At 43.5% G+C, this 71045-nt stretch overlaps 3 protein-coding genes across 6 annotated transcripts; 1 reads left to right on the forward strand and 2 right to left on the reverse strand.

Moving 5' to 3' along the window:
* Positions 1–2874: 2874 nt before the first annotated feature.
* LOC121666610 (proline-rich protein 36-like) lies at positions 2875–5519 on the reverse strand. Its single transcript, XM_042032358.1, has one exon. The coding sequence runs from the start codon at positions 5380–5382 to the stop codon at positions 3520–3522; it is 1863 nt and encodes a 620-aa protein (XP_041888292.1). The 5' UTR covers positions 5383–5519; the 3' UTR covers positions 2875–3519.
* An 11914-nt stretch (positions 5520–17433) lies between these two features.
* Positions 17434–28961, reverse strand: LOC121666611 (phosphatidylcholine transfer protein). 2 transcript variants are annotated; one of them, XM_042032359.1, is made up of 6 exons: positions 28729–28961; positions 25436–25553; positions 21769–21848; positions 21263–21434; positions 20545–20612; positions 17434–20016 (listed from the first exon to the last, which is right to left on the reverse strand). In XM_042032359.1, the coding sequence occupies exons 1-6, from the start codon at positions 28927–28929 to the stop codon at positions 19951–19953; spliced, it is 705 nt and encodes a 234-aa protein (XP_041888293.1). In that variant the 5' UTR covers positions 28930–28961; the 3' UTR covers positions 17434–19950. The 2 variants fall into 2 exon arrangements, with proteins under 2 accessions (XP_041888293.1, XP_041888294.1); XM_042032360.1 differs by having other exon boundaries at positions 25436–25550; positions 28729–28953.
* An 8156-nt stretch (positions 28962–37117) lies between these two features.
* Positions 37118–48519, forward strand: TMEM100 (transmembrane protein 100). Of its 3 annotated transcripts, XM_042032361.1 has the most exons (3): positions 37128–37311; positions 39980–40150; positions 43323–48519. In XM_042032361.1, the coding sequence occupies exon 3, from the start codon at positions 43385–43387 to the stop codon at positions 43787–43789; it is 405 nt and encodes a 134-aa protein (XP_041888295.1). In that variant the 5' UTR covers positions 37128–37311; positions 39980–40150; positions 43323–43384; the 3' UTR covers positions 43790–48519. The 3 variants fall into 3 exon arrangements, with proteins under 3 accessions (XP_041888296.1, XP_041888295.1, XP_041888297.1); XM_042032362.1 differs by lacking the exon at positions 39980–40150 and having other exon boundaries at positions 37118–37311; XM_042032363.1 differs by lacking the exons at positions 37128–37311; positions 43323–48519 and adding an exon at positions 37369–37657 and having other exon boundaries at positions 39980–40149.
* Positions 48520–71045: the final 22526 nt, after the last annotated feature.

The raw sequence follows: 71045 nt of genomic DNA on the forward strand, positions 1-71045 counted from the left end.
TTTGACTTGGATTTTACCATTTTTAGCATTTGCTATAGGGTGAAGTTGGGCTGAAGTGTACTTGGCTAGATGTTATTGTAGGGTTCTTGCATGTTGCAAGGTAGAAGTGCCTAAAAATAGAAAAAGATTTGCTTTGAACTATGACAATGGGTTGCTTTCCTCTGTGCTCTCCTAGAAATAACTCTGAAGTATTATTCCTACTCTAGTTTCAAGCTATGTAATTCAATTAACTGGGAAAAAATGACAAAAATAATTACTTCTTGTGGTGTACTTTCACCAAACAGAGAAATGATGACAGCTACTTAAATTATATAAAACCGATTATACTAAGAGATTTTCACAAATGTCTTATGAAAATATGAGTGACTGCATTTGGCAGCAGCTAGTGTGACATTTCATCCTTTGTCAATAAAAGAAAGCAATTTTACACTACCACCTTTTGGTATGATACAGAATTTATCAAACTACTTCATCTAAGTGGGACAAACCACAAAGTAACTATTCAGTTGTTTCAGTAAAAACGAAAGCATAAATAAGAACTCATAGGCTTGATCCAAAATAAAGAGATGAGAGAAAATGTCATTTTTTTCATTTTTACTTTGAGCCATGTTTGAAAAAAAAACCCCAGAAAAACTTTGAATCCTTAAAATCTTTCAATTTCAATTTAAACTTACAATTTTGCCTTCAGGGCTTAGTCAGATGACTACTAAAGTAAAAAGAGAACACTTAAAGATTTCAGTGGATGTTGAATGAACCTCACACTGCTTACATTCAGTTTATTCCCTTGCTATAGAATATACTTTAAAAAAGAACACTAGAGCTGAGACCATTTTCTCAATACTGTCCAAACTCAGTGAATAATTATCCTAACCTTTCCAGTTCCTGAGCAGCATCTCTATTTGGAGAAAAAGTAATGGGTTTTGAATGAGAGAAATGCAGAAAAGACTTTTTCATGAGTCTTCTCCTGCAGGTATTTTAACTCTACACTGTTCATGCCAGTTATGAGCCATACTTGAAGTTTTCTTTACACATTTTGAAGTACTGGCCCAACGTTTTGGATCAAGTTTTGAACTATTTAGTCATGAATATTTTTTTAAATTTCAGCTTTCCTCCTACTGCAGCAGTAACAATTACATCCCTTAATAAACATGAGATACTCAGTGCTGACAGCCAAAGTTATTTTAGTCACATCCTACCTAACTGTACTCAGAGTCCATGCAGTTCCAATGTGTTTTTCCTTTGGCAGCCTATTTTTGTGGTTCAGAATCATTTCCCACCAAGTGTTTTATCAGCATCCAGAAGCTGGTCTCATAAAGCAAAACTTTAATTATAATTCCTTTCATTATGAATTGAGGGACTAAATATTGACCAAGAAATTGCCTTACTCTTGAATGTTAACAAATTTTTCCCATATGATCTCAGGAAAACCTTGATGGGAAACCATCTGTAAACCACCTGAGAGTTCTGGGGGTTTTACTTCATAGAGGGAAAGACAACCTTACCCTGCCTGGTGATTACTGGCTCATTGAACAACCTCTCTCCTCTGATGTTGTCTCTGAAGAGAACAGTCTTCACTTTTTTAGCATAGCTTCTTTCGTGCCTCTTGCCTGATTTTGGAGTTTTTCATTGGTGCAATCTTACTTTTCTCCATGTAAACAGCAAACAGATCACACGGCCTAGCCAAAAGCCATCATGTCACTCCACAGAATCCTAAAATACATAGAGCAGCAGATAGGAAATGTACTCTTTTAATCTAATGCTTCCATGTGTCGTAACACAACACTGTGCTCGAGTCGTACGGCCGATGCTGGGTCTGGCGCACAGCACTAGAGGGCAGTACCATCTTGCACTTGCAGGGAAACCATCCCCTCACGGACACTACTGATCCGGTCTGGGAATATAAACTAAGTGCAAAATACCACCACATTTCTTCTCTGAGTTTGTTTCGGTCACCAGTCTGAAGCTGATCTGAGATGCCCACACACACCATTTCTCAGCACCCTCCCCAGCAAGGGCCAGCTAATTAAGCTCTTTTTGTGTCTGCCAAGAAAACTGTAGATATTGTTAGTTCAGACACCAGCAAAATCAAAGAGCTTCATCCCTATCACATTTAGACAAATCTGCCATCATGAAATTGCAATGAATTTTCGATAAATGTGAATGATGTCAAGGACAGTGTCATACATGAAATCTGTAGGTTTCGTGCGGGTTCGGATGGACGGAGACGGAGAGATCTCTATAGGCAGGTCTTGGGACACATGGGGTTTATTGTAAAGGCGTGGGTATAGGGGCACTGCTCAGAGCTGCCAGACTCAGCTCTGAGCAGGCCCAAGAGAGCAAGAGAGTAGAGGGGGAGAGAGGGTGTAAGAGCAAGAGTGGAAGTAAGGAAGGAAAGGAATGAAGTGTGGTAAGGAATCGAAGTGTCTGAAGTCCTGGTTACAATACAATAAATCATCTTCTGTACTGAATATTCTAATTGTCACTAACCAATCTAATACAAGATACAAATCCTATAGCATTTACATACAGCCTATAAGAGTTCTTATATTACCATAGAGTGTTACATCTTAACTTCTAAAAACTACTCTTTGGACCCCTTCTGCTGAGCTAGTAGGGTCTGCTCTGACCCTTGGACCGCTTGCAAGCAGAGGGTATTGTTCCATCAAGAGGGGATTATCTTCAGTTGGCCATACCATTGTTTTCTAGTTGTTCAGTAACTAAGACTTGGTATTTCAAAAGTGGCTTTCATTTCGATGTTGCCTGTAGTTTTCATATTCCCAAAATCTTTTGTCAGGCAATCATATTTACAATGCTTTTCTGTTTCATCTTCCCCAACAAAATCCCCTTTCCAATGGACAATTAAGATATTAGACATAGTCCTACTCGTCATTTTTTGCACACACTGAAGTATACAAGGTACTGCTACTAAAACTATAATTATTACTACTAGAATAATCAAGCCTATTTTACAGAGTTCCCTTAGCCAAGGTGCAAAGCTCCAACCATCAAACAAACTGTCTAGCCAAGACGGGTTATCTGTTGTAATTTGGTTAGCTAGGTCTCTTAGGTTTTGTAACTGTGAATGGAAACAGAATGATCGGATAAGTTCATACAGCATAATCCTTCAAAATCTTCACAGCCATGCCCATGTGCTAATAAAAGATAATCAATATAAGTTTGGTGTCTATGGCTGGGAGTTGGAGAAATTTGATGATTATCATATGGCCAATATTTATCAAAAGTAACATTACCAAAACCTTCTGGAAAGGGCATTCCAACTAAACAGGTTGAAAAAGGTTTGTCAGGGCTTGTGTCAGATAGACAGATGGTATCGGAGCCTGCAGATTTGGCTAAAGCAACCCAAACATTTGTCTTCGGTTGATTTATAGGTAAAGCTTCACTACAAAAACAAAAACAAAAGGTCAAAAGTAACATGCATCTACACAAATAATGCTAAAACTCCATTCTTTTCTTGAGCTGTTTTTGGCAGATCGCTTTCTTCTGGTGATTCTGCACACTTCAGGTTTGGGTGCTTGCTTCCTGGCTTCCACTTGCAGGGTCACTGGCTGAAGTGGAACCGACAGCGGGCTTTGATGTGTGGTACAGCTTCACGTTCTTTGCTGGAATCCACTTGGTTCCTTCACCTGTGGAGAGACATGCAAATCCCTTTCCCCACATTATAAGATCATAAGGTCTTTCTATTTTTCCTGATGCTAAATTCTTAATTAAAACTAGGGGGTGCTCCTTCAGTTTTGCTTTTTTGTTGTTTAAGAAATGTCTGAAGATGGGGGGTTCAGGCTCTTCTGCAGAGCTATTCAAAAAATTAAAAACATACAAAGCCTTATTCAACCTCCTTTGAGGTGTAGCCTGGACTTTTCCCCTTTTCTGTTGATTAAAAATGCGTTTTAAAGTTTGATGTGTTCCTTTTAGGGTACTTTTTGGCAGTTGTTTAAGATATGGTGAGCAAATACCACTGTATCTTACAGCACTTTTTAGTTCTTTAATTTCGAGAGTGGGGATGGGAGCCCACGTTGTAGGACTGTCAGGCTGTTGGCTAGCTATCATAGGCTTAGTTAATAGACTAAGACTTTCATCTTTATAGATTTGGGGTCTTATTTCACGGCAGTCTGTTAATTTAGAATAATCTGAGCACTTTGGAGGATTTTTTGATTCAGAAGGTAGCGCTGACAAACTTTCAGAACTCGTTTTCTCTTTCTGGGTTGCAAGATCCCCGTCGCTCGCTGGCGGGACTCTGGGGCTCATTGCAAACAAATCTGGCTTCTTTTCAGAGTTTACTTGTGTTAAAGCATCAGCTCTGGCAGAGGGGCTCTCCGTCTCCCCTGCGACTGGAGCTGCATCATTGCTTTCTGTTCCCCCCCTGCTCGCGGCTTCTGAGGCGAGGCTGCGCTGCGCGGAGGGATACGGGTGTACGGTGTCGGGGGACCCCGGCAGGGGCGGCTGCAGCGCGGGGATGGGACCCGGCAGGGGCAGTGATGGCACGGCAGAGCTCGGGAGTGGCGCAGCCGATGTCGGTGGCGGCGGGCGAGGAGGCGGGGCGGAGCTGCGCGGCGGAGTCGCGGGAGGATGCGCGGCTGGTCCCGGGAGCGGTGCTGAGGTTGGAGGAATTTGAGCGGAGTGATATTGCTGATCTGGGAGTTGCAGCGATTGCGCATGCGTGTGTTGCATCATCAGGTCCGCGCGGCAGGCTGTAATGGCGGCAGTCTGTGTGGCAGGCGGTTGGGGCAGAGCAGGAGATGGCAGGACTGCAGAACCAGGGGCTGGGGCTGCGGCCGCGGGAGGCAGGAGGGCTGGTGGCTGGATCGCGGCGTGCTGCTGCTGGGAGCTTGTAGGCTGGGCTGGGGTGGGTGGTGGTGCCGCGGGCAGAAACGGCGCTGGTGGGGCGGCGGTGCCGGGAGACGGAGCTGGAGCAACGGCAGGCACGGGGGGGACTGCAGACATCCGTGCAGGCAGCGCGGCACCGGCATCAAGTGGCTCGCGTCCGAGCGCAAGCGATGGTGTGCCGGGATCGGGGAACCACACAGGAACGGCAGCAGGGACGGGAGTAGACACAGGCGTCCGTGCTGCCGCGGGGTCGGGGGACAGCTCGGGGCGTGCTGTGTGCGCTTGAACGGCAGGGTGGGGGGGTAGGGTTTCTGCGGTAACGTGCACAGGGGGTGCCGGAGACAGCAGCGCGGCCGTGGCCCGCGCTGTAGGCGCTGGTGGTTTGGGAACGGCAGGGGACTGTGAAGACGCAGCAGCGGCGGCCGCGGATGGAACAATGGCTACTATCGGCGCCGTGTCGGGGGGGGGGGATATGGGGGGCTGGAAGAAGGGTCGCGACTTGGCTTTGCGGGGTCCGGATATAATGGCAGCCATGGCCATAACCGGCGCGGCTGGGGGAGGGGTAACACCCGTAGGTAGCAGGGGGGTAGCCGCCGGCCCCGCAGGGGTACCGCCGGGGGGCGGGGCCAGCGTGATGTCAGCAGCGGGGGGTGGGGTAAGAATGACGGTAGCAGGGGGGGTGGAGCCGCGATGACGGAAACGGGGGGGGGGCACGGGGGGGCAGGGGCAAGGGGCGGGGCCACGGAGACGCTGGAACCGAGGGCGGGGGCAGCGGGGGATGGGAGAGCGGGGACGCGCGGGATGGCGGGGGCGGGGATGGCGGGAGGGGCCGTAGGGTTCGGTGGGGTGGCTGGGGCCGGGGTAACGGGTGCCGGGACCGCGAGCGCGGGGGGCGGGGCGGCGCGAGTCAGGCGGACGGCGGGTACCGGAGCCGCGGGGTCCGGTGGAGGGGCGGGGGCCATGCTCCACTGCGGGCTCGCGGCGGCAAGGGGCGGACTCGCTGCAGGAGCCGGGCTCGGCGGGGTGACTGCTGCGGGCGGCGCTATCGCAGCAAACAGCTCTACCAGCGCTCTGCAAGCTGGGAGCAGCTGCGCGGCTGCCATATCCCGGTAGGAGATATTATTAAAGAGCTTAACTCCAACTGTGTCCCAAAAGTCTCTTGTAAAGACGGCTGAACGGTCAGCATTTGGGAAATTAAGTTGGGTCCATTCTAAAAGATTTTTTAGCTCGTGTTTAGGCAGCTGACTCGGACCAGAACTTATAAGTAAATGCTTAAGTTGCTTATAGAGATCTCTGTCATGGGCAGAGTGGGTTTGTCCCATTTTTTAGACCAGTATGATACTCACTTAGATGATGTCGCAGGAGCAGCGTCCTTACTCAGATGTCTGTCGTGCGGGGCTGGCAGGTACTCCACTCAGCACTCAGGACGCCGCTTTTCGGTCCTTTCCCAGAGCTCCGATTTCAGGCGTCGCTTGGCAACGGCTTTCCGTGCTCAGGACCTCACGGGTGGGTCCGCACTGAGCTCCAGTGCAGGCGGTGCTGAGCACTACTCACCTGTGCTCGGGGCGTGCGGCAGATTTCCCTCCGTAGAGCTCCAGTCAGCACTGCTTAGCAGTGTGTCCGTGCTCGAGGGGTGATACGGCAGACCTCCTCAAAGAGCTCCAGGGAGCCGCTGCGCAGCAGTGGCCGCCCGTGCTCGAGGACTGCCAGGCAAGTCCCTCCAAGAGCTCCAGGTAATCCCCGTGCTCGAGGGCTGCCTCAGCAGAATTACAGAGCTCCGGCTACTACGATGCGCAGCAACGGTATGCCGTGCTCACGACAAGTTCTAGGTGGCTATAACTGGTCTTTTAGTTACCATCCATGGAGAAGAGTCCCACAGATGGAGAAAGCTGAACCGGGCATTCAATCACGTTGTGCGCCAGACTGCAGGTGCTGGGTGTGGGTTCGGCAATCACGGTGGGCGCCAGACTGTAGGTTACGGACGGGTTCAGTCGGGACGGAGACGGAGAGATCTCTATAGGCAGGTCTTGGGACACAGTCGATTTATTGTAAAGGCGTGGGTATTGGGGCACTGCTCAGAGCTGCCAGACTCAGCTCTGAGCAGGCCCAAGAGAGTAAGCAGGAGAGGGGTGAGAGAGAGAGAGAGAGAGTGTAAGAGCAAGAGTGGAGGTAAGGAAGGAATGGAATGGAATAGAAGTGTGGTAAGGAATCGAAGTGTCTGAAGTCCTGGTTACAATACAATAAATCATCTTCTGTACTGAATATTCTAATTGTCACTAACCAATCTAATACAAGATACAAATCCTATAGCATTTACATACAGCCTATAAGAGTTCTTATATTACCATAGAGTGTTACATCTTAACTTCTAAAAACTACTCTTTGGACCCCTTCTGCTGAGCTAGTAGGGTCTGCTCTGACCCTTGGACCGCTTGCAAGCAGAGGGTATTGTTCCATCAAGAGGGGATTATCTTCAGTTGGCTATACCATTGTTTTCTAGTTGTTCAGTAACTAAGACTTGGTATTTCAAAAGTGGCTTTCATTTCGATGTTGCCTGTAGTTTTCATATTCCCAAAATCTTTTGTCAGGCAATCATATTTACAATGCTTTTCTGTTTCATCTTCCCCAACAAAATCCCTATTTGTGCTTGGTCTTTGCATATTAAGTGCTTTAAGTAATTAATTTTGAGTTAATTATTTTTAAATTGAATGTTACAATTAACCCATCAGCCCAGGTACAAAAATCCAGTTCCATTATCAGTGTTTCCATTTGTTTAAAGTTTATTAATAGAGTTGCACTCTTCCCAGTTAAAATTTTCCCAGTTAAAAATGACAAACTTGCCCCTTTTCAAGCTTCAAACCACTGGTACACCATAGGAGTTACCTTTCCTGTGTTTACTGTATACTTTTACAAGTGTTTTGAGGTGTGTTGGATGTATTTTAATACTTTTTGTAGGTGTTTCACTTGCATTTTGATTCCAAGGCCAAAACCCCCACCCAGTCTTAATAGCCAGCAGCTGTTTTTAGCTACAGAGCCATTACTCTGCAGGCAAGTTCCATGGCAACCTGAATACCTGAATTCTAATGAAGGTATTGTGTTCCCTTATCTCTAACTGATACCACCCCCCCCTTTGCAGCGATGAGCCATTGGTGGACGGAGATGATCCATCAAAGGGAAAGCACCAATTGCTTTGGACCGAAGGGGCGGGCTGTGGGCGGACTGGGGGCGGAGCAAAAACTATAAAAAGGACGAAGCCGAGAGGCGGGGTCTCTTCTCTTCTCTCTTCCCCTCTTGCTCTCTCCAGACTAGCTGTGGGAGACATCGGTGCTGGGGCATTCAAAGCCTTACCCCTTTTAAGGGGCTTTTAGTAATTTTTTAAAGTCAACCCAGCACTGCAAGTTCTTTTTCTCTACCTGAGGTCTAGTGCTGTCTCAGCCAGAAGATCTCATATCCCTGCGCTCCTGGGGCATACCATCTACCGAGCCATAGGATCCCAAATTTTTATATTTTTCTGATTTCTGTAATTTTTCAATTTTTCTGTTTTCAATAAATTAATCTTTTTAAGAGTTGTCTCATTTCTCACAACAGTGTACAAAAGCGTGGTTTCAGTTGGTCCTACATGGAGGGTTTTCAATGGGTGTGAACTGACATAACTGTACAAGAAACTCTGTTCTTATTGTCCAAAGCAGATGTGGAACAGTCTGTGAACTGTTAAACACTTGACTGGTTTCACTGCAGAAGCTCCTGCTGGTAACGTGCTGATACCGAGATGACAGATGGAAGATGGAGCTATGATTTCAGGAATATCCAAGCCATTTTATCAAAGAGAAACTTTTGCTTTCCCCGAAACACTTCTTGATTGTGGACTGAGCAGACTTCTTTGCTGAGGCAAAGTTTTGACTAATAAAGGTTTGTGTGAGTGAATTTGGATGGTCTTGAGTGAGGTTTAACCCAAAGGAGCATTGTAGAGTTGACCATATGCTGTTTATTTCATGAGAAAGTCAAAGCGTCTTGCAGAGTTTTGTAGCGGCTGATCCAGAAAACTTAAACTCACTTGTTGTTCTGCCTTTGGCTGAGTGAAGCACCTTCTCTCATATTCTGTCTTTAATGTGTAAATAATACATGTGTTTATGAAAGCACATCAAGATAAACTAATGAAAGTAAGTTTTCATTGCAATTACTACTGACTACTCACTAATTTCCTCTCATTTCATTTCAGCCATAATGAGGATTCTATCCCATTCTTTGCACTTCATTACCCCACACTCCTTTAAGCAGAACCAATATTTTATCAACAGAACCAGTAAGTCCCTACAATTTTACATTAGTTCCTTTTTTTCCTCTAACTTTTCACAGATAGGGTCCTTACACTGTAAATCTTTTCAGAGGCAAACCTTTATATGCTGTTGCCATGAGCTCTGTGGTGACATACAATGTTATGTTCATATATATTTGAGAGAGGGAAAGACCCTGTTCTCCTCAAATAAAAGCATTAATGCCAAAATCCATCTCTTGAGCCAAGTTATTGATAGATGAGAAAAGGCTTCAGTGTGAGATATTGGTGGTATTATATCTTGGTAAGTCTCAGTGAGAAACAGCAAACTGTTAGAAACTTCTGCAAATGATATTTTGGATAATGTTTGTTCCCTGAAATCATCAACCTTCTGCACAGCAATTAGACCCATATGAAAGATGGTATAAAGAGAAGCACACAAACATTAAAAAGTTAATCTTTACAGGGACATAGTAAAGTGTAATAGAATTGAGTGGACTATCCCATTAAGCCCTGCTGAATCTAAAGTCTGGATTTCTAACCCTAAATGGGATTAGCAAAATTTCCAAGCTTTTAATCCATCTAGTGCTATTCTTTTTAAAATCTGCCTATGAAAGTACAGACACTTTGAAAGAATTATGTCTTTAAATGTCCACAGCCTAAGCACGTTTGGTTTGGGCCTTAATTTTAATAAAACATGTTTAATTTTAAAAATTTACATTCCAGTGAATTATATGCAAGTTGAATGTATTTTAAAATCAGCCTTTAAAAAAGACAGCAGAGGGCAACCAATTGCAGATACAATATTGGGGATTTTGCACTTTCTTAATTTGTGTTAGAATGGGTCTCTCTGAAACTGCCTAATTTTGAATTTGAGGAGGAGCAGAAGGAATGTTTTACATCTATCTAGGCAGTTTTGACTAATAATCTAAAAGATGTTACCAGGTAGAAGTTTAAAAGACAAAATGGCATTTCATCCATTCTGTTTTTATTAGAAGTAAACAAAAGCATAAAACCGAGTGCTTCCCTGTTCACATGGTGACCAGGAAAAATTCAGAAGGTAGAAAAAATTAATTTCTTTTGTCACACTGGAAGTGAACAGGATCTGAAAAAAGCCTGGGTAGGTGAAAGGCAAAGCAAAGCTCCCACTGTCTTAATGCAGGACTTCACCCTGTGCAGGCAGTTGCAGACTGTAATTAATATATCTAAGAACAAGGCTGGCAGTTCATCATTTTGCTGAGTTTCATTATTTGGGGGAGACTTAAAACTCCCAGCTGCCAGATCTCAGAATGTACTTGGTTTTCAAGCATTTTTGCAGTCCTTACAGATAAGGAGCCAGCAAACAAATATTCAAAGATGCCTATAATCATATGGAATGTGTTTTGTGTGTGCACATATGTGTTGGAATAAGGAGGAAATTAATGAGATTTTAAAGGTATTGCATTGAGGTTTCTGATTCAATGAGACAGTAAAACTGCAGGGTAAAAATTCTGTACAATATTTGCACCAGAATTTACCTCTGTGTATGATTCTCACATAAACCTGAGTGAGGTCCTTCCTAGGAACTGATACTCCCAACAGATTCTGCCTCAGTGTTTTCTTCAGTAATGGCCAGATCCTACATTTTTTCATATACAAAAGTATTAGAGATGTACTTTAGTCTCTGAATAGCATGAATTAGGAAAACAATTATTTTTTTATAGCTAAATAAAATTTGTTTTTTCAGTTTTTTTCTGGTGTTTTTCCAAAGCTACATGAAACATCAGGAAAGTATCAGGAAAAAGGAAACCAAATGCTGATGTGACTTCTCAGATAAAAAAAAAATATATATATACTGTGTCTATATTGCTCCTGTTGTCCTGGCACAGATCAGTGAGCGCTGTGTGCCCGGTGGTGCCCTTGTTTGTCACACGGTACCTGTGGCCCTTCGCAAATGCTTTGATATTCCTTCCTGGCTCTCCTGTGTTTGGGTACCCCGTTTCCTGTAGTCTTTCCTCACTACTAAGCTCTATTTACTGCCCTTTTCCAGGTGCTGCTTTGCCCTCAGTCACTTCCCATGCATACCTTTCTGTGCCGAGATATTTTTGCTTTCCTTCCCCTCTGCCACATTCCAGAGTCAGTGATCCTGCTGCCAGCTGACTCACCAGGCTGCGGATGCAAGGTCATGCTGTAAGACAACAAGGCTGCCAGTTTGGAACATCACCCACTGGATCAGGACACAGCAGTTTTGTTTGTCAGCATCCTCAAATTATCAGTATCTGCTGTCTGAAGTCCATTAAGTAACAATCATATTCCCTGTGCAGACATGGTTGGCTCTCTGGGTAACTACTGAAGCCAAAGTTAGGATAATAATAAATATATTTATTTATATCCTGCAATGCCCCTTTGGTTCCCAAACTGTGGTGTTCCAACTCATTCAGAGTTTACTCCCTTATGAGACAGCATCATCAACACTTTGAAGAGATAGATATTTTTGTACTTGGACTGTGCTGCCCTGTACAGCCACTCTTCAACACAGGTAGAATCAACCTGCGGAAAAGAGGCAGGAGACAGTGTTGAAACTCTTAAGCAGTGTGAGAGGGGATGAGTACCAGGTGCTGCCACACAGCCGTAAGAGGAGGAGGGATTATTTGCTTCTGCAGGTTTAATCCTTTGCCTCTGTTTTATCCACAGTATTAACTGCTTTGCAACAGTGGAAAATGCTGATAGTCATTGAAAAATGTTAAATTATTTCACAAAAGCAAAAACACTGTTTTCCTCATTTTTCAATGACAATTGGAGGATTGTCCCCGTTTTCTCCCCAAACCTGAAGATTTATTTTCCTTGCTGTTATACCTTTCTGAGCATGTTTCTCTAGCTCCACTTTAATTTTAGTAATTAATAATTGAAAAGTGGAAGGAAAATGAGGTGGGGAAAGCTTAAATCTTTTGTATTTGCATTTGAAACAAATTCAGTAACTAATTTTTTAATGTATGTTTTAAAACCAAGTGAAAAATTAGAACTCATTTATTCAGGTACTCTACCACATTACAGATTCCCCCAATACTTGAAAAAAGTAATTGCTGTTTGTGGTCAATGTAGGTGAGGTAGATAAAACCACAATTTTGCTTGATAAATAGCAACTAACAGAGAGGAATGCAAAGTGAAAGGATCAGTATTTGTCCCTTTAACCCACCCAAAAACCTGACATCAGAATAGGCTTCTACAGCACTTGCGATTTCCTCTGATATCCCCAGTAAAGCAGAGGAACTGTGTGGCTATATCACTACCAAAAATAGATCCCACTGTCCCAGCCCGCTGGGATTTCATTCCTTTGATCTCTGCTGGGAAACCACTGAAGGTGTTTTACAGAAACTGCCATTCTGAAGAGTTAAAAAGGAACCTTTTTTATTTTCCTCCTTGTTTGCAGCTGTAAGCAATGAACTTACTCCCAAACAAAATAATGTTTGAGTTGGAGCCTCTTTGCAAGGCAAGGGTGGAGCAATGCAGATTATTATATTTCTTTTTACCTTGGAAAATATCGGGAGAAACAGGAAACAGCAAAAGTCAAAGCTATCTTATCTAGAATGCTCTAAAAACTTGATGTTTCCATTGGTGCCACTGTGCTAAACCAACACAGTTTTGCAGCTTCACAAGTCAGAAGACAGTCCCATTTTCTGGGACTCTGGCAAACACTTGTGTTCCTTCTTTAGTTGGTCCAGCAAACCAAAACATGCAATTTGCATATTTCAAAACATGTCTCTGCTAAATGAAAAAGGACTAACGCATCTGAAAAACTCCCCTGTTGTTTAAAGATTTTATTCTAAAATATACTGAATATACTTTACTACGTAACTTTAAACAAAAACCATATTCTGTTCTCAGAATGCTGCTTGCCCTGCTTAACACTGACCAACATAATTGTTCATATTTGCTACTGTCTTTTCAGTCCAGTTTTTATTCTTCCCCCTCATTTTTCTTAATTTCAACAGTTACAAATTCCAAAAGATGTAGTTCCTATTCCCACATAAATACAGATCCACAGATCCACATACATGTTTTGGGAAGGCAACCAAGAACCCATGCAAAAAACTTTTATAATACATTAAACTACACAAGCAGCAACAGACATAAAAATAATAGATGGGCAGAAGATGATCCTTGAGAGTGATGTTTGTGCTCACCCTCTGGAGCAGGAAGCATAGCCAGGTTGGTAGCTCACTGGGCTATGATGTCAGAAGGTCAGATCACACACTAGGATTTGGGCTCATCCCAAATGTTGACACAGTATTGAAGGGGGAAGGGAAAGGGAAAGACATGTGACAGTAAAGGACATTGTATTCAGCAGTAAATGTTAATTGGAAATATCCATCATTGGGCTGGGGAGAGGAAAGTCCACTATGGATTCTTTTTCTTTTTCTTCTTTTGCTAAGTATCTAACTGGGCTGGTAATAAGCATCAGGTCTGGTGAAGAAGAGTCTACTTACTAACAGTTAATATCCTTTCATATGAATTTAATTTTAATTAAATGTGGTTGAACATATATTCCCATCTGACAAAAAGAGAGTCACACCATGTATAAGGCTAAAATTTGCGAATGCTATTTGGCTCAGCATGCTGTCTTTAAAAAGACTGCCATGATAAGGTAAAACTAGAGGATCATCATGGAATGCTTAGACATTCTAAATCTGCATTTCATCTTCTCTTTTGATTAGATCTCAACCTGGCCCAGTTGGCCCTTTCCCAACTTTTAACCTTTCAGATATGACCTGCAGCTGCTGGATGCAAGAGGAAATGAACAGTAACAACTGGCACCAGTAACATTTCTGGGAGTGTGCAGCTCAGCCTCAGTTTGTCTGCTATTGCTGTCCTTTTCCCAGCTTAGTCACCATGCTTCCACTCAATAATCTTATTGCTTATGTAGTGTAATGTAATGCTTATCATGGTATTAAGTTTCACTAACAAAAATTCAGAAAGTCTGCTTCCATTTAATTTAGTTTAAATTTCCCAGATTTCTCACCACTCTCATACCAATAATTTTAGTTAAAATAAGAAACTAAAACAATAAAGCAGCCTACAGCAAGCATCCTTTCAAAAATGTCTATGTACCTGTTTCTAATACAGATCTTGATTGTAGGTTTTTCATACACTTGTGCATCTCATTGTATCTCAGTTGAAGTTAGTCTGTTAAATAACAGCATTTGGAATGAAAATAATGCTGCCTTCTCAGAAGGATTCACACTGTAATCTCCTGGATTTATTAATACGAAAATTCTTGTAATAATTCAGCTTGGAAGGGACACATGGGATCATCTCATCATCCAGTCAAACCCACAGCCCAGAGCAGAACCAAACTTGAAACTGGCTCTAATTTCAAGATCAGATAAATTGCCCAGGGCCTTGTCCGCCTCAGCTTTGAGTATCTCCAAAAACAGAGATTTCAGAATCTCTCAAAGCAACTTGTTTCATTGTTGATTATCATCACTGAGAAAAAAAACCTCCTTTATTTTGGCATAAAACATTCTGATATCTACTGGCCATAAAAAAAAAAAAAAAAAGAAGATGAAGAGAAAAATACTAGTTCTCTACTCAAGTCATATTTTCACAACAAACTTACTGGCAAAGATATTGAGCATACAGAATTACGAGTCTGACAGAGGGGATGGGTTAAGCACAAAATTGTGAAACATTCTTTATGCAAGGGAAGGACTTACATTATGTGATGCCTATAATTGCTTTTGGTGACCTGGCAGGTACTTCTAGGCTTGTCTTTGCTGAAAAACCTTAAAAGGCCCTCAGATTAATTCTTTATTCTTATTCGCTAACTTGTTTCAAATGGATGCAAAAGTTGTTTTTCTAAATGCCTGTCTGTCATTGTAGTGAATTATTCAAGCTCATTATTCAGTGATAATGCTCTCAGTTTCATGGTTCCTAGAAGCACACCTTAAATGTTATCAAGGGTCAGTTTATTCCCATGTTACAAGAAAAAAAATGAGTGGAAGGCAACGTACTCTTTCACATACCCACCTCACACTCCAAGACCATAGGTCTTTCTAGTGTCACAGTAATTTCCTGCTGAAGGCATGTTCCTACTCTTCCTTTTAATTTGAATAATTGAACAGCATCATGAGCCTTTCACAGGGTAAATGGGTTGGCCAGGCAATTTTGGCTTCTTGTGAGATCCACTCAAATGTACAAATCGATTATATGGCTTCCATGCTGAGAAAACACATTAACTTTAAAATGCACAGCAGCAGCCTGGTCTCAATAAAAATAATATTTAAAATCCACTCCTAAACTATAACTCCAAGTTGCAGCTGAATATGAAATATCCATTTCCAGGCAATTACACACAATTTCTATCATGCTTTGGAAGACATGTATATGCACCAGAAACAGTAAAAGCCAAACCCCCTGTGGCTCTAAGTGACCAAAACAGGGAAAGACTTAAAACCTTCCAAGATACGCTCAGGCAGAAATGCAGTGAGCCTTGTGACTCACAGTAGGCCTCTGCTCACAGTATGTACAGCACAGAGGGAACCCTTGGCCTTACGTGTTGCAGAAGAACTGCTTCAATCCCAAACTTGGAATTCTAGGGATAAAATGATTAATTCTCACGGGTTTCTTCCACAAATGAGGAATAATAAGACAATTAGGCTCGAAGCAAAACCTGATTCTTCCAGTCCATCACAGAATCTCTTTTGCTTCCAGTGCTGAAACAGACCTTAGAAAAATACTAAAATTTGTATGAAATCTAGAGAGTACAGATAAAGGCAAACTCACCTAAATCCTAGTATTACAGGTACTTCTGCTTACACTGCAGGAACAGCTTTCAGTTTAACCTGTTTCACAGCTGGGATGCAGGAAATTTTTCACAAACTGAAGTTAATATGTATGTTCAAGGTCTTTCAACATGATTATTATGGCAGGTTCCACCAAAACACCTTTCCACAGGATGTGGTCCTTACTTTGGAAATGAAGGCTTCCAGCGGAGAGCTGTTCCCATTCAAAATGTTCTGTCTCACAGCAGGACTCCAGGATACATTTAAAATTCAGATTCCAAATGAGAATAATTGTTTATGGTCAAGTTTACAAAGAACAGGCAATACTGAGCTAACAGAAGGATGACATTCTCTTTATGTGTGCATATGTAATCCTAATTAATATGTTCCTTGGCAGTTGCAGAGGAGAATTAGTAGGATGCTTTAACACCAGTCTTATTTACCTTATTGATCAGGATTTCTCCTAAGTCTGCAGTTCTAAAGCAGAGTGGTATGAAAAAAACCCAGCAAAACTAATCTTGCTATAGAGATTTGTTCTTTTTTATTGCTCCTCAAAATGCATTTCTCTTTCATACAATCCAACTGGATTTATAACAACTTTCCTCCTGCCATAAGCCTTCTTTTCTATTTTTGTATGGAAGTTCTCAGCGTCTTTTAACTTAGATGAGTGAAAAGAAAGTTTTTTGTCTGAAAGTGTAGTAGTTTCCTCTGATTAGAGAACTACAGTGAGACAGCAAATTTGGTTATGAATTATCCTCTCTGTAGAAAAAGCCAAATCTGTGCTCAGGGAGAAATCACTCTCAGCTAAGTGAAATTTAAGTATCATTAGATCCCTTTTGAAAATGTTGTTTGTATACAGAAAACTGACATAATGGGAAGCAAAATTGTTGGTGGGAAGACACATCACCTACTAGCATGGACTAGCATCTGAAATCTATCCCCCTGTCTTCTCACTTTTTCTGTTCCACTAAATTATAAAAACAGACAATGACCTGCTTGAGAAGTGAAGCATCAACCAGATATTTCCTGAGCAAAGACAACTTACATTTCCCTTTGCACATCATCTTCTAAGAGGCAGCACCAGTGACTGCAAATCTGACATCATTCTCTATGTTGACTTTGGGTTACTGACAATCTTTCCTTTACTTTACCTTCCAACTCAAATACATTAGTTTTACAGAGAGATCACATGGAAAGAATGGAGTTGAATGGCTGGAACACATTGTGGAAGAATGGTTTATATTCATTTTGTTACAGCATCATTCCTTATGGAAACAGGGGATGGAGAACCAGTCATTCAAAAAAATTCCACCACTTCTGCGAACAACATGCCAGAACACATTTCAGTAAGAGCTGCTAAATTTAAAACACAAGTTCTATATGCAGATAGATCCAAAGCTTATTATGATTTATGGAAACTCTGATATTACACTTTGGAGCAGATGCCTGTTTGTTGACTGAAACTACAGCATTTTTATAGTTCTATTTGGCTGTTGGGATACCTACCAAATTGTTAATTGGGGTGGGATAGAGAAGATGAGAGGCTCAGTCATCACCTAACAGAAATGTTCATTCTTTTTTTATTCAAACAACCCTTTGCTTACAACAGATCACTAAAAGAACAAACTCTGTACTCCAGTTTTAGGCAAGCTGGTGAAACAAAACCAACTTTGAGGTGCTACATTAAGAAACAGCATGGGAAGGGGCTTTCATGTTTTATAACCCCGTGCACCAGAACTCATAACGCATGATGACTTAACAACTTTCACCGCAGGTAAATTCCTGCTCAAGCTGTCCAGAAAGACTCACAGGATACATGTATAATTTATGGAAGATCAGTATTTAATCAGTCATTAATAATGCTCTAAAATGATTTAAGAATGACTTTACATCCAAAGACTGAAAATACCAACTCTTTCTAGTCAAAATCTTCCATTCAGACACAAAGCCGCTTGAACTTTTCTTCCCTATTAATACAGGATGGGTGTAGTAACCCAGACTTAAACTGAAGTGTCACTGCATATTTGTTACTTTAAAAGCCCATGGGGAACTAAAGAAAAGATCTGATGCTGCTTTCATCTCACATCATTGCTTAGCTCCTTGTAAACAGTGGAAAAGCTGGTTTTAGTATCTGCTGTTTAATCAAACGTGTTTTAATTTAGAAAGTTGTGTACAGCACGAGAAGCTGCCTGTGCAATGGTTTCAATATGGATATGTGAGCAAAGGCCATGTATTCTACACACTCAGTGCGGGGTCTGCAGGAAATCAAAATTTTCAGCTGGATTGACAATGGAGCCATTCAGCCTCCTGAACTCTCAGCCTCAGTGTCTCAGCACACTGCACACACATGTATACTCTGTCTTGGTGACAAGTAACTATATGGTTATAAAATGCTTTCAGTCTTTCTCCTGCTTTCATTTCCTTAAAGAAGAAACAAAATTACAGATTGTCTGGAGAAAAATAATGAAAAAATTACCTCTTTTGTCCACCATTCATCTCTGTGCACATACTCAGCTCACTAGGTACATATTGCTTGTAAACATTTCAACTCAAATTTTAAGGTAGGTTTACAATTACAGGTAAGTTTTGCACTATTGTGGCACAGAGGTCAGTTTTGTTCAGAAAGAACTGGAAATTAATCCGCATCATTGTTCCAGGAAGATTCATCCTCAGCTAGTCCCCTTTCAAAATGTTGTTATATTGTGTTATATAACACTGTAATATTCAATCCAGTGACAGTCTCCAAGTCAAAGATATTGAAAAATGACTAAACTGCTAGCAGAACACATGAAATCCTGCTTAGTTCTAATCCAACTTATTCTTTCAAAATCCTTTAAAAGTAAGGCAGCTCACAGTATCAGCCTGTCATTTGTGACCTGCCCAGCATGGCACTCTCAAACCTAGGAGACAGAACAAGAACACTACATGGATAAAATAATGATTTATTGGAAGCAAATATTCACACAAGGTATAAAGGCAATCATTTCAATCGTTTCCTTTTTAACAAAACAAAGGTACTCCACTACCAGATTTATCCAGAAACAGGATTAGATTTAGGAACAATGTAGAATATTTTAAATCCCTGAGAATGATATCCTCTCATTCTTTTATGGGGCACTCCCTGCCCCACCCCCTGCAAAGGTGCTGGAAATTTAATTTCCTGCTCAATTAAGCTTTTAGTGGGTCACCATCCATTCTTTATATCAGCATGAAATTCAGAAATGCAAGCAAGCCCAAGTTCCACATCAAGCTCATCCACATTCAGTGGCAGGCACCCAGTTTAAAATTACTTCCAGTTTCAAGCTGGTATCCAAGCTGCTTTATAGATAAGGCTACTGACTCTGAAGATAAAACTTGTTCCCCTAGAATCAGTCAAGCAAGAAGTCACCTCCTCCTTTTTCATCTATCTGGACACAGCTAAGGGTTTTTACTTTTCATACAGAAGTATAGAGCTGTGAATGCAAGGCTTTAGGCTTGATCTTTTTACATCTGGATTTAAGGAAGTTCAGCATCACAGACTTCCAGCTCCTACTGCACATTTCTAGCAATTTATCTCAGCCCCCTGCATTTTTTGGGTTTATATCAGGCAGAGAGTTTAAGAATGACAAACGTGGGTAGCAAAAGCGTTTCCTCCCATGCAATGCAAGTTCCATTACTGAGATTCAGGAGGAAGCCACCCTGCAAAGGCAGATCCAGGCATAACACATGCAGACAATTTGCAGTCCAAGTTCAGACATTTTTTCTAGTAAGACTATTGTCTGTTTTGCAAGGATGTAGCATATCCATCACAGAACTCCTCTAGCTGGACACCTGACAACCAGCATAAGCAAAGCATGGGGAACAAGGCTAAACTTGAGTACTTTCAAAAGCTGCAGCTGATGTTGGTGTTACCTTGTCAGTGGCCAGCTCTTCAGTTGGAGATGGAAAAAACAATTAATAGAACTCAAGGCATAACTCAACTAAGATAAAATTCTTTCCAATATTAGAGGTAGATTTTATCCAGTGTAATATATAACAGCCATTCCTGTAAGAGCAGAGATCTAGGAATTAAACAATTAAGATCAATTTCAACACCTATGTGCTCCTAGAATAATTAAGGCAAGCTTTTTGTATATCCTTCAAGAAAGCAGGCACACCACTCTGTAAAGAGAAAAGCAGAAAAGTCATTTTTGCGTAATGAAATCAATAAAAACTATAAGCAAGATGAGAATTCCCATTATATAGATCAAGGCCTTCAAACAGATACAGTTCTTAGATCTAATATCCAATTGTCTTAAGATACAACTCCAAGATCTGGTACATAGCATCAAACCATTCCTTGAATACCTTGGGAACAAACTGCGTTGTTGAAGTTTGCTTGTCTTGAGGCTATTCATATATGCTCTGAAACACAGATTATCTGGGGTTTGTTGTAAAAATTTACCTGCAAGGTTGGCAAACCAAAGGAATTTGACAGGAATGAAAATAAATCAATTAATTACGACTATTGTCATGAGAGCATACAATAGTGAGACTGTAAATATGGGACTGTGTAAAAGCTAGGAAGGCTGATATATCTGTTTCAGAAAAAATTAATTCTGCCCAACACGTAGAAGGTGGGTATGAATGCAGTGAACTCGTTGTTTGAAACAGATCAGCCAAAGATCATTGTCTGTAACCTTTACTTACCTTGGCAGCCCAGTTGACCAGCCAGGATGGAATCATGCCACCAGGATTATCAAAATAGTACATATAGACTAGAGAGGAGAGAGAAGTTACCAGTTACCTGACACTTAGCTCTAACACACTGTGACAGAAGCTGATGGTGTGCATGACTGACACACCAACTACAACATTTCTATTCTAAATTACGCACAAAAAAGTTGACTTGTCCTGAAGTGAAATGTGAAGTAAATAAAGACATTCCCAATTAACCTCTGGGAAGCTGACACAGCCACAACAGTAATTTAGATTACTGCAAACCATTTTTGGCACCCTGTCTTATAACATAACACTGTCTTTAAAAGACTAATCTCAAACAGGAGTCAAGCTCTAGACAAACCCTTTAATCTATACATCTGTAAAACACAGTACTTGAATCCTTGCTGAGTTAAGAAAATTGCAGCAGACTCTCCCCAGCTGAACTGTCTGGCAGGAAAAGAAGTATAGACTGGGGGTGGGATGGGAGGGCAGAAGGAAGTGGTCAGTAGACTATTCTTGACTACCCAGCCCAACTGCTAAATGAAAAGATTCTTCACAGTAGTGCACTGCACTGAACATTTCCAAAAGTTTCATACATTTTAAAGTACCCCTTGGCTTAAAATTTCCAGTCCCCCTCTTTGTGTGTTTTGCTAATACATACATTCCCTGGCTACATGACTTGTCACACATTTTCTTGACCTCTTACCTTTAGATCCAGCCTTGCCATCACTTTCAATTACCAGGCTTTGTTTATAGCTTTTAACTCTGATAATACCAGGCTTTTCAGGGCACTGAGGAACAGCCACACTTTTTGCTAACACAACCCAGATCTTCCTCCCATCCACATCCATCTCCCGACATTCCCGAATATAGACATACTGTACTGCAAGTTGAGGAGGCACGTCAAAACAATGTCACTTTGAGGGATGAGGAGTTGACAAGTGAATTCCATCACAAACAGCAGCTCCTTCAAGTTATTTCTCATGGCCCTACAGGATTCAATCCTGCAGAGCAATAATTCAGCTATGTGAGCTCTAGCTCTGTGTGAGAAGAGACACCCACACTCCTCTTCATGCCATATATATTCATGTAACACGAGGACTGCAAGACCTTAGATCAAGTGCAGCAGAGCAATGGAATCAGATCATTGTTGGGATTCCTGGATGACCAAGTGGCAAAAACTGCCAGAGGAGCAAAAGCTTAAAAGGATACATCTCTGTTTGAGAGAGGAAAAGGGTACTTCACTTCCCAGTAGATTACTTTTTCACCATCATATGTTTCCTCATACAGTTCTACGGTTGAAAGAAGATGACTGTTAGATATTTTTAATTTCTACTGCAACAGAACTATAGATGGCACCAAGAGCTGCTAAGATTTCTTACATGAACACATTTTACATGCAACCCTGATGTCAAAATTAATATGTATGTAAAATTTTAGCAGTAAGAGACATTAAGAAGTTCTGTACCAGGATTGTTCAGTAATCATACACAAAAATACGTGACCTCTTTTTCTGTGGCTATTGGATTAATTGGTGGAAAAAAAAACCCCAAGGAAAAAGCTCCAGAACATAAAAGCAGAAAAATTCTGGGGGAAGCAGAGTCAAATTCCTTTTCCAACAGTTTGCTCATTCAAAGCCTTTCCATCTCAAAGCTTTTTCCTCACCTGTGCATGTTCTGTACAATTCTAAGTCACAAGTGCAGTGTGCTTTTTTACCAGCATGTCATTACCCCTGCAAATGATACTGAGTTAACATGGAACTAGGATGAGTGCAGCTTTCTAAAAACCTGAAGACATCTTACATGAGGGATTAATAAATTTTGGAAAAGCTGTAAGAAATTTCACAGCAGTATATACATGCAACAGCAAACGAAAATCTTGAGCAGTTCATTACACCATCTTCAGTCTGCCTGGAAACTCAATCAGAAGACAGCAGAACATGAAAAAAGTAACCTAGGAATAGTGCCTAAAACACAGCAGTGACTCAGTCAGATAGCAGTGTGGCATGAAGGAGAAGAATCAAAATCAAGTTCAAATCAAACCACATTTGATTTTTGAATAGTTTGAAAACCTATCTACATTACAGCTTCTTTTCTTCTTTCATAGAGGCAGCAACTGCCACTATGAGGGCAATGGACCTGACAAGCCATGGGGCTGAGCCAGGGTGAACTCCTGTTGGCTCAGGGCCTGGAGTAAAGAGTAGTTTGATCCAGAAAGGTGGTTCACCTGAACAGTCAGAGTGGTCTTTTCTTCCTTTAGGGCAGACTTGTGCTTGAGGTGCTCTATATACTCCAGAGGCAGGTTTTTGAAAGCGAGGCCAGAATCAACTAACAATCTCATTGATAAGCCAAGAACAGTGCCCCAGATGGGAGATTCTTTCCCTGCGTAATATATTCCAAACCAGGCTTCTGTCAGTATGCCTGCAGATCAGCTGTCACCCACAGAAACAGCTTCTCCTCTTCTCCAGCTGGAGCAGTACTGGATGCACCTGGTGTAATAACCCACAACACTTACACTTTCCACCAGAGGTCACTGGAGCATTGGATTATTCATTTTACTTTCACTTCTAACCACAGAGTTTTCCTTTTTCAAAGGCACCATGATAGTTTTAAAGACCCCAATACAACTGTTATTAGCTATCCCATTTATCTGTGTATCTTTGCAAACACAGGAAAAACACACAATAGGTAAACACATCCCACCTTCATTCACTTCAAAGCAGAATACAGTGCATTTTAATCAATAATCTGACTTCATTTAGCATTACTACAAGAGATTACAAGTCCATTCTATCCATAATAGGCACAGCAGCACTTGCTGCTTCAACAGTCAGTTATTACTGTTAAATTGTTGGGAAGTCTAATCTCAATCAGGAAGGTGTTGCAATCAGGAGTAGCAAGTTTCACTATTGCTCAGGCCCAACCATTTTGCATCATGCCACAGAAGCATGTGGTACTTCAGTCACTACTCTACAGTTTAGTCACAACTTCCCTGCTGAATTGGCAGCTGCAGCACAAACCAGGCCTCAGGATGCCCACATCTCGTGGATATTCAGAAGCATTCAGGAGCAGTTGCCCTTTTGGCTAAAAAGGCAGCTACTTCTGCTCCAGTCAGGTTTTTATTTCAACGTCAGCCAGCAGTTCAGCACGGAACTCTCCTCTGGACTGCCACTTGCATGGCTGTAAGAGTACCAAGAAGTACAAACAATAACACCAAGAGCAAGAAGGCTGTCAATGTAAGTTTTCTGGGGTTTCTTCCTAAATGTGAAAGAAAAAGCCCAGGCTTAACTGGAGTTACATTTAAAATGTTGGCTAGTACTATTTCATCATATGTACAGTCCTAAAAAATGGGTGGCCTTGTGTCAATTTTTAAGCTGGAAGGAAAGCATTACGTTGTATTTATGCCCTTTAAGAGTTAATTTCTGTGAAATGCTGGACTTAAAGCACCAGCACAAGTATAAATTAACAGAAGAACAAACCATGGTCAGCAAGGATATAAATGTCAGCTCTGCAACATTATCTAGTTTGTAGTTTAAGGGTGTAGCTTCCCCCAACGGCTTCCTTTCTTTTCTCTATGAAGGAATTAAAAAAAAAAAAAAAGAAGTGTTTATTTAAGAAGGACTCATTTCTCCTAAATGTACTTAAAGACTACTGAAGTAACTCAGCAGAATATTTTTACATCCAATACAATAATGCTGAGTCCCACTCTGGCTCTTTGTTTCATTAATGGCAAAATGGCTTTTGCTACAAGAAAGCTACTGACTGTTTTGACAATTAACACTTAATGAAGACACTACTCCTTAAATTTGACCAAGTACTGAAATGAGTTAAATCTGTGGTCCCCTGTACCAATACAGCCACAGGCATTATCAGCAATCATTCACCGTGGAGCTGTCCTAAACCTAACAAGCACAACATTTAACAAGTCTTTGGTTTTTAACACTGCTCTTTGTTCAGCAAAACACTTTGACCACTTTTCAGTTTTACTGGCCTGAACTGACTTCAATCACAGGCTTAAAAAGGAAAGGCTCTCCATCTCTAAAATAAATGGATTACTGTATGTCTACATCAGCTGAATCTTTACCTTGTTACTGCTGACTTAAGATGTTTTAACATCATATGGATATTCCGGTTCAACACCGTTTTTCAAAGACAACATTAAATAAACTTAACTAAATTAGTTATTGCTTTCTCTGTAAAAGCCTGAAGTTACCAAGTATTCTCTCGATACACCCATTCCTGACTGTAAAAGGCACCAACAACCAATGTTTTTAGGAAAAGATACTCCATCATGCATCAAACTGGTGGAAACCTGAGTAAAAATTTTCACAATGAGAACAATCAGCCTTTGTAATAATCTCCCCAGGGAGAAAAACTGGACACTTTTAAGACTCAGTTGAACAGGGTGCTGGGCCATCTTGTCTTGACTGGGCTCTTGCAAATGAAGTTTGGACCAGATGATCCCAGAGGTCCCTTCCAACCTGCTATTATTCTACGATGCACTGCTCCACTGCCGTATGCAAAGATGCACAAAAGGTACCACCTCCATTTCTCCCCAAGACATCTACTAAAATTTAACCTAAGCATTACAACTAAAAGTTACAAGGTTATGCTCCAGCATAACCAGTGATGTCAATCATATGCTTTAACCAACATGGAAGGAATTCATTCCAGAGGAAAGATAAATGCTGTTGAGACATTAGTTGCTCCATATCAGCGTTTACTTGTATATTTGCAGAGTGCAACCTTATCCCAAAAGATATTTAAGCCTGACCCGAAGTCTTTGGAGGCAGTAACTTCAAAATACCTTTGAGGAAAGTTTTAGGGGGAACAATCAAAGTGGACTCGAGCTTGCTTTTACACTGCCTAGATGAGCTTACCTTTAACATACTGATCCCACTCTTTTCTGAAATCCAAGTCCATGTAGACATCTGCACACAATTTTGGAGGACAGTCAGCAAGACCACCAAAGATTTTATATTCATAAAGTCCTGACTGCTGTGGAAACAGAGTGAGGAGAGGAAAAGTCACACAGGAAAGGGAAGTACTCTGCATCAGGGAGAACAGCTGAAGGAAGTTAGGTGGGGCACAAACTACAAATATGCTCAAGAGCTGTGAAAGCAAGTGTTCAAAAAACAATGCAAGATTCGGTCTTTAACCTCTCGACTTTTTGATCTATACATGAAAGTTTAAATCCAGCCGGGCTGACCTGCCCTGCACAATGGTTGTTTCTTCCCTTACACCAGTACCCTTTTACTTCATCAGGAGTTCCAGAGGGAGCACGTTTCTTCACAAACACAGTACCCTTTTCATCTCCAGTGGTCAGTGTGGACTAAATCCTGCCCACACCAAGGTTTACCAGAAGCATTAAATTCTTGTAGCAAGTTATTTATGCTTATACATCAGGCTGGGATACAAGAATGCATTACAATGTCCATGCTTCTATACAATGCACTCTTAGATCTGCCTTAAATATTTATCAGCTACTTTCTTTCAGAAAGCTGTACGCACTGAAGGGGTGGGGTGCAGGATATCTCCTGTTTTAATGTTACTTTCAACATATGGTAACTCCATCTGTGCCTATAGAGCAATGTTTGTACCATTCTTAGTACCAGTTCAGGACTAAAGTAAAACAATGAGAGTATTTCAAATATACAGTGTAGAAATCAAATTAAAGCATTCCCAAGGAAACAAGAGAAGGATTATACAACATTCTGTTAGTGAATAAACGAATTTTCCTCTTTTGCTCGCCTTCACAAACCAACTCTAGAAGATGAAGATTTGAAGTGCCAGAAAATAATAATGCGAGCAAGAAGCTTAAGCTACTCATCTTCACTGTGGCTTCACTGAAGCACCAATCACCAGCTTCAAACTTGAACTATTCAGCACCTGTGTAACCTCATGAACTCACCACCTTTGTAAGAGGCATCAACATTTTAATTCTCACAAGAAAAAGCGCAATTTACAGTAAGAAAGTTAAAACAAAAGTGAAATGTTTCAGTTTTCTGAGGCCTGTTTCCAGAGAGTCAATCAGCTTGGCTGGAGTACTGTGCTGGCCGGTGAACACACATTACAAGGGACAGAGAGTTTTCAGGAAGACAAGTCCCTACCGCAAGAACCACTTCATGTTAGGGTGGCCAAAAAGGCTTCTCCCAGGATGCTTGTTCTGTTGTGTTAATCTATCCCAGTTTGGATTCCCCAGTTGGCTGTTGGCCTCTACCCCTCATCACTCCCCCAGAGCTCCCCATTGGTCCCCGTTCCCTGGTCCTGCCTTTTCCCCACCCCCGGATAAAACTGTGAGCTTCGGGATCACGTTGGTATTTGCCCGTGTAACCTTTGGCAGTGTAGCAGCAATAAATGCTCCTGGCGGAACGCACACAAACGCCCTTCTCGACTCTTTGCTACCGACTGCAACACAGAACCCACCCGTGCGCCTGTGGGGGCACGCGGGACCCCACGGAGCCGGGCAGGGACGGTGTTAGAGTACAGCACTGAGCAGGAAGGCCCAGATCTACTTCTCCAGCCTGCAGAGAAGGTGGAAAGACAAGGCAAAAAGAGAAGACAACAGGAAAAATAATTGCTGCTTTCAGCTTCCTGGACTACTGTTGCTACAGTGGAGCTGCAGTTCAATAAGTGCTAAAAACTAATTTTTCCAGTAACAACTTAAAACTAAGACCCTCCTTCTAGACATCGTTCATCTTCTCTTGTAGCAATCTGAAGCAACTGAAAGAGAAAACAGGAAATTTATTTCCCAGTAGAATCAGAAAATTGGACTTGAAAAGGTCCCTTGCATCCTGTGTAGTCTGTCCATCCAGCCTAAACTAAGGGCATCGTATACTACATTTAAAAAAAAGACAGACACCTATAAATGTTTTTGTTTGTTTGTTTGTTTCAAATAGTCCACTTGGCTCTACAGTATAAAAGCATGAGAGGATAAGGAGGAGAAGCCTGAGCTACTTTCCATCTCACCAGCTGCCATTCATACAACAGCAGCACAGCCACTGCAGTAAGCCAGGGTTTCCCTGGTCCCATTTGCCTGGCTAAATCCAGCCTCCAGCTTCCCAAAGTTCCTTTGCCTTCATTCACTGCATGATGCGTTTACAGGTCTGGGTTGAGCGTTGATCCTAAAGCCTCTACTTCATCCACTCCAGAAGGAACACCCCCAGCACCCTGTGCTCCATCAACACACTGCATGGATATCCTGCATGGATACCTGGCAGGCACCCCAGCCTCGCCTGTGCTCTGTGCACTCATTGATAAGCTCGTCTTGCCACTGCCAGTTACCACATTCACACTGTAAACAGGAGCTGTTTATCACTGAAAAAAATCCCAAGGTCTATGAAGTGATGGCTTTTTAAAGAGGCTTTCCCTACCCCACTGTGCCTTTAGCACAGCCCTGTACACTTGCTTGTTTTTTCTAACATTACCATGTCTGAAATGATTTCTCAGAATACAAATACAAAACTGTCATGCAAAGAACAGCATGAAGTCCAGTAAGTAGTTGAGAGGAAACTGTGATCACTCAGTTAAAGAAATAGGATATTTATATATATATATTTATATATGGATTTAGAAGTCAGTATTGAATCATAAATCTGAGTCAGAATGAAAACACTGTCAATCACAAGTCAGTTCCTAAACTACTGAAGTTCTTTAAAGAAGTTAGTCCCCTCAAAAGGGGAGAAAACTTCATTCCAACCCTTTATGAACTACCTCCTCATTTTAGAGGGCGAACGGTGGAAAATCAGTGTGAAGGGAGTTCTGGAGAGAGGCAGGAGGGAGGGAGGACTCCTGGAGACCACGGTGCCGTGACACGGGCGGGGCTCGGGAGCAGATATTTAGGGACACGACCACAAACCCCTCAGAGGGGGTCGGGAGGGCGGCACATCGAACACCCCGTTAGGCCGACAGCCCCTTTCCCCGGGAATTCCCCCATCCAGCTGCTCACAAGCTCGGTTCCCCGGCACGGTGCGCGGGCAGGGGTCACTACGGCCCAGCAGCTTTCCCATCAGCAGTTAATGGCATTATCCGGAAAGCTGCTTTCTGGGAGCCTGGAGAAACCGAGCCCAGGCCTGTGCGGGGAACCGGCGGCTGCGGGCAGGGTCGTGCTGGCCCCGCATCCCCGTCACCACCCCCCCGGCCGCCCCGGGCCGCGCTGCCGGTGCCCGCCCACCTCGTGGTACAGCCGGTAGATCCGCACGCCCATGGTCTCCACCAGGAGCTGCCAGGGCCCCGCCGCGGCCGGCGCCGGCTGGTCCAGCTCCCGGCAGGCGGCCCGAAACTGCTCCTCCGAGAAGCCCCGCGATGACGGCGCCTCCACCTCCGGCGGCCCTTGCATCCCCACCGCTCCCTCCACCTCCGGCGGCCCCTCCATCCCCGGCGGCGGCCGGGCGGCCACAAGCCCCGGCCGAGCACAACCCCCGTCCGGGCCGCCCCGCCCCGCGGCCGCCCGGCCCCCGCCGCGCCCCACCGAGCCTGCGGGCCCGGGGGAGGGGGCTCGGGGGCGGCACAGTGGGTTCGCGGGGCATCCCTGCCCTGCAGGTGCGCTCCGTGCGCTCTCGGGTTAGGCGGCCGTCTCAATGGTGGTGCCTTTAAATGTGTGTGACATTAACCTGGTGCCAGAACGGGGACAGGTTCCGTGGGTGTGATGGTCAGGGCCTTCCCTCTGGGGTGCTCCCCAAGGACAGAGATTGAACACTATGGGGACATGTATTTTTGTGTATTTTTGTTTATCTTCACATTTTGAAAGGCAGTTTTCCTTATGGACTGTACATATTGAGAGTATTATATAAAAACCCCATAACTGCTATACAGCTGCTTGGCAGGTGAGCGTGACCCTGGCACACCCCACTGAGGCCCGGCCAGCCTGGCAAAGAGGGGGGGACAGCAGGCTCTGGCCCCTGGCAGACTGGGGTGCACTGGGGTGGACAGGATGGAAGGGGACAGAAAACTTCCACTGCAATGAGCTCCTGGGCAGGAGGAACCCACTGGCAGGGACACACTTTGCATCTTGCTCAGGCTCTGCAGTGACACCACGTATCACACACAGCCAAAGCATTAAGGCCTTCAAAATGTGACTAAGGCAAGTTTTCTCCTGGAAACTAAATCTGTTTTCATTACAGCTTTATTTTTCTAATTCCTGTGAGATTTTCCTGCTGAACCCTGTCTTCAGAATAAAACACAAGCAGCTCTAAGTGGTGGGATGTCATCAAACCTACTGTCTGGCAGCACCACCCAGTGTATTTGGTGGTAACCTCTGTGCAAGGCTGGAATAATGTAGTATTTTCTTGCTTCCCTGCCAAGTGGCTGAGCTCTTTGACAGAGTTCACTTATGTCAGCTGTCCTTTCCAGTTGCAGTCAATTGGTTTGCAAGCAGAGCATGAGGATTTCTGGCTGACTGGTTCGGACATACAGGCTGACCATCATCCTTGCACAGTCCAGAAAACTTTTGGAGAGAGCATTTTGGAAGAAGACAAGATTGTATCTCACAAACTTTCTCCCAGTATGTAAATTTGATGCCAGAACTTGACCTCTACCATCTTTATAAAATAATGTCAGTAATGATAATAAATGTCTGCTCATACCTTACCTGCTCTCACCTCCCCACTGAGACTGCTAGGCAAACATTTCAGTTCTTTTATTTTTTGTAGTAATGTTATGTGTATCATTATTATTATTACTAATATTTATACAATAGGTATAAATATTTTGGCTTACTTTTGTACTTTCTGCATTAAAATGGCATGTTTTCAGTCAGCCCAGTTGGTTCTCCAAATATCACGGCAATGCATTTCTTATGGCTGATCCCTTATGAGTAAATTCTTGGCTAAGTAGCCGTGAGTGGAGCTGTGCTGCCCACCCAGCTGTGGAGCTGGTCTTTAAAATGGAGTATGAGGAATGGCCTGGAGGTGAGACTAATTTAGTTTTTCTTGCAGAAAAACTTGCAGAAAAAAGCTTGCAGAAAGCTTTTATCAGATTGCAGTCTCACTTTTAAGTCCCATTCATTCTCTGAAACAGGGCTCAGTGAAACTGAAAGAGCTCGTAGCTCCCTTTTGCAGAGGTGACTTTGACCCAGTATGAAAAAGGAGGAGTTGTGAGTCAACAACTGATCTTTAACATGCAACAAGGACATGTGCCTGTGAGATTATATGATCTCCTTGTTTGTGCAAAAGGACTGATGTGATCACAGCTCAATGTTGCCTACTGTTTTAGGGTAAATGTTTTGCATTATATGGTTGTCTACATGGCATCAGTAAGTTGGCTCCAGCTGCCTGGCCACTCCCTCTTTCCCTAGCACTTTCATGGAAAAAGAGATTTATCTCACAAGGCCACTCTAGGGACAAAAGCTTTCAAAAAAGGCATTACTATGTGACCTTTTTTCTTGGTAAATAAGGAGTGGTGATTACTAAGAAAGCACAAGCTGTTCTGAAAAGAGAGTTTATTTTCTGTTTTCTTGTATGTTTACGTAAGTGTTATTATTTATCACTTGTATGTCCATGTATTGCCCTTAGCTTAGGGATAGAAGCTGAAGTTTGAACCCAAGTCCTTTAAAACCTGCACTGCTGGGTACTGGCTGTAGTCTGGGATGAGCTCAGGACTGATTTTCTACTGCTCTGCCCCAACACTGCAGGACAGCAACTGCTCCAGGGCAGCTGGGTCTGGGAACACGAACCCAAAGGCAGCCTGGATACACCAAAATCTAGTCTCACACGTGGATCAGGGACCTAAATACCATCTGAATGAAAATAGTTTCAAAAGTGCCTGTACTTGATCTACATACTTACCGGATCTCAGGCTTCAGGTTAGTTACCCTGTAGTGTAGTAGTTAGGATACCTGGTTTTCAGCCAGGCTTTCTGGTATGGGAAGGTTTAGATTTTATCCCTGGTGGTGTTTAAAGAGAGTTTGGACTGGGCTCTGAGCACCTGGTCTAGAGGAAGCTGTCCCTGCCCATGGCAAGGGGTTGGAATGAGATGGGATGATCTTTAAGGATCCTTCCAACCCAAACTATTCTGTGATTTTATGATTCTATTTAGCTGCTGCTGCTCTGAGTGGGAAATGATACCTCAAGGCAACTTGCTGATCTGGGCTATCAGTGGCATTAATGTACCTAAATCTCCCACCTGTTTTTTAGAGTGGAAATAATCTGTATGAATTCCCCCCTAACACCTAACCTTTCTGTTACTGAAGTCAATGTTGAGTAATCCAATTAATTTTGTGGTGTAGAACAAAACCAGGAAACTGGACAACTCCTGCATCAGAAAATCATATGTGGCCAGAAGTGAAAACAGCAATGAATACTACATTGATGTTTACAGGCCCCAGGTGATTTTCAGTGTTTGTTTTAGATATGGGTGTCCATGTGTGGGAGAATGTTCCCAGCTATATTGTGTTTTCCTCTATCTGTCTCTGTGTGGCACTGGTGCTCTTTGAGAAATTCTTGAAGATGCACTAAAGATGTGGGATTTTGATGAATTCAACTGCTTTGCAGACATTTATATATTACTGTAATTCCATTTTACTCAGTGCATTCCAAAAACTTTGCAAAACTGCTGAATAGTCCTGCCCCACCATTTATACAATATATACATTTGTATTTCTAGTATACACAGCCAAAGCAATTATAAGCTTCTGCTGCTGTTGCTTTATTATTGACTACATAATGTAAAAGCCTTTCTCACAAATTGTTTCATGACTTTTGCAGTTTGCAAGAAGAAAATTCTTCATGCAGAAGGCTGAGAAGTAACAACAGCATCTCCCATCACAGCCATGCATGTGGAAGGCAGTCTGTATTCTCCTCTCTTGTATGAGTCAAAGGGAAATCTGTTTCTCAACATTTTTAGAATACACAGAAAATATAGCCTGTCTACTACATCAAAACCTTTATATATTTTATATATAAAATATATTTTTTATTCCTAAATATTTAGGCAGGGAGGGTGATTTTTGCAAAGAACTAGCACAAGACATGCATTGCTTGAACTGTCAAAAGATGTCGTAAGTGGCCATTAAATACTGGCTTATAACTGCCTTCCTCATAGAGTTGAATTTAACCCCAAACTATGATTGTTTCTTTATTGAGTACCTAGTTTCAACAGAGTTCCACCCAAATAGAAGAGAATTCAGAGAGTAACTGGAGTTCTGCTGTTTTTCTGCTTTCTGATAATATTTTTTACCTTTGGTAGATAGTTTATTATGCTGGACTCCTGGTGTCAGAACCCATCTCTTTCATTGGGCCATGTTTACTTTTGATTTACACCTTTTAGCCACAGTTTTTCTGGAAAGTAACACACTCCCAGTGCAAATAAACTGGAGATGCAGAGGTGCGACCTATTTACCTGGCCTTAAGGAAAGAGGAGTAATTTTAAACTTCACAGTAGGAAAGAAGGGATATCACCATTACCTGAATGACCTAAAATGACTCATTCAAAAGATAAGACAGCCTATTTAGATCTTGACTTGGTTTGGTATGGTTGTCACTACCACACCCTCTACTTTCTTAACTTGTTTACATGGATGTAGAAATATTTCTAAACATTTCCCTTAGCAGGTGATGCCAAAGAAGATGATAGATATGAAAAGCTCTCTTTTGTGAGAGCAGTAAGAACTGGTCTTACTGCAATAATATATTTTTTTCTTTTTTAACTACCCTTTAGGTCAGACACTTGACTTACTATAAATTTCACGGAAGTCATCTATTACATGGAAGAAAAGTTGTGTGTTTTAACCTTGTGCAGTATTTTAGATAGATCTTGTGTGTAAATTTAGTCCTAAGGATTGTAGTAAAGTAGGACTAAGAAGGACTCATCAGACAGGAAGTAGTTCAGCCAATGGCCTGTGTAATTTAGTTTAAAACTCATAATTTCTTTCTACTGTTGGAGAGTCAGTAACAACTGGATGAAATGCTCCATGTCTACTAGACAGACCATTTGCAGGGGAAACAGTGTATATACCCTACCTGCTGAGAAGGGAAGCAAATGAAATGAAAATGTCTCTTGACACTATCCACTAGCTTGGCAAGACACTTTTTCAGCTTTTTGTCTGCATTTCCCTTCATGTCTTTGAGCCCTGTAAATTCTTTGGGTTACTCAGTGCAGGTGGAAAACCAAAAGAGATCATTCCTATTTTGAACTTAAATCTCAGCTGAATCTGCTGCATCCTACTGCAACAGTCTCTAACAAAAATCCTGGTTATGGTGAAATTACAGTGCCTGGAGTTTGCTCCCAGGCTTCCCCCAGCTTGGCCAGAAAGCTGCCACGGTGGCCACAGATTCAGAGGTTCTGTAACCAACTTATGCAAGGTTGAGGAATTGGCTTCTGGTGGTGTGATGCATCCCTCTGCTAATTAAAAGCACATGTCCACATAAGGAGTTCTTCAAATGGGAACTTCATGTAATTATGAAAGCAGTAGGAGATAAGAATAATTGTTTTCAGTTCCAGATATCCTGTCTTCTTCAGCACTGCAGGAAGATTAAGTGAAAGTCGAGGAGGGCAATAACAAAGTTCACATGCACAGCAGGATAACTGATGATGACCAAAGTACTAGTAGGGTCTAATGGAGTTCAAAGAAAATTCCTTTCCATATTCCCAGCCACCAAAGAGGTTTCTCACAGTCATTATAAGCACATCCATTCCATGAGCCTGATTACCCACAGAGTGGCTGGTTTGCACAGCAATCAACCAACTGGGCTGAACTCCCCTGTGCTGTGAACAGTGTTAATGAGAGGGGAGCTACAGCATTTCATGTGGAATCATTTGCTTCTCTGGCTTAACTGACTTTGGACTCCTTTTGGACTCCATTCCTCATCACAAAACACATACACTGCATGGCATGGTAAGGACAATTTATAATATATTAAACATGTTGAAAGAGTGCTTTCTGAAAGTTTCACTAAATGCAGTAAACTGACGTGTTGTGTCCATGTGTGGGCTTAGGGATAAAATGAAAAGAAAACTCAGTGGAGGGTTAGGGACAAGGCAAGAAAAACTAATTGAATAGGGAGCCCACAATGGTTGTACTTTGCCAGATTAGTGAGTCACTGTTTGCTGTGCTGTTAAGGCCCAGGAGACTGTTAGAAACTCAAAGGAAGCCATAAAGTATTGCAAGTGTGTTTCAGTCCAGTCGGCAAGCAACAGCATTGCTCAATTTAGGAGTAAAACTGCTCTCTCAGTAGGCGCCATGGGTTCCAGAATCACACAGGCTTCTTGCTTATCAGCCCAGCTTTGGGGCTGCACTTCCCTCCAAGCAGCTGTGTTCAGGCCCCAGGAAGGAGATTTTGTCATTTAGGGCAGGTCCTAAAGGGAAGCTATGTATCACTGGAGCCTGGCAGTCCAAAACTGTGAACCTATAACCCCTCACTGCAGCTGTTGCTCAGCCCTGAAGTCTCCTCAGCTGTTTGCACTGAATTTCTACAGGTACCAAACGTGCTGCCCCGGGTATGTCTGGTCCTTCTTTCCTTACATCCTTGGAGAGCCATGCTCAGAACACAGCAGAACCTTAAAAGGCAGAGGTAGTCAGTCATCCCTTTTTTTAAAAGGCCAGAGGGCTGGTGCCCAAGTTGAATTCAACCCTTCAGTGCCTGAGTGCTACAAACCCACCCTTCTAGGGGAGAGCGCACTGATCTCTCAGCACTAGAGGAGATGTCATTCCCATCACTTTTCATTGCAGCTTTTATGCTTCACAGCAAGAAATAAGAATTGCATGAGGTCTAGGAGACTCTGTGACTTTTTAGCCTATTGTTAGGGCATTTATTTGTACAGAAACATGAATTCTAAGCCCAGCTTCAGTTCTTGTTTATGTGTATTAGAATAGTTCCTAAAAAAATCAGTTTCATGAGATATCTTATGTAAAACTTTCAGTATTTTATGTAATACTTTCAGTAATGAAATTGGCATGGAAAAATAAGAATGTACTCGTGGAGCTGTCGATGGTGTAAGCCTGGGAGGGAGGTTCTCTGTCAGCTAGGAGGACCAAATACTAGACTGGAATGACTAGAGAGGAACTGATGGAATAGGAATGGGGTGAAATTTAGGTCACGCACATATGTGCTAACAGCAAGAATTTCTGATATAAAGTGAAAAATGAAACTGGTACTGGAGAAAAATCCAGACATCCCGAACAATCAGAAGAAAATTATGCAATGTTAGTATTTCTAGTAAGCCAGGAAAATACTTGCACTTCCATGCAGGAAGTTGGTAAGACATCTGAAAAAATGATTGAAAATAAGCCTGAAAGAGTTTAATTTCTCCCTCTTAGGGCATTAGAGGGTTAACTGCCAAAAGAAAGAATAGCCTGCTTCAGCCAAAGGCTTACTTGTCCACATATAATTGTCTATGAATCCATGCAGCTAGAAACAAGGTTCCTAGATATCAACAGAATAAGGCTTGTAGTATCTAACAGAAGGAGTAGGAAACCTGGTTTTTTTGAAGTGGAACTTGTCAAGTCGAATAAAGATATTATTGGCACAGCTGCCTGCATTGGGAAGGACCAGACAATGGTCCAAGAGATCCTGCCTAATGAAGTTCCCCTCAGATCCAGTTTGTTTGTCATTTCTGCTCAAATGCTGATGTATTTGAAGGAAGCACCAGAAAGTGGGAAAACGAACTGACAGTTTCTTGCATAAAGCTGTGGAGCTTTTCCAGAATCTGGTTGATTTGTCTGGAGGAGATGAACCCTTGGTAGGGTCTCCATCACGGGGCAGTTCTTAACAATACACAGGATGAAATCCTGGCCCCTGTGAAGTTGATGGAAGTTTGGCCATTAATTTCTTGGAGGCCAGGATTTCACCCTGGAAACAGAATCAAAAGTACATGATGCTTTCAGAGACAGAGTGGCTGATTAAATACATCTGGTGCACTGCTCTTTTATCAATCATTGATAAAACAGTGTCTTTTAAATATAAACTTTAGGTGAGCTTAACTGCAAAATTCAAACATGTCCTTTTACAATTGTCCTTAAAAGCACAATTTGTCTGCTTTTTGTCTGAAAGAACAGAAATCATGGTAAAAAAATAACACAGCCCCACACCCATCCACTTCAAACCCCTGTAATATTTGATGTGATGCAGAAATGAGCAATTAAAGCTTAGAAAAGCCAGTTAAAATATTTCTAAACCACACATAAAACTTTATCTTCTAAGAATGGCATCCGAAGCTATATTCCTCCTCCTTTAATTTATGAGCAGTTGAGCTAGGGGTTCATCTGGATTTCGGCATGGACTGTGCTTTCAAGTGACCCAGCACGGCCACGTCTGACACCCCAGCGGGCTCAGGACAGGCAGTGACCCTCATCCGCACTGCTGCAGCCGGGATGTGGCCGAACACTCGACACGGGGCTGGGTGCGCAGGAGGGCAGAGGGGCTGCAGGAGGGCAGAAGAGGGGCTGCAGGGTGCTGCCCCGGCCCCGTGTGTGTGACCTGCTGCAGGCTGGGCGCGATGCAGAGCCTCCCCTCGGGCACGCCTCCGCCGTGCGCATCCCTGTGCCGGGGTGTGAGCAGTGCGGGGCAGAGGGAGGAGGCCCGGCCCCGTGCCCGGCCCAGCCCCGCGCTGCCGGACACCCTTCCCGGCCCCCCCGCGCCCAGCGGGACCGTCCCGCTGCCGCCCCGCCCGCCGCTGCTCCCGCCGCTGAATTTGCTCCGGTCCCTTAATTGTTTCTCTCTCACGGAGAACTTTGTTTACAGTCCCTTGTGCGGCGAGCTGCATCCCCTCTTATGCTGGCTGCGGGCTGGTGGCCGCCGCAGTCCCGCCGGGCGGCCGGGAGGTAAGGCACGGCTCGGCTTCGCTAGGCACGGCTCGCTATGGCACACTAGCCCATGCTATGGCACGCTAGCCCAGCCCATGGCATGGACTGGCACGGCTCAGCTCGCTGGCCGCCCCGGACCCGCACGCCCCGCGGCCGCGCCCCCGCCGGCCCCCGGTGCCCGCGGGGTTCCGGCTCCCGGTGCGCAGCTCCCCGGGGCGGCCGGGGGTGCTCGGGCACGCCAGGGACCCGCTGCTCCCTCCGCTCCGGCACAGGGCTCCCCCGGTTACAGCAGTCGCGGGGGCTCGGCAGTCGGACCCGCTGCCCGGGCGCAGGTCGGGGTGTCCCGCGGAGCGCTGCCTCTCCGGTACTGCAGGGCTGTACGTGCACAGGGCTTTCCTCGCCTTTCTGCTCTCTTGCAGAGGTGCTCGGGGACTGGCGTGACGCGGAGGGTTTTACCCCAGGTGTGCGTGTGGCGTGCAGCAGGCGCGTTTGAAAGCTTTCTGGTTGGCACGTAACAGAGTTGGTTTGTGGAGGGGATGGGGTGGCTCCCATCCTACCCCCCGGCTGTGTCGGGAAAACGAAAAAGGTGCGAGACTTTAAATCTGTTCGTGATTTTACATAAAAACTTGGTGAGAGAAACTTACTGCATCCTGAGGCAGCTGGTGTGGAGGTGGTGTGTGCTTCTCCTGCCTCTGTAGCTCAGGGCATGGTCCTGGCGTCTTGTAAGTACAAATTCTGGTTGTGTATTTCCAGGAGTGTTCACCTGGGGCAGAGCTGCGGGATTGTGTTGAGGATTACTGTAGCCGGTTGAATTCTGAATGAAATCAGGCTCTCCTCTCGGGACAGAAGGACTCCTTAGGCTATTTTTCATACTCACTTTAATGTATAGCCATAGTGTGAAGTGTGAGCATTATGATTTATTGGGATTTTACATAAGCAAAAAAGGGTGTCTGAAGCATTGTGCAAGACAGAGAGAATCTGGCTCAGAGCCTGAAAGCGGAAAACTCAAATGTTTCTCACCGGTTCTGAGTAAAATGTGAAAAAGGGGAAAGGGTTGTAGTGGCTCTTTGCCTTTGCACAGAGATATTCTGTATGTGGGAAGCCTCCTGAGAGAGCACAACATTGAAATGATTCAGAGTTAAAACACTGGAAGCTTCATGTAGAGATTTCATGTGTTTCTGCTTCTCAGTTTTGTGATGAGGGAGGGAAGGAGACGGGAAGAAATTTCATCTCCAAAAAGTTGTTTTGTCAGGTTTTTTGATAAAGATGTTCATTTAAAGAAAAATACCTAAACTGAGTGTAGTCAAGGATAAATACAAATAAATAACTGACAGAGCAATTAATCTTTTCCAAGCAAGATGCTGGCAGAGTGGCTTAGGGGGCACAATTGCGCTGGGAAGAGCTTTTCGAGCAAATGTAACCTTGCTGTAACCCAAGTGGAAGTTGACTCCAAGCACATTTCAGAGGTCAGCGTTTGTTTTAATGAAATCTAGATTATTCATCTGAAGTGAGGATTTTTTCCTGCATTTCCCTCCAAACTTTTCAAAAAGTTAAGCTAATTGCTAGGTCATGTGGAAAAGAATATAGTCAAGGAGATAAAAAAGTAGACTTCCTTATTATTAACTAACTTCAATAATCAGCTAAATATACTTTGGCTATGTCCCAGGCTTATTCCAAGGATCTTCTGGAGAGCAGCAGCAGTTTATACCTGTAAATGTTTGTGTTTGTGAAATGTTAGTAAGGTCTAAATAACTTAAAACCAGAAAAACCCTCCAAGTTTATCATTATACAAACTTACTCTCATGCATTTACTCTCATCCCCACTTCAGACTCCTGCTTCTGTGTTGAAATGATCTTCCATGATCATGCTCTTCTAGAATGGGAATGTCAAGTAAGATTAGCAACATAAATCTCTGCTGCTTCATGAGTTTTACCCAGCTGCCTGGTGATTTCACAGCTGTTTCTGCAGTTGATAACAATTTCCATCGCTCTGCTTTCTGTAGAGTCGTCACTGCCCTGCTGCAGAGTCCATCTTGTCCCTCTTGGAGTTACAAATCTTGTTTTTAAAAATCCAGTAACAGAAATGAACAACAGTAAATATAATGGACTTACGTTTACTACAGAGAGTTCTTGGACTTTGTTAGTCTGCTTTTTTTATTCTGAGAAGAGTTTTTGGGATTATATTACTTAGATTTTTTTATAGTGAAATAGTTTTTAAAGGTTTTTCTAGTGGTAAGTGTATTGTCACAGTCAGTTCACAGCTAGGAAATCTGAGGAACAGGGAGATTGAGTGATTTGCTCAAAGAAATTGGACACATAGAAGAGACAAACCCCCATATATTCTGAGTCATTATTCCCATAGGTGAAGTGAGTAATAGAAATTAAGTTAAATGAGACTTTTATCTACAGAAATTCTAGTGCATTGCTTTTTCCTGCCTGGCTCTTTCTGGGGGACTTGACTGGGTTATGATACTCACTACTGGGACATCACATCCTCAAAGGAAAATGTTACACAGGGCCAGAAATGGGTGGCTGGTTCCAAGAAAAGAAGCCACTAGGAGAGCCAGAGGGAGAAATCTTCTGCTTTGGTTAGGTTAGGAGCAGGAGTCAGCACACAGCAGGAGCTTTTCCACGCATTACTTTTATTCTTAAGAAGCTGGTAAATATCCAACAACTTTCCTTGTAGGAAACTTCCATGCTAGAATACTGTCACCTCCAGTTCATCATTCAGCAACATCTGACACTTCAAAGCCTTGAGCAGCTCTTTCTGCCTTGAATTGTCACACAAGACATCTTCAGCACTCTTCCTCTGCTTTCTGAGCCAAGGATCTGTTACCATGGATTTCTCACGGATCTGGTAGGTGCGCATGCTGATGAATTTCATGTCTTTTTGATAAATCTCAACTTACACTTATTAGTGGCTAAGAATTTCCTCTCCCCTTTATCCAGGGTTAGCCACAGATTGCCACAGAAGCACATTCTTCCTCCAACTCAAAGTAGCTCCTTAAGATAGTACTTGTGGTATGATTAGTGAGAGGATGCTGGTGTTGCTGGGTATTTTTGCCTAAATTTCTTACCCTGAAACTCGAACCAAATCACCTGTTGGCCTAAGTCAGAAGTGACTTTGCTGGCAATGAGGATCCAGTGCCCTTTTTTCTAGGGACGAATACCTTTGCTCACACTTCAAATAGGTTCTGTTGTTTATTTAATTTCGTAGTATTTCAATAGAGGGCTGTGTATTTGTTTTATATGAATGCCTGCCTTCTTGCATCCTATTCCAGACAAAAACTATTCTCCTCAGAAATCAACAGGTATTTTGCCATTTACTTAATTATTAGAGATTAGAATATTTTTTTTAATTCCTGTTAGATTTGACTGTGTAAATGCATCTTCTTTCTTCATAGATCTCTGTCCAAGAGGTCTAGGAGATTTTAATGCTCAATGAAGATGTATATGAAGCAGAGGGACAAGGACTTTAGAGACAGGAGTAAATACATTTTGATTGAAGGTTAGAATTTTTCAGAATAATAATGCTTGTTATGGGCTTTTTCAAGTTACTGGGAAGTTTCCCTATTTCAGTGACTGTTAGAGTAGTTGGATTTTTGAATAGTTGTTACAGTGTATTTGAGCCAATACACCTTTTATATTCAAAATAGTTAAATTTTTTCTCCCTCAAACAAATAATAAAATGTTATAGTAATTGAATATGGCTAATGGTAAGATTGAAAAAAGGTGACATTTGGGGACCACATTCTTATGTTGTGCTGAACTTCTGTAATGTTTTATGGATAAGTAATGCAGCAACATAAGGGCACCAGTTTGTCTCACTGCTATGTCAGTCGTTATTGAAAATGCAGAATTTGGGCTCAGATCCACATAGGAAGAGATCAGTGGCACTTGAGAGCAAACACATGGCTTTCCTGGGCTCTTTCTGATTTAAAAGACATTTAATCATGCACTATGATTCAAAGAACAAAGCTACTGAACCTAGGAGAATTCAGGATATCTAAGGTGTCAGCCCAGATATATTTGCTTTGTCTGATAAGCATTGAAGAAATCCCTTTCCTGCCCTTGGAGATACCGAGTACTCTCACAGAAACAGGCAGAATCATTGAATGGTTATGGTTGGAAGGGATGTCTGGAGGTCATTTGGTCCAACCCCCCTATTGCTCAGCAGGGTCACCTAGACAGTGCTGCCCAGGACTGTGCAGATGGCTTTTGAGTATCTCCAAGGGTTAGAGACTCCAAAACCTCACTGTGTTCCAGTGCTCAGTTATGCTCACAGTACAAAAGCTTTTCCTAATGATCAGTGGGTTTCAGTGTGTGCCTGTTGCCTCTTGTGCTGTCACTGCATGTGCTTGGGTGTGTTGTGTGTGCTCAGCAGGGACAGGCTCCTCTGGCAAGGCTGAGCCCAGAGGCAGCTCTGCACAGCAGATACAACAGGGAGCTGAGCACTTTTCCCTAGAGCAGTAGAACTAAAGCTTTGGCAAACCAGACATGAGCTTTCCTTCTCTCTTGAGGGTTCAAGGAGACTTTGTATACAAACTCTCTGACTACATCCAGCATTTAGCCTGTTTGTGCCTGTGTTTTTTTTAAACAGAGTGAAATCCTCTTTCTTGTAACCCAGGGTCAGTTATAGGAGGTGCTGAGGTATAAAACCAAGGGCTCTCCACAATGAACGAATATATCTTAGCAACAAGGGTGGAGTGGTGGGAAAGGAAAAGGAGAATACAAGTATCTGGCAATTAACTTCCTAGTCACAGATGTGAAGGTGATAAAAGTGATAAAAGCATTACTGCATTGCCAGCACTCTTCTTTGTTCTCTGAGCTGTATATCATGCTGCTCATGAAAGCAAAAGCAGGACAGCCCACACCAGAGGGTGGTGGAGGAGTCCTGGGAGCTACTCACAGCAGTAAAACCAGTGGTTCCCCAGTGTCACCGTCTCTGGAGTGTGTGCTGGGGTGCACCGAGCTGGGTCCAGGACAGCACATCTGTGGCAGCCTCAGTGTTGGCAGAGCTCACTACAGGCCCCAGAGTGACCCCACATCACCAGAGCCCCAGAGGTAAGGCTGAGGTCTGTCATGGCAGCCTGGAATGGTGGAGAGCCGTGGGCTCCTCTTGCTCTGATCAGGTGGACTCTGATTATTCCCTGGGCTCCCCAGAGCCAAAAGGTATTTGTGTCCTGTGCAGATGCAGTCAAACTGTGCATGCTGTCAGGACTGAGAGTGTGTTTATAGTATGAAGACAGGAGGAAAACAACCTGCTGTATCTGAGATGAGTGAATATGATGGTAAATCTCCCTCCCATACAGTAACAGGGTAATTTCATGGATTTACAAGAGACCCATTGCTTTTGCATGAAGCCAGTGTAAATGGCAAGCTGTCAGTCTGGCACTGATGTTGCTGTAACAGGTGGTTCACCAACCTTGAGCTGAGCTGAGTGCGGGAAACTGTTTGCATCCCCACTCCCCCCACGTCTCCACCTTGTCATGACAATTTGAATTTTTTCCCTAAGTAGCACTTGCACTGGGAAAGGGCTCACTGTTCATCCTAGTTTTTGCTGGCTAGTACCTTGACCATGTTATTGTGATGTGCAGTGGAGTAAATCTGTGTAATGTATTGTGTGTAGGTGTATAAAGAAACAGTTTGGGAAAAGTTTGTGAGAAAAAATCAAAATAGTGTGTGAACTTTACCTTTTTGTGAGAAAATGTAATGCCATTGAAGTCTAAATTACATCCAGAAATACTGACTTCAGGATGTAACTTAATGTAGGATTTGGCCCACAACACTTGAATGTTGGTGTTTGTCTTGGTCTGTGACTCTGTTCTTTCTAGCACTTACATACATACTACTGTAAGGATTGATTCAGATCCTTCACAGTCAGTCGTGTCACTGTTGATCTTGTGCATAAATCCTTGTGGGGTCTGAATGTCTGGTTGCTTGTGATCCCAAGGGGATACTTCTGTGTCCCCATTTGTCTTATAAATAATTGGTAATTACTGGTTGAACTCGTGCTCTTTTCTCCACAGTGCAGCATGTGCTCAGCAGAGCCTGCTCTAGCCTAAGAACGGACTGAGTCAAGACAATCAAGATGACAAACGAACCTATCAAAGAGATCCTGGGCACCCCAAAGCATCCTGATTCTGTACCCACAGAGAAGAGTAACAACAATGACTGTGTGATTACCACCATCCCTCTGGTCAGCGAGTGCCAGCTGACAGCAGCCACGGGGGGAGCAGAGCTCTCGTGCTACCGCTGCACCATTCCCTTCGGCGTGGTCATCCTGATAGCCGGCATTGTGGTGACTGCCGTGGCATACAGCTTCAACTCCCATGGGTCCATCATCTCTGTTTTTGGGCTGGTCCTCTTGTCCTCAGGACTCGTTCTGCTGGCTTCCAGCGCGGTGTGCTGGAAGATCAGGGACCAGAACAAGAAAGCAAAGAGGCGGGAGAGCCAGACAGCACTCGTGGCAAACCAGCGAACCTTGTTTGGTTAAAGACAACCAAGAGAAGGCTGGACAGAAGGTAGAACCTTTTGTAAGTCAACTTGGCTATTTATCAGTGGGAGAGATTGCAGGTTCTAATTTAACTGTGGAAATGAACTGAAATGAAAATGGAATGGATTAAGAAATATTCATAACAACTCTGCAAGTGCTCTTAATATTTTTCTTCCTGCATACTTGGTAGTGATTCTTTCCAAGACAGAGGAAAACCCATTTTTCCTTCACAGAAAACTGTGTCATCATAACTGCAACCATCCTGACCGTGTTCTCCAACATGCTGATCATGTTGGAAAGGGAGCTTGTGAGAACTGAGAAAATAATTTGAACTGACTTGAAATGCCAGAGATCTCCTTAAAACACTGACATTTGACCAAGGGAGAAGTCATAGCATTTGAAGTGACTATGAGCTTATGGCCAGAGTATCTGGGACTTAAACTGTAGCTCAAAAAAAAAAAAAAAAAGGCAATAAGAACACACTGCAAATTGCTCAATAAGCTGATTCTAATATTTTATGTAACTTCCCCTCCCAATACCTGTGGTACTTTCCCCTTTTTTTAAACCAACTAATATTAATTTTGTTTTATTATTGAATAGAAATCAGTAGAAATGTGTAAGTGTATTGTCTAACCTAAATAACGAGGTATGATCATAGCTTAAAACATGAGACTTTTTTGCAAATTAAAGTGGTCAGGTTTAGCACTTTCGGTTATTTTGCTATAAAACTAAAAAATAAATTTCATTAAAATAATATCCAGTGCTGCTAGACCTTTAGAAAATATTTCTTTATTGCTATCAAGATAGCTTGTATCTTCAACTCTGACTGCTCTATATTTCTATTTTTGTAGAACAACCCCTGTGACAATAACTGTGAACACATGTACTGCTGATCTCCTACAAAAACCTCTGCAGCCTATGGACTTCGGTTTGATAGTCCAACCCTCTGCAGCTTGATTAACAGCTCTGTTGTTGAAAAATTACAGCAGACAGTTCTGCAGACACTCACTGTCACAGTCAGTTCTGAGACACAACTTTTAATAATAACTTGTGGAAGCAAAGCTCTGTGTAGTGTTTGTTGATTGAGCTTTGGGATTACAAATCTTCATGAAAAGCAGGTGCCAGGTGTCCCCTGTGTATGGCTGAGGTGTTGATTCTGTAACTCTTGTGTTCTAGAGGTCTTCCAGCTTTTCTCAGTTAATGGATTATTGAGGGGCTTGTCTCAAATTGAAGCAAACCAGAACATGATTTCTCCTTCTTGAAGGAAAAGTGGTGCTGAGCTGAGTCACAGATTTCCACATGAGAAGGCAGAGGGGCTGCATGGAGCCCTTTTCTATTTTTTCACTCTTTTATTTTTCCCCTTACTTTCTGCAGAATCAATAGTGCTGGGTGTGACTTTTGCTTTCCACTAGCAAGGTGAGACAGGCCTGTGCTTTCTCTTTGCCCCCAGAGCCTCTGGCAGCCAGGACAGCTTTGGTGATGCTGCTGCAGAGCCCACCTGCCAGAGAGGTGCTGCAGGGGGTTCCTTCTGCAGCTCATCCTGGATCCCTACGCTTCTCCTGCTGAAACCACCAAGGAATTCTGGCTTAGGTGCTACCATTTCCTCTGCCCTCCATGGTTTAAGCTTGTTACATCCATAACTTATCCCTGGATTTGCAAAGTGCACTCATGTTTTAAATAGAGTGAGCTATATGTGCAGCAGGGGATGTTTGGGGTCAGTATTTGCGTTGCCACACTCCGTGGTTACCAGACGCTATAATAAAATCACTTGCATCAGAGGAAAGCTGACAACACATTTTAGCACTTCCATAGCCCTCACTTAATCATGGCAGGAAGCTTTCCTGCTGCTAGGAGAACATGTTGCGTCACCAGAACATCTGACACCGGTGTCTAGTGTCAATCACTTTGCTTAAGGTCATAAAAAATATTAGGGTGTCCCCTTACGATGTACAGGTTTTGCATGAGTGAAAATTCATGGGAAATACATAGCATGATAAATAATGGAACAGGTGGACTAAAGTGGTGTCTTTCCTGTTTAAAATGAGAAAAGTGATTGACATCAGCAAAGCTAGATAAGCTAAATAGAGCTGTTCATCTTTTTCCCTCCCTGGGAACACAATAGTTTTTCTGACTCCTTCTTCCCCCTCCCCATTTCTTTTTTTCCTCAGTAGAATTTTGGGGGCTGCTAAGGAGAGAACTGCAGGGCTGTAGAGATGCAGTGATTTCCACTACCTGTGTAGCAGTTTGGCTCCGTGATTCCTTGGTTAACCCCAGAGCAGGAGCAGCCCATTGCCCTCTCCAGAAGTCTTTCCCACACGTGGGTCGTCCTTTGACCATCACTGTGATACAGCTGAGCTTGCTGTGGAAGGAAGGTAGAAGTACAAGGTGATGCTCAGCTCCAAGTCAAAAAAGAAAAGCCAAACTCAGTGGAATGGAGACAAAGGGGGTTCTGGAGCAGTCTTTTTTCAGGAAGGGTAAATAACAGTGAGTAAGAGTTGCTCTGCTACTACTAGAGATGGTTTCCCTTTCCTTTGCTCTGCTTTCTTTGACATCTGCAGTGCATAGGCAAGGACACAGCAGAGTTCCTGGACCACCCTCTGCCTTGGTAATTGTGAGGCACCTGGGCCTTACCCAGCCTGTGAGCAGTGACAGACACATTGCAGTGACCCCTGGCACAGCAAAGCTTCAGACACACCATCATCTCCTGCAGTACCAAACTGACCGGCTGGGAGGCCTCTGGGTGATAGCGGGCTGCTGAGCTCAGCAGCATCGTCTGTATCCTCTAGAGATGAGGTACATGGCACAAGCATCTTCATACCAAGAAGCAAATGAAAGGCTGTGCAGGAATTCAGGCTTATTTGTCTTTATTCAGAGGAGCAAAACAGTACCTTTGTGTAAGAATCCCAGCACCTGATCCTGGTGTCCTGCAGGAGCAAAGCAGAGGTTGTGAGCAGTTCAGGCAGAGATTTTTATGCTGTTGAAGATATTTTCAAAGGTTTCATCACTAAGTGTTCACATGGCCTTAGAAACTGATTGCTCCCCCATGATTTGTTTGCATTGATTTTGGGCCAGTCTAAAGCAGTAGTAGCATCTTTTCTGACTGACCAGCAATGACATCCGACCCATGTCTCACAGTCTATGTTTTTTTCTTCTTGCAAATCTATATATTTCAGATTTTTTCATTATTATTCTCTCTCTCTGCACACCCAGGAACAACATATCCTTTTCAGCCCTTAAAGCCCAACCAAAATTTCTGCTTCAAATTTTGAACCCCAAGACCTAATCTGGATTGATTTGAGGTTTCATGCCTGGATGCTGGGTGCTGTAGTGCACCAAGTCTTTCATACAAAGCCATCTGGAACTCCACGATTGGTATTTGGTGTTTCTCATGGGAATCTGAGAAGCAGAAGGATGCAACCCTGTGGAGATCAAAGTGACTTTCCAGTTCAGAAACACCTTTCCTTCTGGTGTGAAAAGGCTTTGAATGTGACAAATGGTGTTTCGGTTCTGGGAGAGGCTGGGTGGGAGCTGATGCAAATTTTATTCTCACAATTGCTTGTCTCTCCCTTCCTGAAAGCCCTGGCAGCACTGCACAAGCAAAACTGCCCTCACAAGGATAGAAAATTATCTAATAGAGGAATTGTGCTGGTGCTCCGGGCAAATGTTACAATGATCTTAAATAATAATTTCAAAACCTAAGCACAGGAAATTGTGTCTGTAACTACACCCTGTATTGCTATTGTACAAAAAGACAGTTATAGCCGGGGATAGTATTTTAAAATAATACTCAGTTTGGTATGACAATGCTTAGATTTTGTTCAAGCCAAAACACCCAATTTACAATTCCCCAGTCATTTCACATGTTGTGTTTTGTACGTGACTCTGGCTTTAATATCATAGTTTTCCAGGTTAAAAAAAAAAAAAAGAACAAGAGAGAAAGAGAGAAAGGTTAGTTTCATGGACTTGTGTCAAGAATTAAGTTTCTCTGCCATGGACACTTGGGAGAGGTCCTGTTACCAAACACTGAATGTACAGTATTACTGCAGCTCCACAGAACAGGAACCAGCTCGGAGTGTGGAACGAAGAGAGACCTGAGAGTCTCATCAGCATCCGGAAGAGTCAGGCCTGGAACAAGCCCTCTGGAGTATCCCGTATTCCTGCCTCAGATCTGCTTATCCAGAGTCAAATCCAGGGTTACTGCTCCTTTGATAGCTGAGATAGAAGTTGCAGGTTTCACCTAATTTGTTTTTACAACTAATAATAATAATAATAGCAGAACAATATTAGCAGCCATCATTTTGCATACATATTACCAGTAGCTCTGAGCACTGACAGACTTAATTTTGCTTTTATATTTACAATACCTTTGATGCCTGTAGGTTGTATGATATTTTAGCTATATCAATATAAATATTTGCCAGTCATGAAGGGCTTTTATATATTGAAGTACATTACATATCAAGAATGGCACTGTATGATGTGAAAAATACAGATTCTGCAGAAATCTATGTGTGGACTAAATCTTACAGGCTAAACCATGTGGGAGAACAATGGTCTTAACTGCAAAATCAACTTGAATTTTTGGCTTTTATTCAGGTTGTTGATGTCACTATTAACGTGACACAGGACCTAATCCTTCCTCTTGTGAGCAGCCAGTTGGAGTCCCATTGTCCTGACTCTGTGCATCCTAAAATTTGCATTTGTAGTAAACATGGCAATTTTGAAAAACACTTCTTTTGGATTGATTGCTTTTCTTCTTAATTATTCCATGCTTTCTATACTAGTAGAAAAATTATTAAACTTTAAAAACTTCAAAAGAGGAAGGAAAGAGAAAAACACACAACTGCAGATGTTGGACACTGCATAGAGAATGGAAGGATAGTAAATGTGCCTTGTTGATGGAGAATTTTAAAAATATATGTCTTGTTTCTGATACATCCTGGACTGTATCCTGTAGTTTCATTCTTACAAAATACCTGAAGTCCCCAGGTTAACATCAGTCTTAGATACTCACCTCATATTTATTTTCTGTTTCCCAGGAACTGTTTAGCTCAGAAAAAGGCAGATTCTTTTACCATCTTTTGCAGCCTGACTGACATCAAATGGCCACATGGGATTTGCAGAGGCAGTGTCCCCATGGTTTTTTAAGTTGAAAGGCATTCAGCCACAGTCTGCTCCTGAAGGGGTAGGCACTGTGCAGAGGTAAAGATTTCTGTGCTGCAGCAAGAAATGTCAGTGAATAATTTGTGACAAAAAGGTAAATAACAGCAGAGCAGCCCTTCACCGCCTCTTCTCAGCCACGTTCCCTTTCCATCTGAAGGCCCGAGTTTGTGAATAGAGTTAACAGCTTTCCTGGAAAACTGGCCCATGACATTATTTCCTTGTGAACTCCATCCACCTGTCATGTTAGGGCTTGGTGCAACGCCAGGGCTGGCAGGAAATAATAGGCAGCAGGATGCTGGTGTGTGTCGATGGCCCTGACCCTCCCATTCCTGAACATGAATAAGCCTCGAGCTCACCGGGCGTCAGAGCCGCGCGGCTCCTGGGCCCTGGGACGCGCATGGGTGGGAGGCACAGCCACTAAAATAACATCCAGCCAGCAGAGCTGTAGCCCAGAGTGCTGTGGGAAGGGATGGTGTCACATTCTCACTGCCTGCCTGCTCTTTGTTCTCTCCCCTGCACCCTCGCTGTGCTGCAGAGAGAAAACTGCTGCTTCACACAGTAAAAAAGGATAAAGTAGGCCTCCATGTGAATTAGCTGAGATTTCCCTGAACAGACTTATTTCCCTGGAATCCATGGGGTATGTTACGGATGACCATCTCTGTTGCCACTTCTGCTTTGCGTCTATCTTAGATAAAGAAAATATCATTCTTTGCCTACCAGCTGATGGTGCTTCAAAGAACAACCTCTGCTGTCACATAAGCAAAGGGCTTTTCACTCTGGATTGCAAAATGAACTTGTAAAGAAACATCCTGATCTCTTAACCATTTCTCTATGAACAGTTTTCTCAAGAAAGTCTAATGGCTGGGTCTGGAAGAAAATTGTTTCCTAATCTGGAGCAAAAGTGGTACAGCAGAAGTTTAATGAAATGCAGACTTAAAGCAAAGCATCCTGTCGCCCCTTTCCCTTTTTTTTCCCCGAAGGCAAGAATGCTGATGTGAATAATGTAATTCATATGAATGATCATAAAGATGGTCAAGTTATTGCTCATGTTATAGCTCTTGCAAGATGGGTGACTAAATGTGTATAAGAAAAACCCCTACAACTCAGGGAACAAGCTGTTCTTCCCTTGGCAAAACCTTTTAGTTCCTCCATCACACATGCTGGGCTGTGAAAGGTGCTGTAGCCTCAACTGCCACCAGCTCCAAGTATTGTGAAAGATATGAACCATCAGTGTAGGGCACAGCATTCACATCACAGGCACTGCTTTGCTCATGTTCTGCCCCTCTGTGTGCTGACATCAGTGGAGCTAAGGTGGCTTTTCTGCACAGCCACCTCTTCCTCACTGTAGCCTGGGCTGCTCCATCATGCCAGACAGGACTAGAGCGACTTAGCTACAGACACAGAAAAATGCAGTTGGTCTAAAGTGACCAGAAGTGAAAGCATGAAGCCTGGAGCTCAGGATGGGACAGAAAAATCAGGGAGAATCCCTGTGCCCATGTGTGTTTTGCTCACACTGATGCTAAAGCAGAGGTAAGTACCGCAGAGGAGGACTGAAGCATGTTGGCAACCAGCCTGGGGAAACTTCTCTTCCCTGGCTAGGTGAAGAGCTTTGTTTTCCTCTGCATAAAGCAGAGGACAGCCAGCAGCTCTGTGCTCCGCACTGAGCGTTGCCAGACACCCCGGAGCATCGGCTGAATCACAGCGTGGAGTTGCTGATGCTCTTCTGGCAGTGGCTTTGTGGGACCGCAGAGGAACTGGCCATTAGATCATTTCCCACAGGCCACCAACCAGGGACTCAATCAGATGGTATCAACTTTCACTCTGGTCTTTGGTCAGAATGGTCAATAAAAGCCATTCCCCTGGTGGTGGTAAAACCAGTTGTGCTTTTGTGGAAGAATAACTACTCAACAGCTTTTGAAATACAACAGGCTCCTTCCAGTCAGAGCTACAAAATTTAAAAGTGACCCCAGAACTGGCCATTACTGAACAACAGAACTGCACAGGAACTGGCAGCCAGGCATTCCTCTCCCTGGAAAATCACATTTTACAACTGCCCTGGCTCGCAGCCCTTCTCTAAAACTTTGCTGTGTTTTTACAGGACCCATATCTCTTAATCCACTCACTTTTGGTGTATTTTCTATTTGTGTTCCCAGTCACTGCTGAGCCCACCTTTGTTACAGGCCCTGCAGCTCTGAGCATCCCCTGTCTCCCAGAGTGATGGTTACAAGGCTGTCCAGGGCAGAACTGTCTCCCCAAGCCCTTTGCACGGCACCGAGGTCCCGAGAGCCGAGCAGGGACACGAATTTGGGATATTTTTGAGCGCCATCTACTGGAGTTTTATCTGTTTTCTAATTGCACACTCTTCGTGTTTATATTCGCACATCGATTCAATAATTCAATACTCTGTGTTCACCTCTAGGAAGGATTTAAAATTGCGAAGAATGACAAAGGAAGACTTCAGCACCCTGGTGCTCCCACAATTGAGAGCATCCCTCAGCCTCACAACAAGCTCTTAGTCATGCTCCCATGGTTCTGATAGTCCTCATTTCCTAGGGTGACAGATTTCCAAATGCTACAGTTACAGCTGGTCAGAAGCTCCCAACGGAATAGTCTTCCACTGAAAGACTATCATCTTATTAAGTCAAAGCATTTCACAGAAATGTAAATTTTATTGCTTATTCATTTTTACAGGAAGTTGTAATCATTGGATTAGCACATTTAATTTTCAACTGCATTGTTTTTAAAAAATCAGAAAGAGCAAGATAACACGAAATATTTTCATCTTACTGAAATGAAATATGCACAAGTATGAAAGCTCTGTACCTAAATCCATACACATATAAACTCCTGAGGCTGAGATTTGCATCCTGATTTGGGAAGGTAACAAAATGAGAACAACCTTGGAGTTTTTCATGGAATGAAATTCCAGACTGTGAAGAGCTCTGATCCCTGAACTTTATTTCTCTACTCTATTTTGTTTTGAGAGAAAATAGCCTGACGTGGGAAATTCTTTCTCTCCATGTCTGTCCCACTGCTGATACCTTGCTAAACCCTAATTCTGCCAATGTACTCAGTTCAGCAAGACTGTTGGCAGTTCCAGTTTCCTGTAGCAGAGGCAAACCTTTTGTACTTTCTCCCTTTGGGCAGTTTTCTTTTTTTCCCAGTAATAGAAGTGTGCGAGGCCTTTCCAGCTGGGAAATGCACTTTGCAGGCGGCAGAGCCAAGTGTACAAAGAGAAAGGAGGCTCGGTACAAGTTACGACACCGACATCTGGCAGATAGATTTGACGTCTCTGTCACCTCCTCTGCTGGACAATGCTTTTGTCCCCAGAGTGAAGTCTTTGTTATACACTGGAACTCTGAAAATGTGACTGGCATCAGCTCTGCAGAGCACTTGGAGAGTTCTCATCTGCGCAGATCTGTCTTTGAAAGAAGTAAATGCTCCACCAGTCTCCCCAGCTTCATGCCCTCGATGAACATCAGGCTTTGGGGGCCCAGCCTCTGTTGCAGAAAGCTACAGTGTGGTCACAGGGCAGCAGACATCCAGTTGAGGAATGATTTGGAGAGACTGAAGCAGAGAAGTGCTTGGGGGAGGAGCTGCAGTCACAGCTTGCTCTCCAAATAACTTGTGAAAAGTGGCTGGTTTTGCCCAGGAGTTAGAGGGCTGCTCTTCAGACTCCAGCACTGTTAGCCCCTGATGCTGGCACACCACCTGTGGGGGATGGCTGCTATTTCCATCTCCTTCAGCCACTCTTTTAAGCTGCTTTGGGATGAGCTCTGTAGAGAGGGATCATTTCGTCGCAGGGACAAGTCTGAGCAGGAGCCAGGTGAAGGACACCCTGCAAAGTGACTTCACTTTCTTTCCAGCTCAAAAGTGGCAGTGGGAGGGTTGTTCTGTGGCTATGACAGTGCTTGGGGATTTGTATTTAGTTTCTAGATCTTACAGTCTTCGTGGGGTGTGTGGAACACAGCCAAGATGGTGATTTTTGGTCTGCCTTGCTGAACAGTCTGCTCATTGAGGTGGGCAGAGCCCTTTTGCATCCCCTGCACATCACAGACAGAAGGAGCAACAGTGTAAATTATATTAAATAGTCCAATTAGATTTTTCTTTTTTTCCAGCAAAGCTTAAATCCACCTTGAAACAAAGTTTTCCCTTTGGGCTAGTGCAGCAGTTCAGCTGAACATAAGAGATGCTATTGAAGCAATTTTTGGCATGGAAGACATTAAGTACCGTGAAGTCAGGACCAAAAGCTTGCAGTTCAGCAACACGCATAGCATGAAATTACATTCCTGAACATGTGAATTATGTCATGGTCAGGACCTACGGCCATCTGACAACTGCCTTGGGAAGTTTTATATTAAAGTCCCGTCAAGCATTACAAGTGTCCTAAAGTGATGATGGAATGAGTGATTAGAGAGGGGCCTAGCAGAGCTGGCAGCTGCTGATGGAAGGCATTGAAGTGGAGAGAGACACTCCAGGCTCCCCACAGAGGGAGGACGTGTGCTAAAACATCAGCTCATTTATAGGGTTTATAAGTTTATTTGTAAATGAACATGTACACCCACAGAGTGGCCTACTCCCCTGTGATCACTGAGCAACCTCGGTGTGAGAAAGGGAAAAAATAAAAAGCTGTGTTGTTTTTTTGAAGGGAAATCGTGATAGTGGGCCCAAGAAGAGAACTCAGCTTCCATCTCTGAGTTCGCTCTTTCTCATGGAGAATGTGGAGAAGTCTTTATGTTTTAATAGCGTCTCTTAAATACTGGTATATTTCCATCATATTTTTTGATTTATGAAGTATAAATAGGAAACTTTCTCATGCATGGGCTGTGTTTATATAACACAGTCTTACCATATGATGTTGGAACATTTTGGTAGTGTTTGCCCAATTCAAGTTTGTGGCTCAAGTTTCTGGATAATTTAAAAATTTCCAAGATGGGCTTATTAGTTACACTTTACATGAGACACTTTTTCCTAATTGATTCAATTAATTCTGATTTAGTTTTGTCAAAGTTATTTTTACAGACATTATTTGTTTTGTTGTTTGTTTTTCACATCTGTTCAATTAAACATATTATCCTTATGCATATAAACAATCATCCTGTTACACCTTACTCTTGACTAAAGTAGATGATCCGTAAATATTAATTCTCTAAATTTAGAAATGTGCTCTGAACAACACCTTTAAAATTATATAATATAAAGAAACTACAGCACTTACTTTATTCTTAATGCACCAAATGATATCTTTGTCTCACTGGTGATAAGAATCCAACCTTCAGATTTCCATAAACCCAAGATTGTACCCACAGTTATTTAAGTGTTGACAACTACTTTTTAATTCTAAAGGGAGTTTCATCTTCATAACAACTTTATGGAACTGAGAAAAGAAATTTATACCTATTCTCAAAATCAAATTGAATCTGTCACTGGATGTTTCCATGCTTTTTATAGGTTATACTCAAAGTACCTAAGGAAAGAAGGTTCATTTGCCACAAGTGTGAAACTGCACTAGAGTGTATTAAACCTACTCTGTGTCAAGGAATTCAAGTTTCAGGGTTTTTTCTTTCTGGTGAAAGTCATTTGGTTTGGGGCCATCAATTAAGCCATCAAGAAATCCAGCAGAGCCACAGTCTGATTACAATCTAATCACATTGCAGTAGAACTGCACAGTAATCACAGTTGTCATTGCCACGCAAAAGGTTGCTGTGAGCTGTCAATCTTCCTATCACCAACAGGAAACTCAACTTCCGTGCTGTTTACTGGCCTCTCTTAGGAACACTTGGGCCTAAATCCTAAACAAACTTCCTCAATAATTGCCAGCAGAATAGCACAGCATGGAGACTTTGTCACTAGAGGTCCATTATTCTTTAAATTGCTCTTTCACAGAGCCAGCCCCAGCGTCTTCAACACTCCTTTTGTTTGTTCCCATGCCAGGGGTTCTTGGTAGTATCACAATGAGCTGCAAAAGCAGCCTTTCCAAAAACTAGTATTTGAGTGCATCCAAAGAACAGCAGTTAAGCTCAGTATCAAATCCCCTTATTCCCTGGCCTACATATTTGATTTGGAAACCATTGAATACATTTGTTCTGATAAAAGCCACAGAACAGGCTGCGTTTTGGGACTTTCTGCTGTTGTTGTGGATTAAGCAAAGAATCCAGAGGTGGGTAAGGCTGCTGGGATGCTGATGCTCTGCTGGACCAAACTTGAGCTGATGCAAGGGGCTCCTGAACCAAACCCGGTACAAATCCTTGCACCTCTGCCCTTCAGTGACAGCTGAAGTGGCCAAGTGGAAAGGGGCAATGAGGTGTCTTTCCAACCACTGTGTTTCACAGCTCTCGCTCTCTCTGGCGTATTTTTGCTGCACGCCAGGGAGGGGATTTGCATGCAATGAGAATATTTTTTCTAACATAAACCAAAATACAGTCTTATTTCAAGGAAGGTTTGGAGGACAGCCATATACATTTTGAAATCCCTGGACTAGAATTAAGCCATTAAAGCAGATTTTGCAAGATGTGGGGCTTTTTACAACAAAGGGAGGGAACGGATCTCTTGTTTCTTTTGGGCCCTAAGAGTAATAGTTCATTACTCTCTTTCCAAAACAAAAGTGGAACAAATTGATTGCTTAAAGTTGCTTATTCAGGAACATTCCAATACAATCCCACCTTATGCTTTGGCTTCTGTAATAGCTTTTCCCTGAGCTCCTGACAGCAGGGTTCTGCCTTTTGCTGAGTTAACAACGAGTTCTCCAGAGTATTGATTCTGAAGGCAATAAGGAAGCTAAAAAGGGACCTGGATACAAGACACAGTGTGCTTGAGACCTCAGCCAGTGTGCTGGGTATTTGTCAGTCTTCGATTTCACGTTGAAGACTATGGAAGCAGCACTCAGAATGCCCGTTGTGCCCATTGTAAAGGTCCTTCTACAATTCCCCATGAGAAAAATTCTCTTGGGCTTTTATTTACATGCCTGTGTGTAAATGTGTACCTGTGTGTGTATATACATATATAAAATTCTTAACCTTTAACATTCTTCCTTTAAGAAATCATATAATCTTTAAAAATAATTTGTAATAAGAAGCGTTACTTTCTTTGCACTTTAGAACTAGCAATTGATTAACTGAGTTGTTTTCAGCTGCCAGTGTCCTTAACTGGTTTCTAATGAACTCAGATGCATTAAAAATGTAATTTCAAGTCAGCCTGAACTCTCAGTAAGCTGAAGGCTCTTGCTGATCCCAGTGGGATATGCAGGTTTGTAAGACTCTGATATCTTTTATTTCTTGTTGTCTGAAAGAGCTGTTCAATGAACTGAAAAAAATACGTGTTTCATTACAAATTAAGAAGGAAAGTTACTAAAATGAAGGCAGGTTCTGTGGGTGGGCTGGTGTCTGTATCAAGTTTGCATGTTAATAGATCTGGAAGAATGTCACGGAATATCTTGTTGCCTGGCCTAAGCGATTATTGGTTTTGTTGGTATTTATTGAGCCTCTTGGTGCACTAGGAGCTTGGCTTCTAATTCAATTATCTACTGAAGCACAGAAAAGCTGATTAGAAAATACGCTTTACCTACAATGTGATGTTTTCTTTTATAAAGATAAGCATACAGGGTAATTATCTTTGATGCTAAGTAATTTTTCCAATGGGATCCCTTATTTGCATAACAGTTTGCATAACATTTAGTTTTGCTGTTTAGTATCAGAAGGCCCAAATTATTCTGGCTTTCCCAGGGAATTGGTACCTGTAATGCACCCTGCTCTGGGCTGATGAAGCCAATGTGAGGCTTCTAAAATCTCCAAATTATTCTTTATCTTTTAAGAGTTCTGGCAGGATTACATCCTCCACAGCCATACCTATACGTGGGAAAGAGAAATGTAACCAATTCCCCTGCTGACCTTTATCTTATTGTGTTTATTTAAAACAGGAAAAGCATGCCCATTGGCTCAGCTAATACCTTAAGTAACTAAAAGACACCCTGCTATTCCCAACTCCTGACTACTTCCTTGTTTGTTTCCCTCCTGGCTAGCAGCAGCTTGCATGTATATTGCTGTATGTATGCAAATTTTCAACTCCAGACAGAGCTTACCCAAGAAAACAAAACAGTCTGTAGCTCTTCCAAATTCCTGTCTGAGACTCCTCACCTGGGCTCTGTTAGATAATTTTATTTACCTCACTGAGTTATTATCTTTTGTTAAGACACTCTCTTGCTGCCTTTAATTTTAAGCTAATAGAAAACGTGTTTTATGTGTGGGTTTGTTTTCTTTTTAATGTACATATATAATCACTTTTGGACCTTTCCAGCATTATATGCAGAACTGCAATGTAAACCCAGATTTATTAACCAAGTTGTGACCTTGAGCAGTGCTCTCAGCATAAGGAAACTGGAAAGCAAAGGCAGCTAGTGGAGATGTCGAGGGAAAACGATGTTTTAGGTCTGTCCATTTGAAGTGAAGGCCTTTAGTGCCTTAACTGCTTACACCAACATACCTCCCACTTTCAAAGGTACTTTAAAGTACATACATGGCCTTTAAGGATTTAAAAATTTTTAAAAATATTTTTTTGCTAAAGCCCCTTAGGAAGCTGGTGCTGTTTTGAGCATCTGGATCCTCAAGCCCTTCTGTGAAATCTGCAATTTGCCTGAGGGAGCTGGGTGAAGTGGAAAAATGAGCTGAGCCTGGAACAGCTGAACATCCTGCTGTATGTCTGGAGTTTATTTCAAAATGCTTAAGTCAGATGCTCTTTTATCAATTCCTGGCACACCAGGAGTAAATATGGTCACCTACAGGAACTGAACTGACAAGATTCATAGGGCAATAGATGTGGGAGCAACTGGCACAACTTCTCAAATCAGAAAAGCTGGGACAGATCCTGGGTGCAGGGTCAGGGAGCAGCATTCCCTGTGCTTCATTAGCTGCCTTTGGTGCTTGTCCATTTGGCTCTTGTGAAGACCCAGCTGCTTTCCAGGGGTGAGTAACTGACTGGTGAGATGAAATGGCAGAGCCACTGCAGCAGCATGTGCAGATGGTTATTATTTCAAATGGAAATGTTTGGGGTTTATTTGTCAAGTGTGTTCCTGAGCAGACAAAAGGACAGCTCTCCATCGTTGTTTGTAGTGAGGCTTGAGCACTGTTTACCAAAGAAGGGAAGTCTGAGGAGGGACTTGGTTATCTTACAAAACAGGGCAGGAGGGATGACTGGAGTGTTTGTTTTTGCCTTGGCTGATGGTTGTGGGGACTATTCTGTGACTCCACAGGCTGCTGTTGTACATGTGCTTGTCTGTCCCAGTATGTGGGGACAAATGTTGCCTCCAGGATGCTTTGCCTCCTCTTATAAGGATGGTACCTGCAGGGAGTGGCTGGGGAAGGGCAGATGCCAAGGAAAAGCAAAGTTTTTCTAAAGAAGGTGAACCCAGCCCTTTGTCCCTCCCCGTTGCTGCAGCCTGGCATCTCCTCTCTCGCTGCCCTCTTACAGGACTTGCCAACCACCCCTTTAACAACCAGAGGCTGCCAAAGTGTTGACCATCAGCAACCCCTGAGCCTTCTGAGCTGCTGGTTTGCATGGCAGGGCCCAGGGTGTGTTTTAGCATGTCCCAGAGTCTGGAGCTCTCCTGAAAATGGTAGCAAACAATGTGTGTGGCTTGCCAGGCAAACATGTGGTGGAACTGTCATTATGCAACGTAGTTTTGGGAAAGGAACTTACTTGCCAGAGTGACTGGAAGTGAGTCAGTAGATCAGCCCAGATGTAAGGCCAGTGGGAAGAAGAATCCTTCCAGTCCTGGGTAAAATCTCAGTGCAATTCCTGTTAGAAATACCAGAAACTTGCAAAGGCACTTACAGAGATACAGTCCCTGTGCTCTAAGGAAAGGCTGGGAAAAAGTGATTGTGGAGTTAAAAAATCATCTACCACTTTTATTACATGAAGGAAACATGGCAGACGATTAAAGGAAGAGCTTTATTTGCTGTTGAAGATGCTAGATTCCATGTGGCAGACAACATCCAAAAATATGAAGTCACTTCCAAAAAACACAGCTGTTCTGTGGGAGCTATGATTTCCATATGCCTGGGCTGTCCGAGGACATCTTGGTGACAGTCTCGGGACAGGAATGTCGTCATGAGCACTGCTGAACTTTAGAGAGGACTGGATTGTTTTCCTGGTAGCGCCTAGTGACGCTATTTTGTAATGCTAGCCTTTCGGAAAAAAGATATTCCCTGAATTAGCACATTACGAGCTCATTTAATGAATGTTCTGCCTCTCAGATGAGCGATTAAACTGACTGGGCTATTGCTCTAAAACTTTTATAGGATTGATTCTCTTGTAAGTTACTTTCTATCTTAGGCCTTAGGAAAATTGAAGAAGTTACTGGATGAAGCCCTGGGAATGGTGTTGTGCTCAGCTTAGAGGGATGTGTTACCCTCCCAAGGGATCATGGCTGTAGGAGTAACAGTCTGCCTCTACTTCAGCGCTACTGAAAGTCATTAGGGTTTGGTACTGGCTTTACCTTCCCCTCCCTGTGTGTTTTTGTAGCTGCACAGTGGAATCTCACTCTGAGGTAGAAGGCAGTGTCCTCTTCCACTCGCATGCTAAGTTCTGTAATCATAACATTTATGTTTTCTATCATTTGAAACAGGCCTGGTATTCAGGTTTCACTGTAGGGGAAAAAAAAAAAAAGGATTTTTTCCCCCTTTAATTTTTGCAGTAGAAGAGCAGTAGGGTTTTTTGTTTAGAAACTTGGGTTAAAACAAATTTGTCAGCCACTGCTCTGAAAGATTGATTGATGGCTCACAGATCCAGCTGCCTGTGAGGTCTGAGCAAACCCCAAAAGAGCCTAAGCACACTCTGTGTGTGGGAGAGGAGCCTCTGCTGCTGTGCAATCACTTATGTCAGTGGACACTGGATATTCCAGCCCTGGGCAAATAAATATACCCAAAATGAGTAACCTAGTAAAAGTTTTGGGGATAAAGGTGGTGAACCTGTTGGAATGGAACACACACTGCAGTGCTTGGGGGAGGAGGACTGGTGTGGGCTCTCTGGTGTCAGTAACGTGTTGGGGTTGAGAGGTGTTTGAAGAGAAAAGAATGACCACAGTGTTCTGGTGGGGATGGAGTCAGCCCAATTAAGTATGGTTTGCTAAACTGCTGACAAGTCTGAATAAACGAAGTTTGCGTGGACAGGTCTGAAGCTTACAAGAAGTCATTGAATTTATGGTTCAGCAGAAGAAATATCTGAGCTAGGGGTACTTGAAAGGTAGAAATCTGGATGCTCCCAGCCCGGGGGAACTCTCTGGGTGTTACTAAGCAGCTTTCCCTGCCTGCAGTGTCCATCAGGTCACAGCCCACACTGGGGTGTCTGGGCACTGTGAACTTCCCCTGGAGTTATGTGGGCAGGCAGGTGACACAGAACATAACACTGCTCAGTACACTTACATCACCCAGCCACTCATGAGTGATTTTGATAAAGTCACTTCTGAGGGCAGTGCTTCAGAGAAGGCTTTTTAGAGGCACTGTGGGATGCTCTTTGATTTGCACCTACTTAGCAAATATAAATGGTTTAAGTGTTTCCAAGCCATTAACAGCAGTTTTAAGCATTCCATTAGCAGACCAGGTCAGTTTTCTGACTGTGTTTTATTTGTCTTCATCGTCCCTTGTTCAGGTCCAGTGTTTGTTAGCAAGGCCTCCAAGCTGCAGGGTTTATAACAATATTCATGTTTTTCCCTCCATGTAAACAATAGAGAACTTGAGCAAAAGCCCATCCAAGATCCTGGGAATTTCCTACAGAGTTCAAAGGACTTTGGAGCTAGCTTATAAATAATCAAACTGTTTCAATTAGAAAAGTTATTTTATGAATGTAATCTGTGCAGGGCTAGGAACAACTTGCTGCACACAAATCCCTTAGCCACTTCTGTTTTCTTGACTCCTCATTAAGCGGCTAGAGAACTTTCCAGCATGGGATTAGCTGCTCAGAGAACAGCTTGTATCTAAATATTTTTATTTTTTAATTGTGGATTTTCCCCATCAGATCTAGAAACTGTAATGATTCAGAAACGTGTGGACAGGGACGGGCTGGCTGCTTGTGCTCTGCAGCCCCAGAGTGCTGCGTGTTCAGTAGCAAGCCTTGGCTCACAAACTTCCCCAGCAGGAAGGTTATAATGAAAGAGTTATTGAGCAAGAAACAGAAAGATTTAAGCTAAAGTCACTCCCAACTGAACAGCTGTCTTTGTTTTTAATTTGTGCTATCAAGAAGGGATGGGGGTACTGGGGAGGAAGTTTTCCGTCCTCCATGCTGAGGCCATCCCTGACATTCAGGTGCTTAATCACAGCCTTTTACTGCTCCCTTCTAACACTTCCCCATCTGCAGCATCTCTGTTCTGGAAAGTAGAGAAGTGCTTTAAAATTGTGATTAATTGTGAATTTAATTGCCATCCCCTCCCCAAAGGAAACTAACCACAGCCAAAGCAGAGAGAGAAAATGACTGGCCCTGGGAAGGCTGGATATTGGAGCTCAGTGTTGGGAGGCAGATCTGGAGCCCGGAACACAGAACTCCTCCTCACTTTCTTTCCTGATGAGAGTATATTTCTTGGAGGCAGAATGTGTGTATCAGGATGGAAAGGAAGGGTGGAAATGTGGTCCTGGAATTGTACTTGCCAGCTCTTACCATGAATTAATTGCATTTGGCTTGCCCAGCAAGTATTCATTGCATTGAGAGAATACAAACAGAATTTTGCAAGACTGAGCTATCCCAGCTCCAGCTGGGATACTTCCTACCCAGCACTCCAGCAAAAATCTGTGCTCTACCCCTTTTTTTTTTTTTTTTTTGGAAGCACTAATGATTTTGCACTTGATAGATGCCTGGTGCCACTGTATCCATCCCTGACTCCTGACTTCTCTCTGTCTGCAGCATGCCTGATGCTGGCTGGTTAACTCCTTCTGCCCCAGATGTGGCTGCATGTCATTCCAGATCTGCCAGTGGCATAAAGTTCATTAAAAGAAGCGTGGAGCTCTTTAACATGAAAGCCCTCTGTCGGTGTTATGTGGATCATTAATGTGGCATCTCATACCAAGTGCTGCTGCACTTCTCATATTCACAGCATTGCCATGAATTCCTGCCTTGCAGAAAGGTCAGCATTTCCCCAGAAAAAGTATTCCCACTGCTTGGCTGGGCAAAGGCTCAAAATCTCCAGGCAGTGTGGGAGCTACTGCCCAAACCAGCTGCCTGCCCTCCCCAGGGTAGGAAGGGCATCCTGGCTCTTCTGCCCCTGGCAGACGATGACACTTCAAAGAAGAAAATAAATTATTTCTATCTTGCATCAAAGCTACTGTTCCTGGGTGATAACTGTGTCTTCTCCCCTCTGTACCCTGTAATACAAGCAGCTTCAGATGGAAAAACTAAAAATCCCACCAAAAGTCCAACAGAGGATTTTCAGAAGGGTTCTCATGTTAGAAAAAGGAGAGGGAACTGTTCAGGCTTCAGGCTGGTAGAAATCCTTTATTTGTCAAAAGAATAAGAGAAGCTGTTGCTCCCTTTTGAGAATCCTCTGTACCTGGTGACTGCTGCAGGCTCAAAGCTTCCCCTGCTACTGTACTTGCATCACTGCCCCATAACAGCTCACCTAGGGTGGGGGTTTGGTCCCAGCAGCTCTCAGCTGGGAGCAGATTTCCTCAGTCCTCCCCATATCTGTGTGGCTTTCAGAAAACTTCATTTGAATGGGCATCTTCTCCCAAGGAACAAGCACTGCTTTGCTTCTGTTGGCCCTTCTTCTTGGAGGAATGGTGTTAAAAATGTACTTTTTCTGTTCACAAAGATTTTTCCTTCTTCCTTCCTCTCTCAGCCTCCCATGTGATGCCCTGAATGCAGCAGTGCATGCTTGGCATGTAGTGCCTGGTCTTCAAATCCTTAATGCACTGGGCAGTCAAATTCCTATGGGATGCAGCATTCATGCTGAGTTTTGCACCTGGAAGATGTGGAAGACAATTGAAAATCAAACCCAGTAAGGGGAAAGTGTCTGTGCTCCCTGCTGTGCCACCCATATAATGAGATGATTCCTTGGCAGCTCCTGTGTCCCCAGGGATGCCTTCCACAGCTTCCTCGGGAACAAAACAAAAATCTGGGGACCAAAACCAGAACTGAGGTCAGAGCTGTTTCTGCCTACAGCAAACATGGGCCATGGGGTCTCCAGGAACTCAGACTTTCCTGCTGGGCAGGCTCCTGTGTGAAGGGAGTGGCCGAGGCCATGGTGTGTGTGACTCCTGACCCTGGTACCTGCAGGTACCCTGGTACCTGTGCTGCTGCCACACTTCAGCAAAGTGGCTTTAACCTGTGATCTGGGTGACTTTTACTGTCTAGATTGGGGAGTAGGTGCTATATATTCTTGTCTCTTGAGGTATTACCGTCTCCTGGGGCAGGTATGTCCCCTCTTAATGTCTGTGCTCACATCCAGAGCCTCGAACTTTCTCGCTTGCCTCCCCCAGCCCCTCCAGAGTCCAGCCTGCTTCTATATAATAAATAAATCTGTTTTCTTTTGCCTTGAAAGGAAAAGGGCTGAGGGCTTCCTAAACCAAATTGGGTAAATTGTTTATTGTGTGAATTTCAATAAGGGTTTTGAAAAGGAAGTGGTCTGTAAGCCCTGATAAACATTGTGCAGTAGATAGCAGTGGGGAAGGGTTGTGGTTCCATCTGGATGTACACACAGCCCTGGCCCTCTCCTGAGTCTGTGAGAACAATGAATTATATATATCATGTGCTACAGGGCTGGCTCCTGGGCTGCTGACATCAAATCCCACAGCCACTGGTACCAGTGGCTGTTGGGGATGGGTTCTGGGCTGGCAGAACCTGTGTCTGACCTGGGACAAGGATGGCACTTCTGTTGGTCAGGGAATACACTCAGTGGTGCTGTGGCTGGCTCTCCACCAGACTCCTTAACTGTGTGAAAAAAGGTGAGCATTGAATGGGGAATAAATACAGCCAAATATTGCCCCCCCAGTCCAAGTTGGGTGTGCATTTCTTGCCCTGTTGCCTGTGTAGGCTCCCTCCTCACACAGCCACAGGAGATTTGGGGTCTTGGCTCACAGCTGACAAATCCTGAACACAATTTTTTTTTTTTTTTTTTTTTTGGCCTGGCCAAGAACTATTTACATAATTATGTGCTTGAAGAGTTCAGTTTCAAATAAAGACATGATTTCAGATATAAACACGCATTACCTTCAGAGCATTAAAAACTCCCAAAGTAAATTTCTAACTCTAATAGCTCGAGTTACTGTGTGTTTAGAGAATTAAAATTTAGCGGAGGCAAGATGGAACAAGTGAGGTTACAGCAGGAAAAGTTCAATATTAAAATTACATATAAAAAAATGTTTTCAACAAAAGATTGCCCTTTTTTTGCCTTGTTAAGAAGGATCATGGTACTTAGCCTAGTGGTTATATTCTAGGACTTGTAGATGTTTATTTCAGCAATTGGTTTTCTACCAAAATTATTTGTATCTCATTAAAATGTAGGTAATCCCTTGCTTTAACTAGTATCTTAAAAGGAAAAAAAACAACACTGAAACAAAAAAAACCAAAACTGGAACTGGTGTGGCCAGAGCAGAATCTCTTTTGGAAGATACATGAGAACCTCATAGGATGTTGACTTGTATTGGCTCTGAAGTCCTTTATGCAATAGTTTCACTCTTGTATTGAAAATTATACATCATCTGTATTCCAGGGTTTTTTTCCAAGCATTTCTGGAAATCCCTGGATATTGGCCAAGTTCTCTTGACAGATGAAGAGAAAATATTTGGTGTGCTAAGATCTTGCTGGGATGGCTTAAACCATTAAGTGCTTGTTCCTGTTAACCCATATTAAAGTACTGCCCTTCACTGTGTGCAGCCCCACTAATTCTGGTGATACAGAATGAGCAGAAATTACTTCTGTGAGTAAAGCTGGAGTTGGGCACAAGGAGTGCTTTTAGAGGAGGCTGAAGGTGTGTCTGATGCAGCTGCAGAGGGTCACAGTGCGGATCACAATGAGCTAATAGGAAGCTCTGTAGTTTCTCTTGGTCCACATGAGAAGTGTTTTTTTAGGAGTGTCCTCTCCAGAGCTGAGGAGCTGCGGAGGCAGAACGCTTAACTTGCATTTTGAGATAGAGCTACAGCTCTCCTGGGGTAGGGGTGGGAGCACTGCAATCAAGACTCCTGCCCTCAGCGTGATAGGAGAGGTGGAGGGGAAATGATTTTCCAAGTCACTCCTAGGAGCTCTGTATTTCCATGTGAGAAAGGCAGGCTTGGCAGATCATGCTGCCAGAACATGGGCTGGAATAGAAACCCCTCCTTAGCCTGTTTTGCAGACAGGAGGTACTGGGTGGCTGCAGGAGTTGCTTCAGGGTATGACATTTTCTGCTTCATAAACCCAGTGTTCTGAGGCTGCATTTGTGTATCAGGACACTTCAGTGGAACCCCACAGAAGCAGTTATAGTCCAGAGATGGGGCAGCACAAGAACCCAGCCAACACAGTGAGCAATACCCTGGTAAATGTGAGCATGAACGTCCTCTTGTTCAAGGAGCTCACAGGAAAGGTTGGAAAGGTTGGGGAGGAGGTTTTACTGTCACAAATATACTCATGTAAAAACAGGACTGAGAGACTGAACAACTTACTGGGATCAAAGGAAATTATGGCAAAGTGGTGGTTTCCATGTCACCTGAGTCCCAGCCCAGCACCGTGGCCATGAGGCAGCAGTAGAAGAGAGCAAAGCTCTGCCACCTCCCTCCCGCTCCCTGAACGCTGCCAGAATCACGTCCTAAACCCCGAGGGGTGGCTGCAAGCCCCGGACAGTGTTTGTTGTTGGGTTGCTACTGGAGTCTGTGGTCTAAGGGAGTTTCTCAGGCATGTTGGTGAGTCATTTGATACAGGAGGAGCCTGAGACAGGAGCTCCACGTTGCCCCCTTGCCCAGCAGCCGATCCTGGCCAGTGGCTGCTATTTAAATCTACAGCAGAAGTGTCAATGTATCTGTGACATTTTTTTCAAGATGGCTGAGGAGACCAGGAGCTGACAAATGATTCTTCCACTTCTCTTGGCTAATTTTGGATTAGCTGCATTTACAAACAGGTGTGGACACATCCACAGGTCCCAAAATTCGTCAGTGTGTCTCTTTAGCGTTTCCAACACCCAAACCTGGGGAGGACAGAGCACTGAGCTCAGGTGTGTTGGTGTTCCATCCTTTGCACACCTATCATTGGGTGTGTTTTTTTGGCTGATCTTTAGAAGGAAGCAAAGCACCTTCTGCCCTTTGTTGCTGGTGTGAACTGTGGATTTTGCTCAGTTTTGGCCTGGTGCTTTATGTGGAGGTGCCAAATCTACCCTGGGTTTGACCCAGCAGGGAATTGTGATGGCCACAGCAACACAGCTCCCAGGAGAGCCTGTGGGGACAGAGGAAATGACCCTTGATACAGCCTGTGTCGAGTTAGGGGGAAGCTTGGTATGGTGAAATGAATTTTACCGTGATGAGGCATGTCCAGGAGCAGGGAATCTTCTGGTACAGACTCACAAGAGCCTGTTGCTCCCTATTTGCTGCCAGGAGAGAGGAGGCCAGCACCCGCTGAGAGGTTGGATGCCCCATCAGATGAAGACTGAGAGGCTTTGCCCCAGAATGGAGCAGGAGCAGAACAGTGCTTAGGGACATTTAGCTGCTCCCTCAGCCCTCTGCTGAGGTGTGTGTGGAAGATGCCGTATCTGCAGCACTTTCTGAGAGCCAGTTTATCTCTGAGGCATTTCCAAAGAAAGTACTTGATTTCCCCAGCTTTGTGCTGGCACAACTTCTGTGGAAGGGAAAATTAAAAACAAACAGAGCTCCTTTTCAGAGGGCTTGGTGCAGACCACAGCAGTGTCCTATGCTGCTCACATGGCTGTCACTGCTGATAGTGACAGGCAGCACTTACTGAATGGTTGCAATTTAACTTGTTTTTTTTGCCGCACTAACTCTCTGCTAGTCCTTTCAGTCCCTACCTACTTGAGGGAAGAGGCAGTCAGGCATCTTGGATATCCCTGAACCTCATCTCAAATCACTGAGAAGAAACATCATTTCCTCAGGGCCAACCAGTCTGATAATATTTCATCTTTTATCATGATTCCCATGGACCCACTTTTTTCCTTATTTTTCAAGATTTTAATTTTAAGTCCCTGTGGATCCACAGCACCCGCAGCCTCTGCAGGTTTGTGAGCCCTTTCTCATCAGGGTAGGAGATGGCATCTCTCCCCCAGCATCCTCGCTGGGCTCCTGGTGCTCTTCTGTCCCTCAGCACACAGCATGAATTCAGTCCCTGAGTGAATGTCACCAATATAAATGGCAGGGAAATGATCTGTCAGTGGTTTTTCTAAAGAAATGTAATCTGCAAAATGAGACACTGTGAGGATGCTAATAGAGGGTTTATGCTCGACAGCTCGTGGTGCTGAAGAATGTCTGTTAGTCTGACTTCCGGCAGTTTTACCTCAGCTGTACAGATGTGTTTGGTGTAAGGTGAAAAGTACAAAATACTTTGCAATCAGCTCTATCCTCAAGTACAGATTTAATGTTAAAGGTGAGGATGTCAATAATAATTCAGAATTTTGGGGAGAATACAATGCCTTTGACTAGCTTGTTTTCTATTCTCCTTTACTGGGTATTGATTGAAGGAGTCTGAAGAAAAGCAGTGCCTTAAATCAACATGCTGTCAAGTAACAACACTATGAGAACAGAGCTCCTCAGAGCTGCTGCAGGCCTGAGCTGCCCTGGGAACTGTACAAGCCTAAGAAGTCAAAAGTATTGACCTGAATAAGAATGAGACCATTTTTGGCAGCTGAAATTTAATGTGGAGCCTGGATAAAAGACCTTCCAGTTCACTGGGCGTAAATGTGAATAACTCGCTGTTTCTTGGCTGAAATCACGGTGTTAAGAGCAGGCAGCAGCATTACACAGCACACTTTTCGGTGCTGATTTCAATTTCGATACAGTCCCAGTGGGACTATAGAAAACTCTGCCCCATTATGTTTCAGAACAATGGGATCACTGCAAAAGAAAGACACCAAGAGTGAACGTGCCAAACTGACTGCTTTCCAACCTCAGCTTGAGCAAAAACATTCAGGAGCAAACATCCACAGAACTTGAGGTGGGCAGAACCAATATTCAGATCTGTGTGGTGTGACTTTTTTTTGGCCTTTCTCTATGTTTGTAACCTAATTTTTGCAAGGATGACACATCACTTTCTGGTCTTCTGAAATGCCACATCTGCCAGAGCCCTGAGCTGCTGTGTGAGCACTGAGTATCTGCAGCACACTGGGGAGGTGTTGTGGGCTGGGATACTGATCCATCAGGTCCTGTCTGCAGTCATGGTCACTGCTGTGAAGGTATAAATTGGCTTTTAACAATATTTGGATGAAGATGTGCATTTATATGCCGATCTCCATGGACTCTTTCTGTGCCCTGACTTCCAATAGCTGAAGAGTCACTAAATGGTAGCCTTGTGATTAAAAGTCAGATTCCTCTTCCTGTATCCATTTTCAAAGAAGTTAACAGTGAACAAACAGGACATTATAGGAAAATGTTCAAAAACTCTTTCTAATCTGTGAGTTGATCCAGTTGTTGCCACACTGTCACCTTGGGGTGAGTCACCAGGGGCAGTGGCCCCTGGGACAGGTACTTACAGTCTCTGACAGCAAGAGAGAAACCAATGGGAAAGATGTAAAAGCTTTCTGAGTACATGCCATCCTCACTGGACAGTATCAGGAAGATAATAAATGCTTTGGAGGGGTAAAGCACCAGGGAGGAAGAACTATTTAAACAGGGCAACATTGGCACAAGAACAAATTAGTATAGACGGGCCATAAATATTCTTGGTGAAATATTCTTGGAAGAAGGTCTGTCTAGCCATCAGAGAGTATTCTTTCATTCAAGGACTGTGGGAAAGAAACTGTTTACTAGGTTTATATGAACAATTACATGTCTGCAGTGCCAAGGACCCCTTCCTGAGCTGTGCTCCTATTTCAAAGGATAAAGGCAGATTTTTGCCAGTTAATTTTTATAAAGAACCCCCTGTGCAGTTCCTTGAAATCTCAAGTGATAGTAATTCCAGCTTTGGACAAAAGTCTTTAGGTTTCCAATGACTTTTTGAGTCTATTCAGAAGAACTGAGAGCAGCAGCCAGAGAGTGATGTACAGCACATCTAGCAGAGCTCACTGGCACCATTCTGCACTTTGCTTTTCCAGTGCTAAAACCAGCAAGTCATTGGAAACTGGAATTTGCAAAGAAAATCATATCAATAGATAATAAATTGTGGAGAGAAGGTAGTAAATCTCTCATGTCTCATCTTTATAAACCAAATTATTAAATCCTCATCAGAGGGCAGCATGGGTGGTTAATACTCAGAGCTGGTATGGCTCTTGGTTTTTTGAAATGTGAGGTTTCATCCTGCAATAGGACACAACTCACAGGTGTGTCCATGTACTCCTGTTGTACTGGAATGACTCCAAGGAGGCACACAAGAAACAGCTGTCTCTGCTTGCTATTCTCTTCTCCTCAGTGTTTGCAATAGCTTCTTCCCTCAGCATCATCCAGGAGCTCCTTTCCTCACAGGAAAACCAAACTCAGCAGACACATCTCAGAAGTTCATGACTATCTCTAGGTCACCCTGTGCTTCACATCCTCCTAGTTCAGGTGCAGGGACATGTCCACATCTCCCTGTGGACTAGCCACTTTCTTTCCTGGCTCTTTGCAACCCACAATTAACTTCCAGGTTTTTGGCAGAGTAGTTGCTAAAGGTTCCCTCTGTGCCTTGCCGTGACTGCCCAGATAACAGTCCAGACATGGCTTGCACTTGTTTTTTCCTCAAAAGATTCCTTTGGACTTAGGCTAGAACAGGCCAGGACTTTGACAAAACTAGCCTTTCATGAGGAGGGGAAAAGTTTTCCACTTGCTGTAGCTGAACTTCTGTGCAGGAAAATGCTGTTTCCAACTAAACTTTCACTGTAGCTCTTTCTGGACAAAATTGAAGTTCACGTCAGGCCAGTTCTTTTGTTTCCTTTCCTCAAGATGTTTGGCTCCTTTGAACCCTTTGTTGCACCGTAGAGGCACAACTGTGCCTGTGGATCTCTCCTTCAGTCTACTCTCAGCTGCTTTTTCCCTTTCTTTGGCTGGCAGTTCTCACTCCTCTCATTGGGATGAGCTTCCCTTCATCTTAAATTTTCTTCATACTCTAATTCTTCTAATCTCAGCTTTAGGAAGTACCTGCTTTAAGACAGGGTGAACAAATGGTCTGGAACAGAGGATGTGGAAACTAAAAGGTCGTGAGGTGTCTCAGTTTGAAAGACAGGTGTCTGCCAAGGAAGGCAGGAGCCTCCCTTGAAATGAAAAATGCAACCCCCTTCCCTCCGAATTATTATAATTTTGAGATTAAGGGGCAAAGATATGGGAAATAGTCTTTACTATTATATATCTATATGTGTATAACCAGTCAAACAAACAGCAATAACTATGGCAGTAACAGCAAACAATCACAAACCCAGTCCCAGCCTTTCGGCTGTCAGGCCCTTTCCCCTCGGGTGCAGTTCCGCTCGCAGCCGGCAGGGGCGCTGGCGGCTCCCGGTGAGCAGGGCAGGTGCGATGGTTCCCCCGCGGCTGCAGGGGGCGCTCCGGAGCGAGCTCGGGGAGCACGCGGCACTGGTGCCCTGGGATCCCAGGGAGGGATGGAACAAAGAAGCTTCACAAAGCCCTGGGCAGCCGATCCCGGTGTCCGGCCGGACCCTCGGGAACAGCAGGCTGGAACAGCAGGGGCGAGCACAAATCCCGGGTGGCAGATGAGATGTATCGAACTCCGGAGCTGCAGCGGGAACCCCGGGATGTCTCAGCAGTCAGGACGTGCGGGGCCACAGTGTAGCGAAAGCTCGAAGCAGCAACAGGGGCAGGGCGGCCACAGCCCAGCTCCCAGTGGGGCAGGGAAAGGCGGGCTTGGGAATCCCGGGGTTTCTCCCTGAGGCACCCGAGCAGATGGTGAACAGGGCCCTCTTTTAGTAAGGTGGGGTGTTAGGGTCCCGGTGCAACAGCCGCTCCAGTGAGCAGGCTCCACTCACTGTAGAAGGAGGGCAGCCGAAAGCAGAAGCCCG

The sequence above is a fragment of the Corvus kubaryi genome, unplaced genomic scaffold (genome assembly GCF_017639235.1).
Source record: "Corvus kubaryi isolate FWS band 111438036 unplaced genomic scaffold, C.kubaryi_AGA036_p1.0 37353, whole genome shotgun sequence".
NCBI classification, from domain to species: Eukaryota; Metazoa; Chordata; class Aves; order Passeriformes; family Corvidae; genus Corvus; species Corvus kubaryi.

Coding starts and splice junctions, on each gene's coding strand:
- LOC121666610 (XM_042032358.1), bottom strand. CDS start 5,382: ATGGCCATGGCTGCCATTATATCCGGACCCCGCAAAGCCAAGTCGCGA.
- LOC121666611 (XM_042032359.1), bottom strand. CDS start 28,929: ATGGAGGGGCCGCCGGAGGTGGAGGGAGCGGTGGGGATGCAAGGGCCG. Junction 21,435..21,768: donor TTCCTCTCTCAAACAGAGAT/GTATCCTTTTAA, acceptor CTTGCAGTACAG/TATGTCTATATTCGGGAATG. Junction 20,613..21,262: donor TGGCAAGGCTGGATCTAAAG/GTAAGAGGTCAA, acceptor TCTCCTCTCTAG/TCTATATGTACTATTTTGAT.
- TMEM100 (XM_042032362.1), top strand. CDS start 43,385: ATGACAAACGAACCTATCAAAGAGATCCTGGGCACCCCAAAGCATCCT.